General features: G+C 38.2%; 1 protein-coding gene and 2 pseudogenes across 1 annotated transcript; 1 reads left to right on the forward strand and 2 right to left on the reverse strand.

Annotated features, from left to right (window-relative positions):
• Positions 1–1,782: 1,782 nt before the first annotated feature.
• LOC148693039 (uncharacterized) lies at positions 1,783–54,874 on the reverse strand (annotated as a pseudogene).
• On the reverse strand, positions 8,560–22,891 carry LOC148693040 (uncharacterized). The gene is made up of 4 exons (XM_088679452.1): positions 19,459–22,891; positions 18,498–19,359; positions 17,827–18,374; positions 8,560–9,359 (listed from the first exon to the last, which is right to left on the reverse strand). Exons 1-4 carry the CDS (start codon positions 22,889–22,891, stop codon positions 8,560–8,562), a joined length of 5,643 nt encoding a protein of 1,880 aa, XP_088535578.1.
• A 6,638-nt stretch (positions 54,875–61,512) lies between the features above and the next one.
• LOC137731172 (uncharacterized) lies at positions 61,513–62,395 on the forward strand (annotated as a pseudogene).
• The last annotated feature ends 9,694 nt before the right edge of the window (positions 62,396–72,089 follow it).

Below are 72,089 nucleotides of genomic sequence, written 5' to 3' on the forward strand. Positions count from 1 at the left end.
GAGTAAAGCGTTCTACAACTCTCTCGTCAAGTTAGGCATGAACGACATTTATGCACCAACTTGAGGGGGAGTGTTGGAGAGTTGACCTTTGTAATTAGCTTAGTTACCTATTTGGGTTCTTGTAATCAGGATGTAATTATGATAGATATTATTTGGTGTTTCTTTCCTTGTAAATCAATCTTGTACAATATATATTTCCCTCCTTGGTGAGAAGAATAATATCAGAAAATTAAGCCCCAAAGATAAGCTCTAATTAGCACAAGCTAGCCATGTATCCTGAATTCATAAACTCCTCATTTTCTTGCCTGCCAAGGACCACCAAGGAACATGCATTCCTCGACTTCGGCTACCATTTCAAATTCTTTTTGGAAATGGGTGTGGAGTATGGAGGCTTTACCAAAAATCAAGTGCTTTATGTGGAAGACTCTTAAAATTTATTTCTCGAAAGATCCTCTCCATCTCCTATGTGTCCTATTTGCAACGCTCAAGAAGAATCAATTTAGCATCTTTTCCTGCTCTGTCCGTGGGTGGAATTGGTGTGGTTTGGAGGAGAATTAAGCATAAGGATATAGCGGCGTGAAGTCACAACATGGCCGGATTGGCTAATTACTTGTCTAGGGGCGGTTCCTGGCTTGAAGTCTATTAAGAGACAGATTTTATCTTATATTGCTTTTACTTGTTGGCACATTTGGAAGACACATTGCAATTTTCTTTTCAACCAACAACCAATCAATCGTAGACAGGTAATCCTAACAATTTCCAATTCAATAGGGGCTTTCTTGGCAGCTACCCAGTCATCGGGCATTCGTACAATACCTAGTTCTAGAACACCGGTGACTCCCGTTGCTTGGACTCCTCCAAACCTGGGGGTCATAAAGATTAATGTGGATGCTAGCTGGGATGCAAATTTGGGCTCGGGTTTTGCTGGGGTGTTTGCACGGGACCTTGAGGGGTATTTTTTTGGGTGCAGGTAGGTATCTCGTGAAGACTAGGAGTGTAGCTATGGCAGCGGTGCTGGCTATTAAGCATGGTTGCAAGCTACGTCACCAGCTGGGTTGGAATTCAATGATAATTGAATTTGATTCCTTTGATGCTGTCTCATGTTTGCCGGATTCACTTTTGAAGGACAGGTGGGATGCTTTCCCTATACTTTTATAGTGTGCTAGACTAGAAGAAACTTTCCATGACTGTCGCTGGTCTTGGATTCCAACATTGGCCAACAAAGCTGTATACCTTTTGGCGTCATGGGGAAGGATGGACAGACCTCCATTTTTCCTAGTTCATGTTCTCTATAATGATGGACTTCCTTGTCCACACTAGGTGTGTTTGTGAATACCTTTGGCAACTTTACCCAGATTAAATATAATCCTGTGTTACAAATAATAACAAAAAAAAAACTAGAAATATTTCCTGTAATAAACAAAAAAAAAACTATTTTACTTTAACAACAATAAAATTTTGTATCATACACAAATAAATATAGACAAGAATGAAGAAAAAATACGTACGATTATCAATTCTTTCTTTCTTCTTAATTATGCCCTTAATTTTTTTTTTTCTAAAGGGAACCAGTTGGTGGCTTCGCCATGATTGTCCACTCTTTCGGAGGTTGAAAAAGACTCCCAGAGGCAGTTTAGGTCTCCCTAACCACCATTGTGTGATTCAGCTGCGCTAGGAATCGAACTATGCCTTTAATTAATTAGCTAATAGTAAATTTACAAATAACTTCTCTCTTGGAAAAAAAGAAGAAGAATTTAATTGTAAAAACAAAAAGGAAATTAATTAGATGAGTTCTTGCTCCTTTTGTTTCCACTCCAGCCCTGTATATTTGCATGGTGAAAACCTAACCTTGTACCCAGAAATGGTTTCGAGATTAAGCGACCATAATTGCTCTATAGACACAACAAGCTGTTCATAGTGTTTTTGCAGCTCAGGTGTGCCACAAAGAAAAGTATTACTACCAGAACTAGCAACATCATCAGAAGACCCATCGATTTTCTTGTGGCCTCTTGCAATTAACCTTGTTATAAACTCTGGCACCACCTTGATCAAGACCTTTCCATTCGAACTCTTTATGTACTCAAACGGGCACTCCCCAGAATTGATGGGAGCTGCCTTTTTGTTAGGGCTTGACGATGAGCCTAGGGCGTTAAGAGTCGAGGCTGAAAGGACGCTGCATGCGAAACGATTAATCGGAAGAACCAAATAGGTCTGTGTTTGGGTTAATATTTGAACATTAGGCTTGGATAAAAGAAATCACAATGATGCCAATTAGAAGAGGAATTGCCCGAAGCCCAACATCGAACCTATAAGTAAATTGAAGCATTTTCAGCCAAAATGCAAGCCACGTGTCTATGGGTGAAGTGACAAATGATGGAGACTAACCTACTATCTGCCAAAAAATAATTTCTAGTGGCATCACAAGTAAAAAATGGATGACTCACTATCCTCCAAGTGCTTTTGGGCAAGAGCAAAAGCTACAACAGTCAAGCCAAGCTGCTTATAAAAGGAAAAAGAGACAACGGGCATAAGGACACTCAACCAATCAAATAAACAAACATACAAACTCTGCTCTTAAGCCAGATTTGCATCCAAAAGCTAAAATCAACTCAGATTCAGTCATTTTAGCGATAGTTCTTTAGGAAAGCTATCCTTTGTCTAGTTTAAAAGCTCTGCTACCTCCCTCAGTGGCGTAGTATTGATTCCCTCATGTAAACTTGTTTACCATCTATCCCTTTTTTTCATACAACCCTTGTAAACTAAAGAAAAATGATTGCAATAAGTTCAACCTTGCCAGACAAGGTGAAATCTTGCCCGAAGCTTCTTGTTTGTTTTGTAAATTAGTTTATCTATTACTTAATGTATTCTCTAGTATGTATTCAAGTCATTTCCACCTATTTTAAGAAGTCCATTTGCATCTGAATCTGGTTAACTTGACCAATATGTGTTCATTAAAAGTAACTTGGAACCAAATAAATGACTTAAGAGGCTCTAGACTCCCTTTATTCGAACATACAAACTATGAACTAAAAGTCCTTGTCTATAAGGCAAGAAAAAGAACTTAATGTGGACTTAACCCATCCACAACAATCCTTTGATAACAAGAAGTTTGAGTAACTTGGGGCGCAAGTAATCAACTTAAAACATACTTGTTCTACATCTACTATACTGAGATAGCAGTGGCACGCCTATCACTTAGTTAGTTTTGACTGCGAGCCTTAAGTCCTACACCTAAGGCCCCACAAAGACACCTTTCAGAACTAACTTTGTTCTCTTCTTGTAGCATATTAACAAGCAAAAGCCCGGCTATATATCCAAAGTGCCAATCCCTTGGGGAGCTGTTCTGAGGTCTGAAGATCTTTCTCCTGAGAAATCTTTGCCCGAACATAGTTTTGTCACGCCTGGTGGGATCCATAGTTGTCTTGTATGCCAAGAAGGAGGAAGAAGGAGAAAACCCTCAGGTGGAACACAGAATACGAGCCACCCCAGTGTTTACCAAGATCAAGCATGATAGATCACCCTGAAGATTTCCCTTCCCTATAACGACCGGCTCTTCTATAGAGCCCGACTTCACTTGAGATGTCAGGAGGGAAGATGACCAATGAAGATTTGCAAGCCACCATGATGTAAGTATTGAAAACTATGGAAAATATCACTCTGGAAACTAGAGGAGAAATGAGTAGACTTTGTTTTTTTAACAGGAAGTCTGCAAAGAAGATTAGACCTGGAGTACTCTACTCCAAAAAATGGTTATGCCAAGGAAATGATTTGAGAAACAAGCCCTAAAAAAGAACCAGTTATTCCCCTATTTCCTTTGCTGGAGGAAAAGAAGGATAAAGGGAAAAACAAGGAGGGATCTAGAATTAGTTAGCCAATACTGGAGGAGATCCTGGAACCAAAGTTGCCCAACCACCTATTATTTTCACTAGATAGTAGGAGGCAGAAGGAGAAAGAAAGAAACAAGTATGGCATGCCCCAAGTAATCAAAGAGTCCAGTGGGAAAGGAGAATTCATAATTGTGGATAAACTTCCCCCTTATAGGCCACCACCTTTGGCTAATAAAGGTGGAGGGCCCAGATGGAGGAAGGCCGAACCAAACAAAAAAGACTTTCTCTAGCAATGATCGCAGCCTAAAGTGGGAACCTCCTCATAACCTACCTAATAATACAGTCGACCAACAACTCAGAGAAGAGTTAACCGAGCTAAGAAGGATGGTGGTCCAAAATGCTTAACCTCAGGCTCACCTACTGTTTAGGATAACCTACCAGAAGCCATATCCTGAGTATGTTGATGAACATAATCCTTTTCCCCTCAACTTCAAGATGCCTGCATTCCCCACGTTCGGTGGGGAAGATAGCAGTGTATCCTCTAGAGATCACATTTTCAAGTTCTCTAACTATTGCATGGCATTTGAAGAAAATCCTAATTATAAGCTGAGATTGTTTGGGAACTCGTTGGTTGGTCTAACATCTCAGTGGTATGCTCTTTTGCCCCTAATTCTATTGCCAACTGGGGGCAAATAAAGATGGCTTTTCATGAAGAGTTCTATAGAATAGAGCCCGTGATGACTATCAACAATCTAGTCGAGGTAAAGCAATACGAGCATGAATCTACTGAGGACTTCATGATGAGGTTTAGGAAGACAAGGATGAGATGCCAGTTTCCTATCAACCATGCCCAACTTATAACACTTTAAAGTGGGCATGCATTCAAAACAATTCTAAAACCCATGAGTTTCAAAGCCTAGTGAATGGTGAACCAATGGACTTTTTAACAACATTAAAGAGAAGAAAGGTTTTGAGATTCATTACCCTTGAAGCTCATCCTTGTTGACACAAGGGATTCAGCTAAGTGGAGGGCCTTCAAGTCACCTCCTAGCTCCTTGAATCTTCCTTGTGATTTTTCTTCCTTTTGAATCTCCTTTGCTCCTTAAGGATGTGAGGAAAGGAACTTCAAAAAGTACCAAAGGTTTGGTATCTCTAAGTCTCCACACCAAAGATGTAGTGTGAAGAGAAGATGAATGACTTAGAGAGATTTTGATGTTAGTGAAAAATCCTCCCTAAGACCAACTCCAATGGTGGGCTAAAAGCCAAATTACCCCCCAAAATTTTCCCCCAAACCCACTCCAACCCAAGGGGAAATTTTGGGCTAAATGCTAAATGCTAAACCAATGCCAAATTCCCCCCAAAATTTAGCCCAGAAATCGGAGTGGACTCTACCCAATATTTATCGGAATTTAATTTTTTTTAGATTAAAATGTTCATAAAATTAATTTACGATAGTTTACATTTTTATTTTTATTTTTTAAAAATTTAATTTAACAAAAAATATAGCCTAAGTTCATTGTTTAACAATCCCGGGCTAAAATTTTAGGCTAGAACGGTTGGAGCAGAAAAGTTATTTCTGGGCTAAAAAATTTGGCTTTTAGCCCAACCATTGGAGATGGTCTAAGTGGCCGGCCTCTATAGAGAAAAAGGAGAGAAAAAGTTTCTCTTCCTTAACCCAAGAAAACCCTAGTGAGAAAAAGCTATAAAGATGACTTTATACTACCTCACATGTGAGGCAAACTTGCAATTAATCCAAGTTTGCTTCCACTCACCCTTATGGCCGGCCTAGACTTTGTTATTGGGCTAATTGGCCATTTTGTTTTAGTTGTCATACAATTTAAACATAATGGGCCTTGTGGACCAAAAACACTTTTGGGCCCCCAAGACACGAAACTAAATTGAAAGCCTAATACGAACCTTTCGTGTAATTAATTAACTAATTAATTAATCTTCACCATTCTCAATTAAACCATTTAATTGCGTATCCATCTCATTTATATTTCTTCACTTTCATCTTTACTTGGTGTACGATCCATTAAGTTCCAATTAGCGAGGCAGTGGGCGATTTTTACTCTTAACGATCGATTATGAATTGAAACTATATTGTTACTCTTAACGATCGATTGTGAATTGAAACTACATTTCAATTCTCCTTTTGATGAGGATTAGTGTTTGCTAATCTTCAAGGTTTCCACAAACCTTGAGTGACACCTAGCAGTATGTCATGGTTACCCAAGCAAGGTAGAAGTGATTGGAGAACCTATCCAGTTACAATTACAATGCAATATGGTCCTTCTCTAATACAATACTATTAATAACAGTGTTTGAGTGATAGTTTGTTTCATGTCTACTATCCAATGTAATACTTCTCTATATGATTCTATTGAATATGATTTGGATCAAACTTCCTAAGTTATATTCATATTCTTTGGCGAAAGACTCCCGAATCATATCTCAAAGTATTCTCCCTCCACCATGGAAGGTTAGAGATCCCTTGTTGTGCATTCATATGCCTACTCTCGAATCTAACTTAATTAGATCACCACTCTCTTAGATTATCTACATTCCTTGGATTCCATTATTGCTTAAACACATAATACAATAAATAATAAGCTTTGCCCTTCGTTAAACATATAATAGTTTAACACAATAAGTATTCCAAAAGCTATTACATCATATGAGTGGCTTTGTGGGCATACTTCCAACACTTGAGACTACCCTTGAGGAAAAAGTTCTATGATGTGCAGTTCAATGAACTGCAAGAGTTGGTAATTGCTACCACAAAGTATGAGAAGTTGCTAATTAAAGAATAACAGGTGAAACACTTATGTAAGGTGCCTTCTTTCTATAAAAATAAAGCTGCAATTCACCAAGTAGAGTTTGAAGGAGGGGAGACAGAAGCAAGTGATAGTTATGAAGTAGAAATGATGGACATGTGTGCAGCAGAGATAACTACGCCTTTTAAACCATTAACAATAAAGGGTTTAGTCCAGCAAATCAAAGATCAGAAGTTGGTAATGAATGATGGTGGATTTGTCCCTAAGAAGTCCCCTAAATACCAGAGTTATTCCTTCGATTTAGCCAAGGCCTCAGAAATCTATGAAGAGTTGGTGCAGGCAAGAGTAATTGTGCCTGACAGCACCAAGAATATCCCTAAGCCAGAAAAATTAAGAGGAAAAAAGTATTGCAAGTTGCACTATACCTTCAACATTCCATAACCAACTGTGTCCAGTTCAGGGATTGGATACAAGACCTCATAGTCAAGGGAAAGTTGTTGTTGGAGAAACCACAGGCCAATGTGATGATTGACACAGATCCTTTCCCATAAGCCCCAATAAACATGATCAACCTGAGTTGGGCTGAGAAAGGAAAGGGAAAAGCCACGTGGGAGGTGAAAGCAGAAAGAAAGCAAGTTGACAGACCCACAGAAGGTATAATTAAACTACCCGAGAAACCTAAAGTAGCCATAGTTAAAGGGGTAGTGTTGTGTAGCAAATGCCAGTGTGAGTGTGAGCTGGAAGTCCCAACATCAGGAGCCATTATTGATCAAGAATTGGTTAGAAGTAGAGAGAAAGAAGAGCAAGAAGCCCACAGAAGTATTATGCGGACAACAGAAAAAGATACCTCTAAAAATGTTTTCCAAAGGTTGGGAGGACAAAGAAGCTAAAATACCGAAATGGATGGAGGTTACGCCTTCTTAGCTAATATTTGAAGGTGGTGATGTCATGATGAAAGGAAGAACAAAGAGCGTAGTATCCCTATTCACCAAGAAGAATTATGCCAGAATCGGGCGGAAATGGTATGTAGTTGGAAAGGATGGGAGATCTGTCAAGGAAATGGGAGCCTCTGTGATTAGGAGAGTCCAGAGGCAGCACAAACCTCATGTGAATCACTCAAAGTCCCTACTACATCAGAAACCTCTGAAAATTTGAAATTTGAGAAAGTACCTCATGGAAGAAAAAATCAACTTGATTGGAGGAGCAAAAATGAGGTCAAAAAAACTAATAGCAAGACTGAAGGAGAGAAAGATCATGTGCCGTAAAGCTCACATCCAGGAAAGTACATAATATTGAGGAGGGCTCAAGAGGATATGGTGATGATGCCAACCCTAAGATGGAGCCCAGAACCAATATGTTTTGGAACTATCTTCTGTGAGAAGGGAATGCCCTCACCTTTACTGGTTGATACTCTCTGTGAAAACCTGGAGCAAGTACAGAACTTTGGTATAACCCTGGAGGAAAAGTTGCCCGGGCTAATGTTGCCAAAAGAAGCACATGCTTGGTTAGATGAATTCATGGACCACATTGGGGGTAAGAAAGAGGATTTACCTAAACCTAGCAACTTCGACGTAAACATGACCTATGTTCTATCCAAGGATTAAAATATCGGTCGTGTAGATAATATCGGGCCTTGAATTTACTGATATTTCGGGGGATATATCGTTATCGTTTTAGGTATTGGGAAAAAATCAACAAAAATGACAGATATAGGCATTAAAACACATAATTTTGCTCTAAAACTTTCATAGATGTTATGTACATTATCAATGAATGTATTGAACAAATAAAACTCAAAATTTACTAATAATAAGATATACATATGATGAAATATAAGTGGTATGTAATGCGCATTAACGAAAAGTTTTCTAATAAAATGTTTATTAGAATGAATAAACCATGCATAAATCCATAGTTTGTTTAAACATTAGATTACAATTTAGATAAGTGTCCAACTACATAAATGAAGAGCTCCTACAAGGTTCAAACAATGAGGAACAACCATCTAGATTCGTACAATAGTCATACCAAGTCATGTAGCCCGGGCAGTTTGTAAGCCATGTTTGAACATGGTGCACATATGTCTCTCTTAAGCTCCCTACTGTCCTCCCATACATGGGATAGTTAGGATTAACCCAACTAGTAGGTCCATAGTCTATTTTATCATCTTGAGCTCCATAACTAGTTCCACTATAATCAGACATGACATACCCATGGCCATCATAAGATTCATTTGAGTTAGTACTAGGTCTAGTTCCTATGCTTATAGATCCAAAACTGATCTCCTTGTCATCTTCAGATGGATTGATTGGTTGGCTTCTTTTCCTTGAATATTGCTTCCTAATTGCGCTAATGCCTGGTTCAGCTTCTCTGCATCTATGATCCTCATCTTGGGTGGCATGAGTAAAATCAGCCTCGATAGTAAATGGGCTATATTGTCTTTCTTCTTCATTACCTCCTGATCCAGCATTATTTCCTCCGTCATTATCTGACGAATTAGATGAACTTTCCTTTCTTCTAGTGCTGGCATCGTCTCTCAAGGGACGTCTTTGACCTTGCCAAGTGCCAAGCATATCCATTTCAAATGATGAAGTATCTCCACTCCTAATATCTTCGAATATGACTCTATCAACATCAACTCCTTCTTGGGCAGCATGTTGTGCTATAACGGCATCAGGGTTGCCTTGTTCATCATCCAAGTGAGCTGTCATAATCCATTGTTGAATTGGATTATCATCATCATCAGATGGTTGCCCTGCAATATCAGAAGGTCTATGTAGTCATTTCCAGACACATGTGCATTATTTTCTTACACGTATTAAAGATATATTTGACCAGAAATTTAATATTTGGATTTGCGTATTTCTTTCTCTTCAGATAAGACATGTATGTCCCCTCAATTCATTGTGCAGAGATTCTTTATAGTAATAATTAATGGATACTCCAAAAAATCATTTGAATTGGATATTGCCAAAAGCCTTCACACATATCTAATCACTGCCCATATACCTCCAAAAAATCTTTTGGGTTTCAATTTGCTTCAAAACTTTTGAATTTTTTTGGGTTTTGTTATAGGTATTGGGAAATATCGAGAATATCAGCAAAATATCGGAGATATCACATTTATCGGGGATATATCATCGATATCGAGGAAGATATGGCCTTACCCCCCAGTATCGGTATCGATAGTTGAAAATATCGATATATCGGTGTATCGGCCGACATTTCAATCTTTGGTTCTATCTGCCATGTTTTGCACCGAGCCTGATCAACCTGCCACGATTGAAGGTGATTACTTGACAATAGAACTTATGATGGCATATGTTAGTGTTGAGGAAGTAGGATAAGGAGAATCAGGTAGAACAAGTTTGCCCAAGTCCACAATGAAAGAGCCTAAGAGAGTAATAAGACAAAATGGTCTTTAGTCGCTCGAGTTTAACCCTGGCTAACCATCTCAAGCCCATATATGTAACTGCTCATTTGGAGGGAGTACTCTTCAAGAGGTTTTGATTAATGGAGGAGCTGCGGTTAATGTGATACCATTGAAACAGATGAAGAAATTGGGTAGAAGTGAGGAAGATCTTATTCCTTCTGACTTAACAGTTTCTAGCTTTTCTAGAGCCATTACCAGAACTCATGGAATATTGCCTTTGGAGGTTGACTTGGGTTATAAGCAAATCATGTTAGCTTTCTTTGTAGTAGATAGTAGTTCTACTTATGAAGCTTTGCTTGGGAGAGATTAGATTTATTAGAGTTTCTCTATGCCATCCACCTTGCATCAATTGGTAGCTATTTACCATGATGAAGGAACTACAGGACCAGGATTTTGGGAAATGGTAGAGGCTGAGTCATGACCATTCCTCCCTACAGCCAATATGGCAGAGGCCAGCGTTTACAATCCCAGTATTGGGATTTTTCCAGTGCTTAGTGATAGGAGCATATTTATGCGACTTAAATGGCTTGTTCTCGTACATTTACGTTATGTTTCTTTAGTTATTTTAGTACTTTAAGCTATTTTCGTGTGTTTGTAGGTCCAAAGGGCTAAAGGAGCAAAAAGATGCATTTTGGAGACTTTTGGAGCACTTTTGGGCTAAGGACGGATAGCTTATGCTTGAAGCCAAAGTGTTGGACGAAATTGAAGACCTAATTGGAGCCAAAGTGTTGGAACCTTGTTCTCTTTAGTTTTAGGACATTTAAACCTTTCCTAATCCCAATCATGCCATGCATAACACACATCCATTCTAACACATTGTCATTGCACATGCATTTCCTTCATTAGTTAACCCACATGCACTTATCACTTATCATCACCACATATCATATCACTTAATCACTTATCACTTATCATCACCACTTAACCACTTATCATATCATAACCACATATCATATCACTTATCACTTATCACTTAACATATCATCCACCTACTTCACCTACAACATCCACCTACTTCACCTACAACATCCACCTACTTCACCTACAACATCCACTTCACCTACAACATCCACCTACTTCACCTACAACATCCACCTACTTCACCTACAAATGACATAGCCATATGTTCCCTCCACTACTCCTATAAATACCCTTGCATTCATTCATTCAAAAACATCTCATTTTCATACACAACACACCACAAACACTTTCATCTTCTCCCTAGCCGTGAGTCTCTCCATTTTCTGCACCATTCCCTTCCCTTTCTCCTCCATTTCTTCCATTTCCATAATCCCCCAATCCATTCAACACACCAACAACATCCCTTAGTCCTTGTGCTACAACGAAGACGAAGAGAAGAGGGCCTAAACGTTCATACAATTCACGTTTGAGTTGTTGGAATGTTTACGCGTTTCTTTGATTTCAATGTTTAAATTCAATTCTCTTTGTTTTGTAATATGAGGAATGGAAGAGAAGAGTGCCTAAACGTTCATACAATTCAAGTTTGAGTTGTTGGAATGTTTAGGTGTTTCTTTGATTTCAAAGTTATGAGGAACTAAACTTTTTTTTGGCTAGGGGTGATTTCAATACCATGATTATTTATGTGATATGAATTGATGAATTCCGGTTATGAACTCTTGATTTGTGAATGCAATTGGCTTAACTATTTGATGATTAACTTATTTGTGTTTGTTGATTGAGGGTCGACACTTAATTAGCATGCATGAATATGTGGCTAAAGTTTAAGAAGGTTTCACATAATCGTTACTAACTTATACTTGAAAGTAGTGAAGGTCGCTTGTCACGATCGCGTTAAGTTTAATTCTTAGCATGAGTAACATGATGTCATAGTTGCAAATGCTTTGTCAATGCTTATGGTTTTCATTATTCTTAATGATCTTCGATTGTATCTCTATTATGATGACATGTAGGGAACTTTTGAGAATGTTTTGGGTTGTCGAATGATGCCATCCAATCCAATAATATAAGGAAAATCTGAGGGTTAACTAGTGATGTCACGGTTAATTTGGGGCATTGTCGTTCATAATTCAATGAAGGAATAACTGGAAATTGATTCATATGCATAAATATCATGTGTAGAGAAAGAACCCTTAGCTAGCTTCCCATCCATTCATTTCCGTCAAATCCATATTTACAATTTGTTTTGTTTCCAAGTATTCATTTTAGTTTAAATTCGTCCAAATCCAATTCCCCCCTATTTCGTTGAAATCTTAGTCTTAATCTTTCTTATTTTTAGTTTTGCTTTCTTCGAGCATTAAATAGTGTTTTATATTGTGTTTTTATGTTTTTAAGTCAATTTAGAAGGTTTTAGCAAGCCCTCCTAATCCCCGGTCTAGAACGATCCCTCACTTATCCATTCTACTACAATTGTCAAACGAGGGTTTAATTTGAGTGTCAAGTAATTCTCACATCAAATTTTGGCGTGGTTTGTTCTCGTACATTTACGTTATGTTTCTTTAGTTATTTTAGTACTTTAAGCTATTTTCGTGTGTTTGTAGGTCCAAAGGGCTAAAGGAGCAAAAAGATGCATTTTGGAGACTTTTGGAGCACTTTTGGGCTAAGGACGGATAGCTTATGCTTGAAGCCAAAGTGTTGGACGAAATTGAAGACCTAATTGGAGCCAAAGTGTTGGAACCTTGTTCTCTTTAGTTTTAGGACATTTAAACCTTTCCTAATCCCAATCATGCCATGCATAACACACATCCATTCTAACACATTGTCATTGCACATGCATTTCCTTCATTAGTTAACCCACATGCACTTATCACTTATCATCACCACATATCATATCACTTAATCACTTATCACTTATCATCACCACTTAACCACTTATCATATCATAACCACATATCATATCACTTATCACTTATCACTTAACATATCATCCACCTACTTCACCTACAACATCCACCTACTTCACCTACAACATCCACTTCACCTACAACATCCACCTACTTCACCTACAAATGACATAGCCATATGTTCCCTCCACTACTCCTATAAATACCCTTGCATTCATTCATTCAAAAACATCTCATTTTCATACACAACACACCACAAACACTTTCATCTTCTCCCTAGCCGTGAGTCTCTCCATTTTCTGCACCATTCCCTTCCCTTTCTCCTCCATTTCTTCCATTTCCATAATCCCCCAATCCATTCAACACACCAACAACATCCCTTAGTCCTTGTGCTACAACGAAGACGAAGAGAAGAGGGCTGATGTGAAAATTATGTTGACACACAAATTAAACCCTATTTGTGACAATTGTAGTAATGAAGTAAGTAGGGATCGTTCTAACCGGGGATTAACTAGGGGTGCTAATCTAATTTGAATTGACTCAAAAACAGAAAAACTAAAATTTAATTTGGTCGAATTTGAAAGTGTTTATGACTCCAAATGCTTAAAAACACAAAATAAAACAAATACAAATGACTACGACTCAACAAAATATGGGGGGATTGTGGTTGGATGAATTTAAACTAAATGGGCAGATTGTAAAGAAAATAGATTTTAAGACAAAATTTGGATGAATCAATGGATGATGGGATAGCTAAGGGGTTCTTCTCCACACATGAAATATATGCAACGTAAATCAATTTCCAATTATCAATCCAATAAGTTATGAACCTCGACACTCCAAGTTAATTAGGTCCGCTTAAATTAACCTTCAGATTTCCCTAGAATCATTGAATTGGATGAATATGCATCGCAAGCAAATTATTCCTAACAAATTCTCTATATGAACAGCATGATAAAGATATAAGTTAGAATCATTACGTTCTTTGGAAATCATAAGCATCGACAAGGCATTTGTAACTATGAAAAGCATGATACGCTTGCCAGGAATCTACTTAACATGATCGTGACTAGCAACCTTCACTACTTGTGAATATAAATTCATAACGATTAGGTGAAACAAACTTATATCCTAGCATCAAATTCAAGCATGCAAATTAAGCGTGCACTCTCAATCAACATACAAGAATAAGTTTTAAATCAAACGGTTAAGCAAATTGTATTCAAAACTTATGCAACGATAATTGGAAGTAATCAACTTATTTCACATATATAATCATGGTTTCGAATCACCCCCTAGCTAACTAGGGGGATTTAGCCTCTCATGTTCACAAAAAGAGAATTACAAATGAATTTAAACATAAAGCACAAAGAATTGATTACACCTAGAACGCCCAACGAATCCACGTGAATTGGTGCGCGTTGAAGCTCCTCTTTCCTCTTCTCCTTGATGCGGCAGATTGGGTTTTGGATGATTTTGGGTGAATTTCTGGGTTATAGATAGGTTTAGGGTTGTTTGGTAGTGCGGCAAGGTGGTGAAGTGATGGAGGAAGGGTTGTATGGTGGCTGGAAGTGTGGGGATGGCTGCGGCAAGGTTGGATTGTATGTGTAAGATCGCTGGAATGGAAGGGAGATGTTACGGCTTGGGAATTAGGGAAGAATGGTTGCGGCTGTGATGGAATTTTTAGATTAGGTGGCCACGGCTTTGATTTATTTTTGGTTTATTAGGGTTAATGGTCAATGGGGGGGGGCCACGGCAAGAGCTTTTTGTTGGTTTTCTTAGGGTTTTTGATAAATGGGGGACACGGCAAGCAAAGGGGATTGCATGCAATGGCTGAATGTTTTATTATGGTCAATGGCTAATTAGAATAATGGGCTATGGTGGCTGCGGCAAGATTCAATTTTTGTCTTTTAAGGTGAATGATTAATGGGAACTTGCGGCTAAGTTGTAAAATGTAGGGTTTTTTGAAATTCAAAACCTAATTTATTTTTATTAACTACAATTCACCTAAAGGCTGCTAGAATTTAGGAAATAAAATCAGAAATTAAAGAAGGAATAATTAAAGGGTGCGGCTAGGGTTAGGTTAGGAGAGGGAAATAGGGTTTAATTGCACAACATTGGACAAAAGTGCCCCCCCTTGCACGGCAAGGGAAGGGAATTAGGGTTAAGGCACGGCAAGGTTGTGTAATTGGGCTAGGGCCTTGGTTTTGTGTCCTAAAGTGTTTACAAGGCCTTCAAAGTGGCTAGAAAATACGGACGTTTAAGTTTAGGAAAGGTTACCAAAACGGGAAACTTAGGGTTAACTTTCCTACTTCAAGTTGTTTGAGTAGGATTCCTCGTTTTGGTAAGAATTCATCGTTGGAGTAGGAATTCGTCGTTTCTTCACGTCTTCAACTCATTCATTCCTCTTTCGCTCCAAAAGACTCCAATTTGCATTTTCTTGCACCCTTTGGCCTTATAATCTGAAAATACACAAAAGTGGCCTTAAACACTAAAATAGCTAAGTAAACACAACATAAATGCATGAGAACAAGCTAATTAAGTCGCATGAATATGCTCCTATCAAATTCCCCCACACTTAACTTTTGCTAGTCCTCGAGCAAAACAAAACTAACTAAACAAAACGAAACAAAACAAACAAAACATAACCTAAACCTTCCAACGTTTGCCTCAGGGATTTCCAATAAAACATGACATGTCAAAGATCATTACTCACATAGCTTTTAGTCTTCCCTCCCCTCAAGCATATACTTAATCATAGTCACCATTCACTAGTTCGCATTTAATCAATTAAAACACATTTTGAATGTAGTAACATGCCTTAGAGAATTCCCTCAATTCCTCACTAGTTATGCACTCTATTTTCACTCAGATTTTCTGACTACACGCCCTACACTATTTATATGTGAGTAGATTGATGTAAACATGAAAGACTAGTTCTCACATACATTATAACAAAGAACGCAATTTCAAGAGTAATTACACGTGTTTAGATATGATCTCATGAATGGAATGCTACTACTTAGATGCGAGAACCAGTGACACCATATGCTCATACCAAATTCAAACTCCACAATTGAAATGCACAACACTCAAGATAGAAGTCAAGGGTTGTAACGGGGCTTGGGGTATTGGCTAACAACGAAAGGTAGGGATAAACAAAAGTTCTTTAAGCAATAGTAAGTAAAGTAATGAAATTAAGACCTAGAATTCCCTTAGAATGCAGAAATCAACTTTTAGACAAATAGGGACGATTCAAACAACTCCTAGGGCCTAATTCATTGTTTTGGGCCCTTATTCCAACAAACAATACTTTTCAACTATTTTTTCATTTTTTTTTCTTTTTTTTTTCTTTTCTTTTCTTTCTTTCTTCTTCTTTTTTTTTTTTTTTTTTTTTTTTTTTTTTTTTTTTTTTTTAACCGTGCCTATGGCACATAAACTAACATCCATAATCCTTCCCCCACACTTATTTTCTGCAACACCATAATCAAAAGGAATTCATTCATGCTTACTATGCTTCAAGAACAAGGGTACGGATGGTCCTAATCTAGGCTAGGTGAGGATAATGTGGGTTAACAAAGAACATGGGCTAACATGGCTCAATGGGGTTAAACTTAAACACAAAATGAGTTAAGGACACATGGCTATTTGGCTTTTGGTGGTGGTCACTACACAACTTCATCTTGAATACGTGTTATGCAAATCAATGACATGCTTTGAATGAAATGGGCATGAGTTCTAGCATTTGGAACTAAGTGATGAAAACGCCTTCTAAGTAGTAACCAAGCAATGAATAATGAGATCATGCAACGACTTTTAGAAAACAATAATGCATAGATTTTAACTCTCCAAATAACGTTTAGGCTCAAGTCTCACTGGGATGTAGCGTTAGTTTGAGTTCATTCCTTCAAGCATGTTACAAAAACTGATTTTTATCATTTGTGATTACATGTGAATTCGTAAACTATAACTACAAACAAGCATAAACCAAAGAGTATATCAAACGTCCATCCATGTTTGTAACTTTCTTTAACCATCATGCAATTAAAAACCAAATCCTCATCATTGTGTTGGAAGGTACCCTACGACACAAACAAACATACAAACACAACTCTTTTTGGGTTTTTCAAAACAATTTTTCAAATTTTTAGGGGATTTTCGGATTTTTCAAAATAACACATAAAAAGACTCTAAAAATAGCTTAAAAACACTTAAAAACAGTGGAAAACAAGTTTAGACATGTTAGGTGGTAATAACCTACGAATTTCATGCAAAAATATCTCAAAACAGAATGTTACCCCCCCCACACTTAAACTAAACATTGTCCTCAATGTTTTAGACACAATTGAACACATTACACATAACAAAAAGTAAGCAACAAAGGAAAAGGGTTTAGGGACGCAAATCTGAGTGTGGAGCGATTCCCAAGTTCTTCCTTTGTTGAGTGCATGGGTTGCCTCCCAAGTAGCGCTTTCTTTTACGTCTTGCAGCCGGACGATGCCACATTGATCAACCTTCATGGGAACCCACGGCATAGTGGGTTGTCTCCTCCACATCATGTTCTACAAAGCTCTCGTAGTAAGGCTTCAAGCGATGCCCATTCACCTTGAACTCTTGACCTGTTTTGAAACTACGAACTTGGACTGCACCATGAGGAAAAACATTAGTAATAACAAAGGGTCCAATCCAACGTGAACGTAACTTACCCGGAAATAGACGAAGACGAGAATTAAATAACAACACTTTCTGTCCAACAGAGAAGGACTTGGTGCGAATCATCTTGTCATGAAAGGCCTTTGTCTTTTCCTTGTAAAGTCGAGCATTCTCGTAAGCTTCATTCCGTATCTCCTCAAGTTCATTCAATTGAAGCTTACGATGAATTCCCGCCTCATCTACATCCATGTTGAACTTCCTCACGGCCCAATGAGCCTTGTGCTCCAATTCCACCGGTAAGTGACATGGTTTGCCATACACAAGCCGAAATGGGGACATTCCTATGGGTGTTTTGTAGGCGGTCCTATAAGCCCACAATGCATCCTCTAACCTCAAGCTCCAATCTTTTCTTGTTGGGCCAACCGTCTTCTCAAGAATCTGTTTTATCTCGCGATTCGACACCTCGGCTTGCCCGCTTGTTTGAGGATGATAGGGTGTCGAAACCCTATGTGTAACTTTGTACTTCTTGAGCAGTGCCTCGATTGTGCGATTACAAAAATGTGAACCTCCATCACTTATAAGGACTCGAGGCATTCCAAACCTAGCAAAAATGTTAGACTTCACAAAATCTGCAACCACTTTGGAATCGTTAGTACGGGTGGCTTTTGCTTCCACCCATTTGGAAACATAATCCACCGCCAACAAGATATAGATAAAACCATGGGAGGAAGGAAAGGGACCCATAAAATCAATTCCCCACACATCAAATATTTCAACAGAAAGTATAGGGTTTTGTGGCATTTGATCCTTAACACTTATATTACCCATTCGTTGACAACGATCACATGTAAGGCAAAATGTCCTAGCATCCTTAAAAATGGTTGGCCAATAAAACCCGCATTCTAAAACTTTAAGTGCAGTGCGTTGGGTGCCAAAATGTCCCCCACATGCATATGAATGACAAAATGTTAAAATAGATTGAAACTCAGATTCATTCACACAACGTCGTACAATTTGATCAGGACAAAATTTCCAAAGGTATGGGTCATCCCAGACATAAAACCTAGCATCCTTTATCAGCTTATCACGTTGATTCCTATTAAGTGTGCTAGGGGTGTGTTTAGATACCAAAAAGTTCACCAAATCTGCATACCAAGGCTCACTTACCTGGATGGACATTAATTGCTCATCGGGAAAGGTTTCAGGAATTGGCGATGCTTCCTCATGTACCATTCGACTGAGGTGGTCAACCACCACATTCTCTACGCCCTTCTTATCTCGAATCTCAATGTCAAACTCTTGTAAAAGCAACAGCCATCGAATTAGTCTAGGCTTAGCTTCATTCTTCGTGAGCAAATACTTGAGAGCTGCATGATCAGTAAAAATAATAACTTTAGTACCAAGTAAGTATGATCGAAACTTATCTAATGCAAATACCACAGCAAGTAATTCTTTTTCAGTGGTTGAGTAATTCAATTGAGCATCATTTAGTGTCCTAGATGCATAATAAATAACATGAGGTTGTTTATTCTTTCGCTGCCCCAAAACAGCACCAATCGCATAGTCCGAAGCATCGCACATCAACTCGAATGGAAGGCTCCAATATGGAGGTGTGATAATGGGAGCCGAAGTGAGAGCCTTCTTGAGGTGGTTGAATGCCTTCTCACACGCCTCGTTGAACTCGAAAACCACCTCCTTTTGAAGCAATCGGCATAGTGGCTGCGCAATCTTGGAGAAATCCTTTATGAAGCGCCTATAAAAACCTGCATGACCAAGAAACGAACGAATCTCTCTAACCGAAGTTGGAGAGGGTAAGTGACGAACAAGGTCTACCTTAGATTTATTCACTTCAATGCCTTTTTCAGAAATAATATGTCCTAGAACAATACCTTGCTTAACCATGAAATGACATTTTTCCCAATTAAGCACAAGATTCGTTTCAACACAACGTTTCAAAATTAAGGTCAGATTATTCAAGCAATGATCGAATGAATTACCAAACACGCTAAAATCATCCATGAATATCTCAATAATCTTCTCCACATAATCAGAGAATATACTCACCATGCATCGTTGAAATGTTGCAGGGGCATTGCACAACCCAAATGGCATACGTCGATATGCAAAGGTGCCAAAGGGGCACGTGAAAGTTGTCTTTTCCTGATCCTCCGGAGCTATCACAATTTGGTTATATCCGGAATATCCATCAAGAAAGCAATAAAATTTATAACCGGCTAACCTTTCTAGCATTTGGTCCAGGAATGGCAATGGAAAGTGATCCTTCCTTGTCATGGCATTTAACTTCCTGTAATCAATACACACACGCCAACCTGTCACAACACGAGTGGGTACAAGCTCTTGTTCTTCATTCTTCACCACCGTGACTCCGGACTTCTTTGGAACAACCTGCACGGGTGACACCCAACGACTATCAGAAATAGGATATATAACACCACAATCAAGCAATTTTATAATCTCCTTTTTTACTACTTCCAACATGGGTGGATTAAGGCGACGTTGAGCTTCACGAGATGGCTTGGCTCCCTCCTCCAAAAGGATGCGATGCATGCATGTGGTGGGACTAATGCCTTTGATATCCGCCAAGGTCCATCCAATGGCAGGTTTGTGCTCCTTTAACACCCTTATCAACTTGTCTTCTTCTTGGGCCGTGAGTGAACTAGAAATGATGACAGGTAGTGTCTGATCTTCTCCCAAGAAAACATACTTCAAGTGACTAGGTAATGGCTTTAACTCAAGTGTAGGTGGCTGCACAATTGATGGAAGTAACTTGTTAGTCAAAACTGAATCTAAAAGTGAGAGTGGAGACTTACCAGAGTGTGAGGGCAATGACTCAAGGGCCGCGACCATTTCAAGCACTTCACTACAAGGGGGCACGGCAATATGGTCAGATTCCATGCCGTGGCTTGCCAGGCTTCCCCTACCCTCATTTCTTGCTCCTATGCCGTGCACTAAGGCTACTTCAAGTGCATCTTCGTTCCTTCGATTCAAATGTACCTGTGCCAAAGAATCAACAATGTCAATAGCAAAACAAGAATGGTTCTCAATTGGATATTTAATAGTTTCAGAAAGATTAAAACGAATAATGTCCCCGTCAAATTCCATGGTTAATGTTCCCGTATACACATCTATCTTTGTTCTCGCTGTTTTCATGAATGGACGGCCTAGCAAGATTGGCAATGATGGAGCATGGCTCGAATCCTCCATTTCTAAGACATAAAAATCTGCAGGAAAGATAAGATGATTGACCTGCACTAAAACATCCTCAAGGACTCCCTTGGGATAAGCGTTAGAACGATCAGCCAATTGAATTATAACGCCATCTTGTTTTAACTCACCCAGGTTCATAGATGCATAAATGGAATATGGCATAACATTAATAGAAGCACCTAAATCTAACATGCATTGCTCAAATCTAGTGTTTCCAATTGTGCATGGGATAGTAAAGCTCCCTGGGTCCTTACATTTTGGAGGCAACTTTCGTTGCAAAACCGCTGATACATTCTCACTTACTTTTACAACTTCCTTGTTTGAAATTCTTTTCCTAGTTGTGCATAATTCTTTTAAAAATTTTGCATACCTGGGTACTTGCTTAATAGCATCAAGTAAAGGAATGTTTACTTGGACTTTTCGAAAGGTATCCAAAATGTCCTTTTCGCTTTCTTCCTTCTTCGATTGCGCAAATCTGCGAGGGAAAGGAACATCGGGCAGATTAGTGTTCGAAATCACAACATTTGGGACAACCTTACCTGAGGTGGATGGATGGGGGGTCGTAGATGGTTGTGGCATGGGTGGTACCACCCTTGCCGTGGGGTGATTTTTCTCCTCTTCTTCGATTCGTATCTTCTCATCTTCCTTGTTTCCCACTTCTTTCCCACTTCTTAGTGTGATAGCTTTCGCAGATTCGAAACCACCCTTGGGATTGACTACCGTAGTGCTTGGTAACTTACCACTTTCACGAATTTGTCCCAAAAATTCGGCCATTTGGCCCATTTGCTTCTTCAGCTCATTAACCTCCTTTGCTTGGTTCTGCATTCCCTGCGCCATTGTGGTTAGTAACTGATATGTTTTATCGTCATTCATAGACGTACCTGAGTTGGTTTGGGATGATTGTGCTTGAGGAGGTGGTTGTGGTGCCATTGGCCTTGGAAAGAAACCCGGGGGTTGTCGGAATCCACTTTGTTGGGCATATTGTGGTGCATCTCTCCATCTGAAATTGGGGTGGTCACGCCATCCCTGATTGTATGTGTTGGAGAAAGGATCACCTCTTGGTTGGTTCTGATTCCCATAGCCCACAGCATTGGCAGATTCCCACCCTCCGTTCTCAATTAATTGAGGACATTGATCAGATTGGTGTCCTTGAATGGAGCATACACCACAGATTGTAGTTCCTTGCGTCTTAGGGCCTTCAACAAACTGCGATAACATAGACGTAAGGTTAGCCATTTGGGATTGTAACTCAGAAATAGAACTTACCTCATTTACATGCTGTGGCCGTGGGGTGTCTCTCTGCCCAACACCTTCATATTGTTGTGCATTGAGTGCTCGATTGGCAATGAGAGTTTTGGCATCCCTAGGCGTCTTGTCCACTAGAGCTCCTCCCGCGGATGCATCCAACATTTGCCGTTCAAGTGGTAAAAGGCCTTCGTAAAAATATTGAAGAAGTAGCTCCTTCTTCATCTGGTGCTGTGGACAGGAAGCAACAAGAGATTTAAAACGTTCGTAATACGTAGGAAAAGATTCACCTTGGCTTTGCTGAATTCCACTAATCTTCTTGCGAAGAAGAATGACTCGTGATGTCGGAAAGAACTTCTCTAAGAAGGCTCGCTTCATACTCTCCCATGATGTGACAGTTCCGGGAGCCAACTCATACAACCAATCCTTGGCCTTCTCCACCAAAGAAAAAGGAAAAGCCTTCATCTTCAATATGTTGCTGTCCACGTTCACCGGTGTCATACTTGAGCACACCACCTCGAATTCCTTTAGATGCTTGTTCGGATCCTCCATGGCCAACCCATGGTATTTCGGAATATGGTGGAGCAAGCTGGACTTCAACTCAAATTCATCGGTCTTCTCAGGGGCTGCCCTAGGGTATTGGATGCAAAGAGGTGCTGCATTGGCCAAACCCGAGGCAGAAAGCTCCTTGATGGTTCGATTGTCCACTGCCATGGTTGGTACTTCCTCTTCAACCCAATCCGTGACCTCCTCTTCAACCTCAACTTCAACTTCTTGCTCTTCTAATTCAGATTCGGGACTAGGAGGATTAGACGGTTGCGATTTCTTTTTCCTTCTCAAAGTCCTCTCGAAATCACCGTCAAAGTCGGAGATATGCTCACGAACAGGTTGTGAGCCACGGGTCATAAACTAGTACCTGCACACAAGAGCAAACAAGGTTAGCAATCAACCTAATAGACTCGGCACAAGTAAGGAAATAAGGTGCCACACACGGCACAAAAACAAAACACACACACACGGTGCAAAAAAAAAAAATTTAAACAAAACAGAAACTAAACAATTTAAACAAGACTCAAGACAAGGGATTAGCAACTTTGCTAATCCCCGGCAACGGCGCCAAAATTTGATGTGAAAATTATGTTGACACACAAATTAAACCCTATTTGTGACAATTGTAGTAATGAAGTAAGTAGGGATCGTTCTAACTGGGGATTAACTAGGGGTGCTAATCTAATTTGAATTGACTCAAAAACACAAAAACTAAAATTTAATTTGGTCGAATTTGAAAGTGTTTATGACTCCAAATGCTTAAAAACACAAAATAAAACAAATACAAATGACTACGACTCAACAAAATATGGGGGGATTGTGGTTGGATGAATTTAAACTAAATGGGCAGATTGTAAAGAAAATAGATTTTAAGACAAAATTTGGATGAATCAATGGATGATGGGATAGCTAAGGGGTTCTTCTCCACACATGAAATATATGCAACGTAAATCAATTTCCAATTATCAATCCAATAAGTTATGAACCTCGACACTCCAAGTTAATTAGGTCCGCTTAAATTAACCTTCAGATTTCCCTAGAATCATTGAATTGGATGAATATGCATCGCAAGCAAATTATTCCTAACAAATTCTCTATATGAACAGCATGATAAAGATATAAGTTAGAATCATTACGTTCTTTGGAAATCATAAGCATCGACAAGGCATTTGTAACTATGAAAAGCATGATACGCTTGCCAGGAATCTACTTAACATGATCGTGACTAGCAACCTTCACTACTTGTGAATATAAATTCATAACGATTAGGTGAAACAAACTTATATCCTAGCATCAAATTCAAGCATGCAAATTAAGCGTGCACTCTCAATCAACATACAAGAATAAGTTTTAAATCAAACGGTTAAGCAAATTGTATTCAAAACTTATGCAACGATAATTGGAAGTAATCAACTTATTTCACATATATAATCATGGTTTCGAATCACCCCCTAGCTAACTAGGGGGATTTAGCCTCTCATGTTCACAAAAAGAGAATTACAAATGAATTTAAACATAAAGCACAAAGAATTGATTACACCTAGAACGCCCAACGAATCCACGTGAATTGGTGCGCGTCGAAGCTCCTCTTTCCTCTTCTCCTTGATGCGGCAGATTGGGTTTTGGATGATTTTGGGTGAATTTCTGGGTTATAGATAGGTTTAGGGTTGTTTGGTAGTGCGGCAAGGTGGTGGAGTGATGGAGGAAGGGTTGTATGGTGGCTGGAAGTGTGGGGATGACTGCGGCAAGGTTGGATTGTATGTGTAAGATCGCTGGAATGGAAGGGAGATGTTACGGCTTGGGAATTAGGGAAGAATGGTTGCGGCTGTGATGGAATTTTTAGATTAGGTGGCCACGGCTTTGATTTATTTTTGGTTTATTAGGGTTAATGGTCAATGGGGGGGGCCACGGCAAGAGCTTTTTGTTGGTTTTCTTAGGGTTTTTGATAAATGGGGGACACGGCAAGCAAAGGGGATTGCATGCAATGGCTGGATGTTTTATTATGGTCAATGGCTAATTAGAATAATGGGCTATGGTGGCTGCGGCAAGATTCAATTTTTGTCTTTTAAGGTGAATGATTAATGGGAACTTGAGGCTAAGTTGTAAAATGTAGGGTTTTTTGAAATTCAAAACCTAATTTATTTTTATTAACTACAATTCACCTAAAGGCTGCTAGAATTTAGGAAATAAAATCAGAAATTAAAGAAGGAATAATTAAAGGGTGCGGCTAGGGTTAGGTTAGGAGAGGGAAATAGGGTTTAATTGCACAACATTGGACAAAAGTGCCCCCCCTTGCACGGCAAGGGAAGGGAATTAGGGTTAAGGCACGGCAAGGTTGTGTAATTGGGCTAGGGCCTTGGTTTTGTGTCCTAAAGTGTTTACAAGGCCTTCAAAGTGGCTAGAAAATACGGACGTTTAAGTTTAGGAAAGGTTACCAAAACGAGAAACTTAGGGTTAACTTTCCTACTTCAAGTTGTTTGAGTAGGATTCCTCGTTTTGGTAAGAATTCATCGTTGGAGTAGGAATTCGTCGTTTCTTCACGTCTTCAACTCATTCATTCCTCTTTCGCTCCAAAAGACTCCAATTTGCATTTTCTTGCACCCTTTGGCCTTATAATCTGAAAATACACAAAAGTGGCCTTAAACACTAAAATAGCTAAGTAAACACAGCATAAATGCATGAGAACAAGCTAATTAAGTCGCATGAATATGCTCCTATCAAGGGCCTAAACGTTCATACAATTCACGTTTGAGTTGTTGGAATGTTTACGCGTTTCTTTGATTTCAATGTTTAAATTCAATTCTCTTTGTTTTGTAATATGAGGAATGGAAGAGAAGAGTGCCTAAACGTTCATACAATTCAAGTTTGAGTTGTTGGAATGTTTAGGTGTTTCTTTGATTTCAAAGTTATGAGGAACTAAACTTTTTTTTGGCTAGGGGTGATTTCAATACCATGATAATTTATGTGATATGAATTGATGAATTCCGGTTATGAACTCTTGATTTGTGAATGCAATTGGCTTAACTATTTGATGATTAACTTATTTGTGTTTGTTGATTGAGGGTCGACACTTAATTAGCATGCATGAATATGTGGCTAAAGTTTAAGAAGGTTTCACATAATCGTTACTAACTTATACTTGAAAGTAGTGAAGGTCGCTTGTCACGATCGCGTTAAGTTTAATTCTTAGCATGAGTAACATGATGTCATAGTTGCAAATGCTTTGTCAATGCTTATGGTTTTCATTATTCTTAATGATCTTCGATTGTATCTCTATTATGATGACATGTAGGGAACTTTTGAGAATGTTTTGGGTTGTCGAATGATGCCATCCAATCCAATAATATAAGGAAAATCTGAGGGTTAACTAGTGATGTCACGGTTAATTTGGGGCATTGTCGTTCATAATTCAATGAAGGAATAACTGGAAATTGATTCATATGCATAAATATCATGTGTAGAGAAAGAACCCTTAGCTAGCTTCCCATCCATTCATTTCCGTCAAATCCATATTTACAATTTGTTTTGTTTCCAAGTATTCATTTTAGTTTAAATTCGTCCAAATCCAATTCCCCCCTATTTCGTTGAAATCTTAGTCTTAATCTTTCTTATTTTTAGTTTTGCTTTCTTCGAGCATTAAATAGTGTTTTATATTGTGTTTTTATGTTTTTAAGTCAATTTAGAAGGTTTTAGCAAGCCCTCCTAATCCCCGGTCTAGAACGATCCCTCACTTATCCATTCTACTACAATTGTCAAACGAGGGTTTAATTTGAGTGTCAAGTAATTCTCACATCAAATTTTGGCGCCGTTGCCGGGGATTAGCAACTTTGCTAATCCCTTGGTTCTTTTCTTTTTTTTTGGTTTAGTTGTTTTCGTTTTAGTTTCTAACTTAGTGTTGTTTTCTTTGTTTGTTGTTACTTTTGATATTTGATTTAGTTCTCTTTCTTTGATTTTAGGTACTAGAGAAGTAAGATATGGATTTTGCTAGCATTCAAGCTCAATTGGCAAATCTTACTTCTAAATTGTTGCCGTATGCCGAAAGGACCACAATGCAGAGTGTCCCTACATTTGGTGCTTCATATAGGCAAGGATTTCAAGCCAATCAATGTCCACAAAGAGATTGGAGGGATCATTCAAACTCTATATGGTGGGAAGATCAACAAGTTCAACGTGAAGCATATTGGCAACCATATGAGGAGTTCTATTCAAGACCTATGCAGCCACCACAACTTCATATGCAATATGCTCAATTAAATTCAAGTTCGCCAATAGATTATATTCAAATTCTTAATGAAATAAATTTTATTTATGTAAAAAAAAAAAAAAAAAAAAAAAAAAAAAAAAAAAGAAAGATACTAAACATGGAGAAAGGTGGAGCTTCACAAAGGTTGTTTACGTGAAGCCCCACTACGAGGCGCAGAAGCGGAAGGCGCAGAAGCGGGAGGCATAGAAGCGGGAGGCATCGGAGCGGAAGCCATCGGAGCGGGAGGCATCGGAGCTAGAGCATTCCAGGCCTCAATAATTGGCCAAGCGCTGGATGACCCAGGAAAAAGGTGCCTCTGGAGATAAGACGCAAGCCTTTGACGGTCATTGTGAATTCGACCCTCAAATTCTTGCAGCTCATCAAGCTTTCTCTTCATGCCCGCCGAATAGTTATTTGCAAGCACATGCAAACTTCTATTCTCGTACTTAAGCTGTTTGATTTCCTGCTTAAGACTTTCCACCTCTGCCATCAATGATTCCACCTGACGGGAGCGGGCAAGCAGGCGTTGGCCCATGTTGGACACAGAACTCGCACACTGAACACTAAGTGCGAGGGACTCTTGAACGGCCAACTCATCGGATCGTCCTGACAGCAGCCTACTATCTTTCGGAGTGAGGAGGTTCCTAGCTACTATTGTAGCTGTTGTGGCGTCCTGCATCACGGAGTCTTCACCTGTGAGAGGACCGTTAGAAGAAAAGAAAGAAGGGCGCCATACGTTACCTTGACGCGGCGCGCCCGTATCACTGCTAAGGCTCAATTCCAAGCTAAGGTTCGATGAGTTTGCCATTTTTCAAAAGTGTTCAAAGAGAAGGGATGGAGTTAAATTTCAAAGGGCCGGAGTCGATTTTCAAGAATGGGAAATCTTCAGAGTGTGTTTGTTGTGGTGATCGATAGCTCAATAAAAAAGCCAAGGCGACGCGTCCACCAATTCAAAAAGCCGGAATTTCCGGCGTAATTTAGGCGACGCTTTCTCGGCTTTTCAGAAGGCACGTTCAACTTTGTCAAAAGATTTCTTCTTTTCAGACAACACGTGGCGGCCATCATCACAACTACACATCTTTAGCCGACAAGCGCAAAGTTCGGCGACGCTTTCTCTGCTTTTCAGAAGACGCGTGCAGCTTTGTCAAAAGGAGCCGCATCTGCACTACCACGTGTCGCTCAGAAATCGAAGGGGCGCCTGCTCAGAAATCGAAGAGGCGTATTCAAAAATCGAAGAGGCGCCACTATTTCAAAAAAAAGCCAGAGTTGCGGGATCAAAACGTTTGTCGACAAAGGTAAAAAGTACCACCACTTGCTATTATCTCTATATATGTCGACCTTCGTCTTTTATGGCAGGGCAAACCTGAAGAAAATGCCCAACTCTCCCTCACCTCTGAGGGTGCACTCCCAGCAAAGCCTTTCGAAATACTAAATTCTTTCTTCTTCCCCAAAGATGATACCAGATGTCTGGAGTACAGATGACCCAGGAGGAAACAGCACAACAAATACATGTGCTGATTCATTCACCGCTTCTTCAAAAGTAAAGGTATCTCATATCATCAAGGTCAAAAGCAAAAGTATCTCATATCATGCTCTTTCCCTGTCTTTTTCTTTGTCCTTGTTCTTACTCGCATGGCAAAGTAAAAGAAGCAATCAGCCGGCACTTGGAGTCAGTCTTCCGATCTGGAGCCAACTGCCTGGAACCTATTCCTGATTGCTTACCTAGCGTTGCTCTCGAGTAGTCATCTTCAACGGTTGATACACTTCCAGAGAAGGGACCATTCCTGCACAGATTGAACAAAGAAACAGATAAAAGGGATAAGCTCAGACCTTCGGGGAAGACCCTAAAAGGAATCCTGCTGCCCAGTTCAAGAGTAGCACAAAGGAAAATCAACGATGGGCGGAAACCAGTTCAAGAGTAAGCCTGTGGAATCACAAAGATCAAAGCCTCAATGCAATCACCAAGGAGAAGAGGGAATTTACACTCCATAACCAGATTTGCGTCCCTAAACTCTTCTCTTTGTTAATTACATTCTGCCATGTTTAGTATGTTTACTTATGTTTTGTGTGAACCATATGCTTAAAACATTGAGGACAATGTTTGATTTAAGTGTGGGGGGGGTAACTAAGTTTATTTAATGCAAATTCGTGGGATTTTATCACCCATAACTTCAAATGTTGTTTCTTGCTGTTTTAAGGTGTTTTTAAGTTGTTTTAGAGTGTTTTAGTGTGTTTTGTTTTATAACTCCAAAAATCACATAAAAATTTGAAAAACTTGTTTTAAAAACCCTAAAAAGAGTGTTTTGAGTCGTTTTTGTGTGTTTGTGTCTTAGGGTACCTTCCAACACAATGATAAGGATTTGGTTTATAATTGCATGACGGTTAGAAAGAGTTATAAACATAGAGAAAAGTTTGATTTACTCTTGGTATATGCTTGGTTATGGTTATAATGTATGACTTCACATGCAATCATAAAAGAAAAATTCGTTTTTGTAACATGCTTGAAGGAAGGAACTCAAACAAACGCTACAACCCTGAGAGACTTGAGCCTATAACGTTCGTTGGAGAGTATTATCTGTGATTTCTTGTTTTCTAAAGTCGTTGCATGATCTCATTATTCTTTGCTTGGTTACTACTTAGAAGGCGTTTTATCATATAGTTCCAAATGCTAGAACTCATGCCCATTTCATTCAAAGCATGTTATTGATTTGCATAACACATATTCAAGAAGAAGTTGTGTAGTGACCACCACCATAGCCAAATAGCCTTACTTCCCATACTTCGTATATGTTGTAAGTTTTAACCCCGTTGAGCCTTGTTTAGCCTTTATTCTTTGTTTACCCACATTTTCCTCACCTAGCCTAGTTTAGGACAATCCCCACCCTTGTTCTTAAAAGATAGTGAGCATGACTTAATTGAATTCCTTTTGAGTTACATTATGAAAGAAAATAAGTGTGGGGGAGAGAATGTTTAAGTGTTGATGTTTTGAGATTCAAAAGAAAAAAAAAAAAAAAAAAAAAAAAAAAGAGAGAAAAGAAAAAAATGAAAGAATAAGTGATTGAAGAAAGGTTCCAAAACACCAATTCTGGGTGTAAATTGTCTAAATTCTCCCTTTTTGTTCAAAAGTTGAGTTTTCATTCAAAAGTGAATTCTAAGTTGATTCAAATGCTTTGCTCACTATTTCTTTAAAAACCTTTGTTTTCCATATCCCTTCTTTGTTATCCACATACCCCAAGCCCCGTTACAACCCTTGACTTCTATCTTGAGTGTTGTGTATTTCAATTTGTGGAGTTTGAACTTGGTATGAGCTTATGGTATCACTGGTTCTCATTCTAAGTAGTAGCATTCTATTCATGAGATCATATTCATGTCATTATCGTAAATCCAGAAAATGCTTTCTTTGTTATAACATATGTGAGATACTAGTCTTTCATGTTTACATCAATCTCTCACATATAACTAGTGTAGGGTGTGTAGTCAGAAAATCTGTGTGAAAATAGAGTGCATTCTAGTAAGGAATTGAGTAAATTCTCTAAAGCATGTTACTACATTTGAAATGTGTTTTAATTGCTTAATTGTGAACTAGTATGTGGTGACTATGATTAAGAATGTACTTAAGTGTAAAGATGGCTCAAATCTGTGAGAATAATGATTTTTAACTTGTCATGTGCATTGGAAGTCCCTGATACGATTGTTGGAAGGTGTAGGTTGTGTTTTGTTCTTTTTGTTTTGTTTTTCTGTTTTGCTCGAGGACTAGCAAAAGCTAAGTGTGGGGGTATTTGATAGGAGCATATTTATGCGACTTAAATGGCTTGTTCTCGTACATTTACGTTATGTTTCTTTAGTTATTTTAGTACTTTAAGCTATTTTCGTGTGTTTGTAGGTCCAAAGGGCTAAAGGAGCAAAAAGATGCATTTTGGAGACTTTTGGAGCACTTTTGGGCTAAGGACGGATAGCTTATGCTTGAAGCCAAAGTGTTGGACGAAATTGAAGACCTAATTGGAGCCAAAGTGTTGGAACCTTGTTCTCTTTAGTTTTAGGACATTTAAACCTTTCCTAATCCCAATCATGCCATGCATAACACACATCCATTCTAACACATTGTCATTGCACATGCATTTCCTTCATTAGTTAACCCACATGCACTTATCACTTATCATCACCACATATCATATCACTTAATCACTTATCACTTATCATCACCACTTAACCACTTATCATATCATAACCACATATCATATCACTTATCACTTATCACTTAACATATCATCCACCTACTTCACCTACAACATCCACCTACTTTACCTACAACATCCACCTTACTTCACCTACAACATCCACTTCACCTACAACATCCACCTACTTCACCTACAACATCCACCTACTTCACCTACAACATCCACCTACTTCACCTACAAATGACATAGCCATATGTTCCCTCCACTACTCCTATAAATACCCTTGCATTCATTCATTCAAAAACATCTCATTTTCATACACAACACACCACAAACACTTTCATCTTCTCCCTAGCCGTGAGTCTCTCCATTTTCTACACCATTCCCTTCCCTTTCTCCTCCATTTCTTCCATTTCCATAATCCCCCAATCCATTCAACACACCAACAACATCCCTTAGTCCTTGTGCTACAACGAAGACGAAGAGAAGAGGGCTGATTTCAATGTTTGATTTCAACAACATCCCTTAATCCATTCAATTCACGTTTGAGTTGTTGGAATGTTTACGCGTTTCTTTGATTTCAATGTTTAAATTCAATTCTCTTTGTTTTGTAATATGAGGAATGGAAGAGAAGAGTGCCTAAACGTTCATACAATTCAAGTTTGAGTTGTTGGAATGTTTAGGTGTTTCTTTGATTTCAAAGTTACGAGGAACTAAACTTTTTTTTGGCTAGGGGTGATTTCAATACCATGATTATTTATGTGATATGAATTGATGAATTCCGGTTATGAACTCTTGATTTGTGAATGCAATTGGCTTAACTATTTGATGATTAACTTATTTGTGTTTGTTGATTGAGGGTCGACACTTAATTAGCATGCATGAATATGTGGCTAAAGTTTAAGAAGGTTTCACATAATCGTTACTAACTTATACTTGAAAGTAGTGAAGGTCGCTTGTCACGATCGCGTTAAGTTTAATTCTTAGCATGAGTAACATGATGTCATAGTTGCAAATGCTTTGTCAATGCTTATGGTTTTCATTATTCTTAATGATCTTCGATTGTATCTCTATTATGATGACATGTAGGGAACTTTTGAGAATGTTTTGGGTTGTCGAATGATGCCATCCAATCCAATAATATAAGGAAAATCTGAGGGTTAACTAGTGTTAGACCATTATTGGCAATTCTTGACAAAATGCATGAGTCTGTACTAGCTTAGACTTGTTATATATTTTCAATTGTAATTGTTTAAGTCTAGGGAGGTCTCTTACTCTTTTGATAAGAAGATGTTACGTGAACAAGATACACATTCAGGTATGTTTGCATGCATGCATCCAATTACATTCATCTATATCTCATGATATTGTATTTAAGATAGGTCTTTTATTAAAAACTACTTTCAAGATAAAGTGATTGGATTTTCAAAAGACTTATCTGATTGCATCCAACTAAATGGATTGCATGGCTGTCATTGTGTTAAAAAGAAAAAGTTGTTGCCGTGCATATCTAGGTTTTATGGTTTTAAAAGGATTGTCAATTTAGCTAAAACCTATGATTAGTTATGGAATCTTATCAGTTAAAATTAGTTCCCGTGCATTGAGGATTTATAATGAAGCTTTGAAATTGTTTCAAGCAAGCCGCATATGCATGTTTTCCTTGAAAGATAGATTGGCAGCAGCTTTGTGCTTTTAAAGAAAAAAATATTACTTTCAGTGAATGAATCTCAAATTAATTTTTCAGTGGCTGCCATCTTGTGGTTTCATTAGCATGTGTTTTTAAAGGGAAAATATTATTTTCATGCTGATTTTTATTTGGTTTTTTATTGAATGTCAATTCTGAAAATGAGCCTTGTGATTTTCGTAATTGATTGTTTTCCAAACAAACACTTCATCATATAAACATTCTGCATGATCGAGTTAGCATCGTGCAAAGTTCGAGGGAAAGGTGATTGACGGTTGCGTTAGTACCGTGCCACTTCAACTCGAGGACTGAAGAAAGATCGAGTAGCAAAGCGCGAAGACAAAGCTGCCAACTGGTATGAGTGTCTAGTTGATGAGTTTTGTAAGTCTTTATGTATTCTTTCTTTCTTAGTGCTTCCTGGCTTGGTAGCCCGAGGATTTTCCCAGTGGTGGGTTTTGCCTCGTTAAATCCTACATCATGTGTGTGCTTTTTATATTCATGTTGAATATTTGTGTAGGATTAATTTTGCATAACTAATTAATTGAAACCATAATTTGCTTTAGCGTTAAGTCGTCATTTATAGATTAAGTTAGTACCCATCCTAGGACTTTCAATTGGTATCAGAGCAGGTCACTAAAAATATCTAGTGAGATCTGTGGGTAGTCTAGGATGAATCGGTCTATGGGTTCAGTTTCTCATCCGCCACATTTTGATGGCGACAACTACGCTGCATGGAAGGCAAAGATGAAATCATTTCTCTGGGCGCTTGACGATAGAGTGTGGCTTGCGGTTGAAGAAGGCTGGGAACCTCCAACAGTTGAAGAAACCAAAGGCGAAGGACAGTCTTCTGTTACTATTTCTATGCTTAAGCCTAGAAAGGTATGGAGTGAAGATGAACGCAACTCTAGCACATTCAATCAAAGAGCATTGAATGCGTTGTTCACTGCCGTTTCGCCTGAGCAATTTAACTACATCAGTAAATGCTCAACGGCGAAAGAAGCTTGGGATATTCTTGAAGTTACTCATGAAGGTAACTCCACGGTCAAAGAATCCAAGCTTCAAAATCTCATCACACAATTTGAAAATATCAAAATGCTAGATGATGAGAGTTTTTTCTGACTTTTATGCTAAACTTAGTGTAATTGTCAATGGTTGTCACAATCTTGGTGACAGCATTCCAGAACATAGAGTTGTTAAGAAAATTCTAAGGTCTTTTCCTTCTAGGTTTCATGCGAAAAGGACAGCTATAGAAGAATCGAAAGATTTAAACACCTACAAGTTGGAACAATTGATTGGGTCATTACAAACATATGAGTCTGACTTTACCGAAGTCAAGAAAGGAAAAAATGTAGCCTTCAAAGTCAATAATGAAAAAGTGAATGAGGATTCATTTGAAAACCTGACTCAAGATGAATTTGCTCTTCTCACCAAACAAGCTAGAAAATTTTTGAAACTTAGAAGTTCCAGAGGACGTGAAAATCGAAATAATTTTGATTCAAATTCCAAAGTTCCTCGTTCTCGAGATTTTTCTCATGGAAATTCTTCTAAGTTTGTCAAACTTGGTGAAAAGAAAAGTTCAAATGACAGAGACAAGTGTTTTGAATGTCAAGGGTATGGACATCATGCTCATGAATGTGCCAATACTCTTAAAAAGCTGAAGGACGAAAAGAACAAGGCTTTAACTTCCACGTGGAGCGACAGTGATTCAGAGAAAGACACGGAATCTGAAGATGATAAGGAAGTGGTTGCATTTTTTGGAACTTTTGATGGATATGAGACGGATGATTCGGAAGTTGAAGAGCCTGATTCCGTAGAAGTCTTACAAAAGTACACTGCACTGTATGATATCACCATGAAAGTGAAGAAGGAAAATGAAGAACTGAAAAATAAACTCGTGCAGCTTGAAAGCGAGAAGAATGAAGCAGAAATCGAGCATCAATCTCAAATGGAACATGCAGAAAAGCTACGAGAGTCAATGTTGGAGAAGTTACATATGCTAGCATCAGACAACAAAGGTCTTGAAAATGAATTAAGTAACATAAAGAAGAAAGTTGAAGAGTTTAGCATTGGCTCAAGCAAAATTGACAAAATGTTGAGATATGGAAAGATTTCAGGTGATAAAAGCGGTCTAGGTTTTGATATAACTGGAAGTTCGTCCACTTCTGTTACCAAGTTTGTTAAAGCGTTACAAGAACCTAGCATGAAAGTGAGTAGTGATGAACCTTTTGGAAATTCGTGCATCACTACAAAAGAGTCAAATTTCGTAAGAAATTTTGTTGGACCAAAGAAGTTCATTAGGTCAAAAAATTTTATTCCTATTTGTCACTTCTGTGAAAAAATAGGACATATTAGACCTAGGTGTTACAAGCTTCAAAAGGAAAATAAGACTAAAACTTCTTGGATTTCTGAAAAATCAAATCTCAAAGGGAGATTTGTGGCTCACCCAAAAGGAATGAATAGAATTTCAAAAATAATGCCTAACTTCCTTACTCCAAACTTAAAGCAAGTATGGAGAAGAAAAAAGACTCAAATTTGTCTATTGGATAAGGTGTCACCTTCATCTGAGGAAGACAATTTTACATGCTTGGTGGCATTCACTGCTCTCTCATCTTGTCAGTCTGATACTTGGTATCTAGACAGTGGTTGCTCAAGGCACATGACTGGAGACAAAAGATGGTTCACATCTTTCACCGAGGATTGTAAAAATGGAGCAGTCACTTTTGGAGATGGAAAAAGAGCAAGGATCGTTGGAAAAGGAGAAATCAAAACACTAGGAATTCCATGTTTAAAAAATGTCATGTTAGTGGATGGACTTAAAGCTAACCTAATTAGCATTAGTCAAATTTGTGACGATGATGATGCTGAAGTACTTTTCAATAAATTGAAATGTAGTGTAAAGGTTGCTAAAGAGGTTGACAGTTTTGAAGGAAAAAGGTCTAAGGACAATTGTTATTGTGTGAATGCAAATGAGTTACATGTGTCTGACATATGCAATAAGGCAACTGATGATATTTTGGATTTATGGCATAAACGATTAGGTCACATGAACTGTAAGGATTTGATCAAGCTTTCCAAGAAAGAGTATGTGAGGGGCTTACCGATGTTGACTGGAGAACTTGGAATTTGTGGAGAATGTCAAGTGGGAAAGCAAACAAAGAGTGCACACAAATCCACAAATTACATCTCAACTTCACGGCCTTTAGAACTAATGCACATGGACTTGGTTGGACCAGTACAAACCGAAAACATTGGGGGAAAAAAATACATACTTGTCTTGGTGGATGATTTCTCACGCTTTACTTGGGTTGCCTTCTTGCGAGAGAAATCTGATGCATTCACTGCATTCTTCGGTTTATTGAATAAAATTCAAAATGATAGAGTTAATTCAAATGATCGTGTGGTAAAACTCAGAACTGATCATGGAACTGAATTTGAAAACATATCATTTTCTAAGTTCTGTGAGGAAAAAGGTATTGATCACAATTTTTCTGCTCCTATTACTCCTCAACAAAACGGAGTTGTGGAACGAAAGAATCGTGTTTTACTTGACATGAGTCGTGTCATGCTGACAAGCGCTCGTTTGGCAAAGCATTTCTGGGCTGAAGCAGTTAGCACTGCGTGCTATACGGCAAATAGAGTCTATCTTAGACCCGGTACAAAATGCACACCTTATGAGATCTGGAAAGGGAAGAAGCCAAATGTTAAGCATTTGCGAGTATTCGGTAGTATATGCTACATTTACAGAGATAGAGAAATGTTAGCAAAATTTGATTCAAGAAGTGATATTGGAATTTTTATAGGATACTCAATCACAAGTAGAGCATACAGGGTGTTCAACAAAAGAACACAAAATGTTATGGAGTCCATTAATGTCATTGTGAATGACTCTCTTTTAAATGTTGAACAACCTGCCTCAGATGAAGAATTCTTTCAAAGCAAATCAATTGATGGGTTATCCACTACTCAGGGAGAAGTGCACCAAAATATTGACTCAACAAAAGTTTTGAGGAAAGGACACAAACAAGTGCAAAAAGATCATTCCAAGTCAGACATCATTGGTGACGTAGAAGATCAAATGTTGACAAGAAGTAAAACTACTGCTGTAGTAAACTTTACGTGCTATATATCAAAGATTGAGCCAAAAAATGCCAAGGAAGCTCTTTTAGATGATGACTGGATTATGGCCATGCAAGAGGAACTCAATCAATTTGTTCGCAATGATGTATGGTACCTTGTTCCCCGACCCCAAGAAACAAATGTTATAGGAACAAAGTGGGTGTTTCGGAACAAAACTGATGAACATGGCATCATCACGAGAAATAAAGCTCGTCTTGTGGCTCAAGGATACACTCAGGTAGAAGGTTTGGATTTTGATGAGACGTTTGCACCCGTTGCGAGATTGGAGTCCATTCGGTTGTTACTGGCTTTTGCTTGTCATCTGCGTTTCAAATTATATCAAATGGATGTCAAGAGTGCTTTCTTAAACGGAATACTTCAAGAAGAAGTCTATGTGGAGCAGCCAAAGGGATTTGTTGATCCAAAGCATCCTGATTATGTGTACCGTTTGAAGAAAGCCTTGTACGGTTTAAAACAAGCTCCGAGAGCATGGTACGACAAACTTTCATCGTACTTGTTAAGGAAAGGTTATACACGTGGAGCTGTTGACAAGACTTTGTTTGTCAAAAGAATCAAGAAGGACGTGGTGATAGCACAAGTATATGTGGATGATATAGTGTTTGGTTCCACATCTGCCACACTTGTAAAAGAATTTACTGAGGTCATGCAGAGTGAATTCGAAATGAGCATGTGTGGAGAACTAAATTTTTTCTTGGGATTACAAGTCAAACAAAGTGAAGATGGTATTTTTGTCTTTCAGACAAAATATGCTAGTGACCTAGTTAAAAAATTTGGCTTGCATTCAGCAAAACCCGTCTCAAATCCCATGGCAACAACCACAAAACTTCACAAGGATCCAAATGGAAAAAGTGTTGATCAAACACTTTACAGAAGCATGATTGGAAGCTTGTTGTACCTTACTGCTAGTAGGCCTGATATCTCTTTCAGCGTTGGTGCTTGTGCACGTTATCAAGCTGATCCAAAAGAATCGCATCTGGAAACTGTCAAAAGAATCATCAGGTATGTGAGTGGTACAATTGATTATGGTCTTCATTATTCCTTTGAAACCAATTCTGAAATTGCTGGATTTTCCGATGCCGATTGGGCAGGAAATGTTGATGACCGAAAAAGTACTTCTGGAGGTTGTTTCTATGTTGGAAATAATCTCGTTGCTTGGCATAGTAAGAAACAAAACTGTGTTTCTTTATCCACTGCCGAAGCTGAATACATTGCTGCTGGTAGTTGTTGTACGCAATTGCTTTGGATGAAGCAAATGCTTCGTGATTATGGCATTCATCAAAGTTCCTTTTCTGTTTTCTGTGACAACACTAGTGCCATAAACATTTCCAAAAATCCTGTTCAACATTCTCGTACCAAACATATTGACATTCGTCATCACTTTATTCGTGTTTTGGTTGAAGAGAAGGTTTTAGTGCTGGAATACATTGCCACTGAACATCAACTTGCAGACTTGTTTACTAAGCCTCTCGACACTCATCGTTTTGAAACTCTTCGAAAGGCATTGGGAATATGTCGTATTCTCTAAACTTCATTGGTTTTCATTTTTCTTTTTCCTCTTTTTTTCTTTTTCTCCCTTAGTTATTAATTTTTTTTAAACATCAAAGTAACAGAAGTCCAAGTCTTGTTAGTCTACCAAACTTTTGTCCACTGCATTCTCTGCTTTGTGCTATACATAATATGTTTTTGCTTTGGTGGTTGATACTATATGACTGTTTTCTGATTAAACTTGACTTCTTACCTGCACCTCTGCACCCTGTGAGCTTTTGAGCCTCCATTAGTGTATGCATTTTTCATACACTCTTAATTGTTTCTGTGTGATATATCTTATGTGATTTGACTCTCTAGAACTTGCTTTGAGATCTCTCAAGGCTTTGTATCACTACTTACTCTACCTGTGAGATGAAAGTCGGACTTACGTTCTTCATCATTATCCTATAAGTCCCCTGCCTTATTATTTTATTTTATTTTTTTTCTATCTGTCTTATGGAGCTTCTTTTTAAGCACAGATTATCCACTTCCATTTTTATACACTGCTTCTCACCTCCATTGCAAAATCCAAGCCAGTTGCCTCCATCGTTCTTTTAGAGTCCAAGAGTGTTTCACTACTGCAGACAAAAATATTGTGCTGATAGCAACTTTCCAAGTCAAGAAAAGATATTGAAGAAAAAAAAAAAAAAAAAAAAAAAAAGGGAATCCAAAGTCGTATGTTTTCCACACATATATCAAAGGAATCAAAAGAAGGTCTATCAAAGGAATCAAAGGAAGGAATATCACCGCTACAGTTATACATGAAGACCACTAATAAATCAACTGTGCACAGCGTCTTCTATTACTCCAGTGGTTCTTTCAGTCTCAAACTCTCTCCAGTTTTATATCTCAAGGACTCTAAAACTTTCCGGACTTCTATTCTCATTATTATCTTTTACCTTTATCCAGTCCCTAAAGCCTAGTTCCTACTTTTCGTAAGACTTTCTTTCATCTCTTGAGGGTAGGTTGTTGATGTGTGGAGATAAGATTGATCTGCAAGCCTATGGTAGAGTATTCACATAATGATCTTTTTGAGTGTAAACACTTCACCCCAAACACCTTGAGTGAAATTTGAGAATATTCCTTGTGAGTTTAGGGGTTGCTCTTGAGTTGGCTTGTTTAATCATATTGCATCTATATAGTCCTGACTATTTTGGCTTTCTCTTGTTTGTATTATGTTTCAGTGGACATTAAATTTAAAAAAAAAAAAAAAAAAAAAAAAAAAAAAAAAAAAAAAAAAAACGTTTTTTTTTTTTTTTTGTTTGCTTTATTCCTTTTGACTTCTAGATAATGTTCTTTAGAATTTAGCATGAGTCTGACGTGTTTTTTAATTTTTTTATTTTCTGCTTATCTCTTTGGTCTTTTAAGTGGGGTTGAACTTGGACTTCTCTTTTGTTTGGTCTTTTTATACCCGTGCCTTTCCTTTGTTCATTATCAGTCAAACATCTTATACTCGTTTGTTACTTATTCCGTGGCCTCCATCCTCCTTTGCTGTCGTCCATATCTTGTTTTCCATACAATTTTTTCATCATGGTTTCATCACGCAAGTCTGCACGTTCTCCTGCTTTGAAAGGCACAACTCCAAGCATTATTCCTTCATTCTCTTCTCCCCGCACACGGTCTGTGACTCGCAGATTGTTTTCGTCCCCACCTGCTTCTTCAACTTTTTCTGCTGATTGTCCCACTGAGGTTTTCAAGCGTCTTATTGATCTCAGCAAACAGTTCTCTCAGTTGGAGCAGTTCATTAAGATTTCTATCATGGATCTTAGTCATCGACTTTCTCAATTGGAGCAATGTATCCATCGTATCCCCAATCACATGCTTACTCCTCTCATTCATATTTCATCCTCTGATGATGATTCTGACTTCCGTCCTGCTAGTGTTCCACCACCTTCTCATACTCCATGTTCACCAATTCTGGAACGCACACCGCTGCCTACTCTTGCTTCAGACGATGATATAGAGGAAGATCCTGAGGAAGATCTCTACTGGGTTACCGATGACGAATCGTTGCCTAAGCATGATTAATTTGGCTTTTCCTATGACAAAAAGGGGGAGAGACTATAGTTAGGGGGAGAGATTTTAGTTAGTAGTTAAGGGGAGTGATTTTGTTTTGCTAGAATAATGTTTTAGTTAGTGAGGGTTTCTTTTAGTTCATTATTTGGATGATACATCATGTTTGAATGATTATCTTTATTATTTCATAATAAAGCTTCTTTTTATTTTTTTCTCTTTTGGACGATGAAAGATAGTTGAATGATTATCCTTATTTCTTAATAAACATGCAACATCTATTTTTTGTACGTCACGGGTGTTTTGTTTAATGTGTGCAGATTACAGACTTCAATGCATAAGTTTTAAATTTTTAAAATATTGTAATTGAGGGTTTTGTCAAGGAAATGCCAAAGGGGGAGATTGTTAGACCATTATTGGCAATTCTTGACAAAATGCATGAGTCTGTACTAGCTTAGACTTGTTATATATTTTCAATTGTAATTGTTTAAGTCTAGGGAGGTCTCTTACTCTTTTGATAAGAAGATGTTACGTGAACAAGATACACATTCAGGTATGTTTGCATGCATGCATCCAATTACATTCATCTATATCTCATGATATTGTATTTAAGATAGGTCTTTTATTAAAAACTACTTTCAAGATAAAGTGATTGGATTTTCAAAAGACTTATCTGATTGCATCCAACTAAATGGATTGCATGGCTGTCATTGTGTTAAAAAGAAAAAGTTGTTGCCGTGCATATCTAGGTTTTATGGTTTTAAAAGGATTGTCAATTTAGCTAAAACCTATGATTAGTTATGGAATCTTATCAGTTAAAATTAGTTCCCGTGCATTGAGGATTTATAATGAAGCTTTGAAATTGTTTCAAGCAAGCCGCATATGCATGTTTTCCTTGAAAGATAGATTGGCAGCAGCTTTGTGCTTTTAAAGAAAAAAATATTACTTTCAGTGAATGAATCTCAAATTAATTTTTCAGTGGCTGCCATCTTGTGGTTTCATTAGCATGTGTTTTTAAAGGGAAAATATTATTTTCATGCTGATTTTTATTTGGTTTTTTTATTGAATGTCAATTATGAAAATGAGCCTTGTGATTTTCGTAATTGATTGTTTTCCAAACAAACACTTCATCATATAAACATTCTGCATGATCGAGTTAGCATCGTGCAAAGTTCGAGGGAAAGGTGATTGACGGTTGCGTTAGTACCGTGCCACTTCAACTCGAGGACTGAAGAAAGATCGAGTAGCAAAGCGCGAAGACAAAGCTGCCAACTGGTATGAGTGTCTAGTTGATGAGTTTTGTAAGTCTTTATGTATTCTTTCTTTCTTAGTGCTTCCTGGCTTGGTAGCCCGAGGATTTTCCCAGTGGTGGGTTTTGCCTCGTTAAATCCTACATCATGTGTGTGCTTTTTATATTCATGTTGAATATTTGTGTAGGATTAATTTTGCATAACTAATTAATTGAAACCATAATTTGCTTTAGCGTTAAGTCGTCATTTATAGATTAAGTTAGTACCCATCCTAGGACTTTCAACTAGTGATGTCACGGTTAATTTGGGGCATTGTCGTTCATAATTCAATGAAGGAATAACTGGAAATTGATTCATATGCATAAATATCATGTGTAGAGAAAGAACCCTTAGCTAGCTTCCCATCCATTCATTTCCGTCAAATCCATATTTACAATTTGTTTTGTTTCCAAGTATTCATTTTAGTTTAAATTCGTCCAAATCCAATTCCCCCCTATTTCGTTGAAATCTTAGTCTTAATCTTTCTTATTTTTAGTTTTGCTTTCTTCGAGCATTAAATAGTGTTTTATATTGTGTTTTTATGTTTTTAAGTCAATTTAGAAGGTTTTAGCAGGCCCTCCTAATCCCCGGTCTAGAACGATCCCTCACTTATCCATTCTACTACAATTGTCAAACGAGGGTTTAATTTGAGTGTCAAGTAATTCTCACATCACTTAGGAGCTGATAAGAATGGCCTCCCGACTAAGGTGACATCCCAAAAGCTCTTGGAGCAAGGATTGTTCCTCACAAGGAAGGAATGGGATATACCCCATATTGTCCCAACTCCTCAACACCAGTAATGTCAGAACAATGAAGAAAGGATCAAGTAGTTGCAGTCAGGTCTTTAATCAAGAGATTGTTGGTGTATGGGTGAGAAAGGAAGCGAAAAGGGGAGAGCTCATATGAGGAAGAAAAAGAGTGGAGCAATGAGATTCCAAGCAACCAAGATAATAAAGAGTTTTTTGGGAAGGAGTTGGAAGCAGCCATACAAATGACTAAATGTATATATGACTTAGACTGGCTCAAGGATATGTTTGATAGTCCTGAGCTAGTCGAATTTTTGTGTACAGAACCTGATAAACCACCATCAGAGATATAAGACCCTTTAGAAACCATTGTTTTAGGAACTAAAGAGGATCCAAGGCCTAAACAAATCAGTGGCCTATTAGAAATGGAAGATCGGGCAAAGATAATTAGTCTTCTGCATGAGTTTAAAGATTGTTTTGCTTGGTATTACACCAAGATGCCATGTTTAGATTCAACCTTAATAGAACACATAATGCCTATTAAGGAGGGATATAAACCTATGAACCAAGCACCACAAAGAATGTCAAAAGAGATCGAAGAAAAAGTCAAAGAAGGGATTGAAAGGCTAGTGAAAGCTGGATTTATTAGGCCTGCCAAATATGTTGAGTGGTTGGCCAACATTGTACCTGTATTAAAAGGTATAACTAATGCGGTTTGGTGTTGTGTTGACTATAGAAACATTAATGGAGATACGCCAAAAGATGAATATCCCATGCCCATGGCTGACTTATCCGTGATGCAGTTGCAATACATAAAGTGTTAGCTTTCATAGATGGTAATGCTGGTTATAATCAGATAAAAATGGCTAAAAGAAGATATAGACAAAACAGCTTTTAGATGCCCAGGCCATGTTGTAGCATATGAATACTTAGTTATGCCATTTGGACTAAAAAATGCTGGTGCAACCTATTAAAGTGCAATGAATGCCATTTTTCATGACTTGATTGGCCATAGGATGGAAGTATACATTGATGACATCGTGATGAAGTCTAAAACTGAAGAACAACACCTAGTAGACCTCATGCAAGCCTTAACAAGAATGAGGACCCATAAGTTAAATGAATCCTAAGAAATGTGCTTTTGGGGTAAGGTCGGGCAACTTTTTGGGATTCCTTGTTCATTAAAGAGGGGTGGAAGTCGACAAAAATAAAGCTCGAACAATAATGGAATCATCTCCTCCCACCAATAAAGTACAACTGCGAAGGCTGTTGGGAAAAATCAATTTCTTGAGGAGATTCATTGCTAACTTGGCAGGCAAGATTCAGGCGCTAACTCGTTTGTTAAGATTGAAAGACAAAGAAGAGTTCGAGTGGGGCTTACCACATCAAGAGGCCTTTGACAAAATAAAGGCTTGACTTCTCCACCAGTGTTTATGCCACTTTAGAGAGGGTAGCCTTTAAAGCTTTATATTTCTACCTTTGAAAAGTCAATGGGAAACTTGCTAGCTCAAAACAATGAAGGAGGGAAGGAATAAGTAATATACTACCTCAATAGAATCCTTACTGAGATACAGACAAGATATACACCAATAGAGATGTTATGTTTGGCTTTATACTTCATTGCCTGCAAGTTAAGGCATTACATGTTGCCTTGCCACATCCACATTATTCCCAAGACTAATGTGATCAAGTATATATTGTCAAAACCAATGTTAACTGGAAGGATTGGAAAGAGGATTCTAGCACTTTCAAAGTTTAGGTTTCAATATGTGCCTCAAAGAACGATCAAGGGACAAGCAATTGTAGACTTCTTGGTTGAGCACCAAGAGTTTCAAGATAAGATCATCAACGTCCCAGGAACTCTGGAAGCGGCCAGTATATGGATCCTACCAAGTAAAGCCTTCTCGGGCAAGGAAGAATAGATTTCGTAAGAAATAAAGAAGATAGCTAGTCTCTGGATCACTCCTTAGAGATTGTATTTTGATGCTAAAAGCTTTAGTTATCAAAACTAACACCTCAAATGCAATAAAAAAGTTCATTGAAACCAAGATCTTACATATATTTAGGGTGCCCGAGACAATTATTACAGACCGCAGACCATCTTTTATTTCAAATGAAGTAGAGGAGTTTGCAAGTAAGTTCAAGATAAAGATGATCCAATCTAGTCCTTACTACCCATAATCAAATGGTCAAGCAGAAGCCAGCAACAAGGTCTATGTGAATATTATTGAGAGAATGGTGGTGAATAGTCCTGAGAAATGGCATGAAAAGTTGGGAGACACTTTGTGGGCGTATAGAACCTCCAAGAAGGCAGGAACTGGAACTACTCCTTACGTCTTAACCTTTCGGCAAGATGTTGTACTCCCTATGGAGATAAATGTGAGTTCTGTTAGGATACAAAACCAGTTTGGGCTGCACAGTGATGAATACAATCAGGTTATATGTCAAGGAGTTGATGATCTAGATGTAGCCCAAATTGAAGCTCTAAATAAAATTCAAGAAAGGAACAAAGTTGTTGCCTAAGCATAAAATAAAAAGGTGAAGTTAAAGACATTCAGGGAAGGAGAATTAGTGTGGAAGGTAATTCTACCTTTAGGAGCTCAAGCTAGCGGCTTTGGGAAGTGGAGCCCTACTTGGGAGGGTCATTTCATTGTCAATTAAGTGGTAGATAAGGGAGGACATTACTTGGCAGATTTGGAAGGGAACTTGCGAAGGCACCCAATTAATGCTAAGTTTTTAAAGAGATACCATCCAACTTTATGGGATACAAGAGATTGTTATATCGAAGAAATCTAAGCAAGTTAAGAAGGGTTGAAGTTAGATTACTACATTTAAAATTCAAAAGGAGATAAGACAAGGTAAAGATGAAGTAGAAACTTATTTCATTCCATATAAAGATTACAATGGCCGTAGCCTAAGATATTTACATCTTCACCCAGAGTGATTATTCTAGAGTGATAAGTTTGCATAATTGTAAAGATTCTGCTAGGCTCAGCCAAAACTGTTTTGCTATTAGCAAGTTGAGACTCAACATCCTCCATCTCCAAATTTGCTTTCTTCACTTCCTCAATCTGTTGATGAAGTTTGCTGAGTAGAAGAGTCTGTTCAGCTTTCAGCATAACAAGTTGCTCATCTAGCTTTTGGATCTCAAACGTCACCATTTTGATCATCTGCTCTATAGTTGAACCTTCATCCACCAATTGTTAGATATAAGCTGAAGTACTGGTTTGTTTCACCTTGAAGCACCTAACTCGATTAGCTTGCTTCTCATACTGGACTTTAGATAATTGATTAGCCTTGAAAAGATCAGTGATAGCTTTCTTTACATCGTGGAGAGCCTTGAGGTTAAAGGATGCTAAGAAATCCCTCTAAGACTACTCTTGAAAAATTCGACGTTGATCGTGAAAACCTTGGGGCTCAGAGGGATGATTTAAAGATCTTAGTCTTGTCTTGAGTTATCCGAACTCTTTAAAAAGCTTAAGCAAAGATGTTGTGGTGGAGATAGGCGTATGGGAATAAGGCAATGTTCTAGCTCATTCAGAAGGTGCAATTGTGGAAACAGTCTCAGTAGATGGAGAAACTGAAGGGTAGAAGCAGCCATAGTCTTAGTCTTCTTTTTAAGCTCAGGGGTATGAATCCCTATGACCCCATAAGCTAGAGGAAGTCGGGTAAGTTCTGTCTTACGCACCAGAGGTGATGGAAAATTGTCCGAGTCCTCTCCAGGGCCCTGTTGCAAACCAAGAAAAACAAAGTTAAGGAAAAGACTACATTGAAAGAAGACAAGATTAGAGAAGATAATATACCTGAGTGGAGATTGGGGCCTTGGAAGGAGGTGGAGGAGGAATTGTTTCCTTTAATGGTTAGGGGGGATCATTCCCACTTATTGGAGAATGAGGAATTATGCCCAAACCCTCACCAAAGGCCTATAAATATCAAGGATAAAGAGTAAATGTCAGGAACTAAGTTATGGAGAAAAGAAAATAAAGGTAAAGTTACTTCTATACCTGAGCAGGATCTTGAATGGGAGAAGAAAGCTCTTGTATAGTTGTTACTATTTGAGGAGAAGCTTGAGGGCTAGTTACCTCGGAGACCACATGGATCTCAGGGACTATAGGCTCCTCAAATGCAGATGCTATTAGTAGATGAGATTCTTGTGCTGAAGAAGATTGGAAAAAAAAAAAAAAAAAAAAAAAAAACAAGAGAAAATGAGTATAGAAATATAGGGACTTCAAGCATAAAAGTGTTAAGGGAAAATGCTAACCGAGTTACTGTCGTCTTTCACAAAATGCAACATTTCCCCAATTGTTGGGTCAAACTGGGATGTAGGAGCCACCACCAAAAGAAGAGAAGTTGAAGGAATAGAAGTAGAATTTTGCCCAACTGAGGTGTAGTTGCTCCAACCTTAGCCTACAAAAATAAAAGTCAAGTATTAAAGCTCTAAATGTGATAAAAATACAAGGTTTAAAGAGTGAAGAAGAGATATACCTTTGAAGATCTAGTCTGAGGAGAAGAAGCATGCCCAATTCGGGCTAGAGATGAAGAAGCCTTGGGCGATGAGATCTTTTCTTCCCTTATGACCTGTTTCAGGCAGTCAAGCAAATAATTAATAAAAAAAAAGGCAAAGAAAGGAAAACTTCAAATGAGTGACTTGAGACACAAGTCATACGTCCAGTTCTTTTGAGAAGATCCTTGGCATTCTGATGTATTTCTGCACCCAATGGCTTTTCTCTCAACACAGAAATGGGCTTCTTAGTTGCTTGAGGCCCTGGTTTTGAAAAAAATTAGAGTTTTTAGCCCGTAATATAAAAGTACAAGTAATTAAAGAAGGTTGGAACAAGATTCACTTACTGAAAGCCTTGGAAGATTTGGAGGAGTAGTTAAAGACTTGGAAGATTTAGAGGCTTTAGAAGTCTGAGCTCTAGTCTTCTTCTTGGTAGGAGTTGCTTGCATACCAAGTATGGAGAGTTGAGCTCAAGGTCACTCTTCAGTCTTGGACTCTGAAGATTTTACTACCGTCACCCTTGTCCTCCGAGTTCCCTAAGTCTCCACCATAGGCTTTACCTCGTATTCTGAGTCTCCAAGCAGCTCAGATACGTCTCTGCCTTCTCCAGCGCCTTGCCTCGCCGCTTCAGCCCTAGCTTCTTGAAGGACGAAGGCGTCCCCAGCCTTTTCATCAAGCCCGACGTCCACCTCTTTGGTGTTGCATTGGCCTGTAAATGTAAAGAAACCAAAGAAAAGATTAGAAGAAGGTAGAATCATAAAATATCAGAAAATTCAAGTCAAGGGAATAAGAAATACCTATCAGAAGAAGCTGGTTCTTTTGGTGAATCATTTCCTTCCAGTTTTCAAGCTCATCGAGCTTAAAATAGGACTTGATGAAGAGTTGTGATAAGAGCATATTCATGCGACTTAAATGGCTTGTTCTCGTGCATTTACGTTATGTTTCTTTAGTTATTTTAGTCCTTTAAGCTATTTTCGTGTGTTTGTAGGTCCAAAGGGCTAAAGGAGCAAAAAGATGCATTTTGGAGACTTTTGGAGCACTTTTGGGCTAAGGATGGATAGCTTATGCTTGGCGCCAAAATGTTGGACGAAATTGAAGACCAAAGTGTTGGAACCTTGTTCCCTTTAGTTTTAGGACATTTAAACCTTTCCATTTCCCTTATGCCGTGCATCTCCACCTTTCTCCCAAAACCAAAACATGCATTCATATGCATGTCACAACCTTGACCGTGTGTTCTCATGCAATCCCATCATTTTATGCACTTCTAAACACCAAACATACGGTCACATGCATGCTAACATCCAGTCCGTGCGTCCCATGCCATTCCAACTCCCTTTTGAGCCAAAAACATCCATTTCCATTACTTAATCCATTCAGCCACATCTTCACATGCATGATCCACATCCATTCCGTGCATTCCATTACATTTCTGCACTTCATCTTTGCAGAAATACACATGCACTTCAATTAAATAAAACCCATGCTTGCACCTTTCCCTTTTGTTATTCACCCATTATTCCAGAAAATCAATCATTCTTAGTCCATGCCGTGTGATCCCTTCTCCTTTCCAGATTTTTACAAAGCATTTTCTGGTGGTCCAAGTCACCTTTGCAGGTTCCACTCACTTGTGGCAGCAAGAGCATGTGCTTCTTTGAATACATTAACATTTCCTTGCAGATCATGTCCAGGCCGTGAGTCTACCATCTCAGAAACACAATCATTTCCATCACTTAAGCTCTGCCATCTGAGTTAAACAAAGCCAAGATCCAATCTGATTGTGTAAGACACATTTTTTCTATAAAACAAGGCTCACTTGACACAATTCATAAAACAACAGAAATTGGTCCCTTGGGGCCGTGCCCTTCACAAAGTCCATCCATTCCATTCATACACTTCATCCATTGCAGAAATGTAGACCATAAACCCCCCTTTGTACCGTGACTCTCCCTTACAATCCAAACATCATCCTTCCATTTCCATAATTCCCCTATCCATTCAACACACCAACAACATCCCTTAGACCTTGTGCTACGACGAAGAGGAAGATAAGAGGGCCTAAACGTTCATACAATTCAAGTTTGAGTTGTTGGAATGTTTAGGTGTTTCTTTGATTCTACATCAGTTTTGCTTCAAGGGTTCTTTCTTCTTATTAATTCTATGTTCATTCATGTTTTATATTTTTATGTTAAATCCTTTGCAAACATGAATTGTAACTAATCCTCCTCTAGGGATTCGATGTAGCCTTGCAAAGTTTGCCATGTAGTTAATTCGGAATTCTCATTTAATCTATCTATTTCTTGCTTCATTCTCCGATTTAATTGTGACTTAGTGTGTTGATTTTAATGCTTGATCATCATTTGAATTAACCACAGGTTGTTTAGCCAAGATTAAAGCACACATCATGCATAATCTTGGTAGATATGTGAATGAATGAAGGGAATGTTTTGCAAACATCCTGCCGAGTGTTCCCTTTGGTTTTGTGAAAGTTTCTTGTGCACTACATAGTCTTGATTAGGAACCAAAGTTGCACATCACAATTAGGCTCATAATTAGAGACATTTGATCAAATCCACACATCATATGGCTGATCATATCTAAGTGAAACAAACCCAAGAAATAAGTAGAGGGATGAGTATAATCTTACTTAACAAGCATGGTCTTGGCTTAGCGATGGTGAAATCGAATCTCTAGCTTCATCTTCATTGGTACTATCTTATTTTATTAGTTGTTGATTCATTCATCTTGTGTTTACTTCATTTCCTTATGCTTTAATTTACAATCTGTTTGTTTCCAAGTTTCTGTTTTTATTTCAAGTTTCATTCAAAACCAATCCCCCATTTCTTTTAAAGTGTTAGATTAGTTAGAAATACATTTAGTTTTTGTTTGTAAGTGTTTTGGTTCATTTTGTTTCCCAAATTCGTCCAAAGTACTCAAGGTGCTCAAAACTGCCCAGAAAGTGATTTTAAGGCAGTTTTGAGTGTTTTGGTACTGTTTTGATTTTTTTTTTTTTGGTTTGTTTTAGTGTTTTAAAGTTTAGTTTTGCATTCCTTGAGTCTAGTATAGTGTTTCATATTGTTATTTTACGTTTTTGAGTCAAATCCAAGTGGTTAACAATCCCTCCTAATCCCCGGTCTAGAACGATCCCTACTTATACATATACTACAATTTGACGAAAAGAGGGTTTAATTTGTGTGTGTATAAATTTCGCATCAAGTTGCTTAAAGACGCGATCATGAGCTTCACGCAAATCTCCTCCATACTTCTTGGTCCATTTTGCTTCCCATCAATAAGAGAAGGTCGGGGTGTATTCGAAGGTCAGAGCCATGGGATTTCGGGCAACTTTACTCATGACTTCCAGACTGCGTCGAACAGCCTAAAAGGTGGCTTCTGGTGGATAACGAATGCGGTATGAGATATCGTAATGTATGAAGTAAAAAAATGGAACGGGAATAGCTTACCTAAAGCCCAGCTACCTACTACAGAAGTTTGGATAAAAAACTTCTAGCCCACGCTCATAGGGGTTGCTTCTTACTCCCAGGCTAGGCCCCTGGTTTGAATGTAACTAATAATTTTCCCTCTGCAGAAGACACTGGTATCCTCATTGAAGGCATATTGAAAAGCTTGGTTAAAGAACCAAGGATATCTCCTAAGCATTGATGCTCCCTACTCCAGGTCTGCCTGAGTCTTGCAGACTCTGAAAAAGTAAAGGCAGTAGAAAGTATAATGGTTCGTAGGGGAAGCTTCGACCAAAATTCAAGCAGGGGCAACACCTTCAGGGAATTCAAGATTAGAAGACTGAAGTTTGGAGAAATACCATTGTAGCCACAACTGGATCATCTAAGTGGGTCCATTAAGGTTGGTCTCGAAGGGAATGCCTCGGGTTACTTTATTAAGAAGGTGATAGAGATGAGCGAGAAGGAAAGGGCCTGTAGCAACATAGTCAAAATTGTGCAGAGCTTCCACTAGAGGGATCTACTCTACTTCATTCTTTTAGATTTGTTGGGGGAGACGTGTTTGTTGATCCAGTATAGTAGAAAATACATATGCTCATGATCTTTCCTGGCAGTGGAGGAAGTCGGGCCAAAACTCTGCTTAACGAAAGGGATAAAACCCATGAATGAGGTCCCATAACTCTTAAAGGTAGAAGAATTGTAATCTAGCTGACTTATGGGACTGGAGGTGTTCTAGCTCTCAGCGCTCGGGCGAGAAGGGGGTGACCATTCGTGGGTAACATCCAAAACTCTGCCTGAGAACTTTAGCCTGAAGACTTGTGCCATGTCGAGGATGGTCGGGGACATGTGACCCATCTTGAAGTCAAAGGTATTTGTCCTCGAAATCCAGAAGAGGAGGGCCGTAGTAAACAGCTCGGGTTTAGCAATCATAGTGGTTTTAGAAAGCATTATCTACTCATAGATGCCGTTGTTCATCCATTTCCTTTTATAGATAGGCTCATGCTTATTTATCCATTGTAGCCAGCCTTCATCCTTCTTTAGAGGGAAGCCACGATGGTGGTTTAACCATTTGGAGGATGAAATGCACAATGGGTTAGGAGTGAACCAATTCGCCTTGGGCATGTTGCTTTCCACGGTGATGGAGACCTGAGAAGTCCATGTAGGTCCCAAGGAGTGCACCCTACCTTCTTCGAAGAAAAGCGAAGTCTGTAAGCCTGCCCGAAGGTGATGAAGGTCGTTGAGTAAATGGCGCATGGTGGTGATGCCCTAGCCTGATTCATAGGAAGATCGAGTTTGAGTAGCCTTAGGTGCCATTGCATGATTTTAGAAAAGATGAAAGAAGTTTGAAGCCATGAAGAATTGAAGTCAACAAGAACAAGAAGGCACTGAGAGAGATGGAAAATCTGGGGAGTTTTGGAAATTCGAAGGTCTCAAGTTGTTAAGGTACTTAGCCAAAGGATTAAGTGAAGATTATATAGTAAATGGTTAGTTAACGCTGGAAATCGTGGGTCAATGCAAAGGTTTAGTTAACAATGGATGTCTTAAATGGTGCAAGTCCCGAGTGAAAGCATGTGACAACTATTTAATCATTATTTATACCTCGATTTGCAGACTCATCAATGATTAAAGGCGGTACTGTTTGGGTTAATATTTGAACATTAGGCTTGGATAAAAGAAAACACAAGGATGCCATTTAGAAGAGGAATTGCCTGAAGCCTAACATCGAACTCATAAGTAAATTGAAACATTTTCAGCCAAAATGCAAGTCATTTGTCTATGGGTGAAGTGACAAATGATGGAGACTAACCTACTATCTACCAAAAAACACCTTCTAATGGCAGCACAAGTAAAAAGTGGATGACTTACTACCCTTCAAGTGCTTTTAGGCAAGAGCAAAAGCTACAGCAGTCAGGCCAAACTGCCTATAAAAGGAAAAAGAGACAACGGGCACAAAGACACTCAACCAATCAAACAAACAAACATACAAACTCTGCTCTTAAGTTAGATTTGCATCCAAAATTTGAAATCAAGTCCAGTCATTTTAGCGATAGTTCTTTAGGAAAGCTATCATTTGTGTAGTTTAAAAGCTCTGTTATCTCCCTCAGTGGCGTAGTATTGATTCCCTCATGTAAACTTGTTTACCATGCATCCCTTTTTAGCATACAACCCTTGTGAACTCAAAGAGAAGTGACCGCAAGAAATTCAACCTTGCCAGACAAGGCGAAATCTTGCCTGAAGCTCTTTGTTTGTTTTCTAAATTAGTAGATCTATTACTTAATGTATTCTCCAGTACGTATTCAAGTTATTTCCACCTGTTTTTCTATTTTAAGAAGTCCATTTGCATCTGGATCTGGTTAACTTGGCCAATATGTTTTCATTAAAAGTAACTTGGAACCAAATAAATGACTTAAGGGGCTCTGGACTCCCTTTATTCGAACATACAAGACTATGAACTAAAAGTCCTTGTCTACAAGGCAAGAAAAAGAACCTAATGTGGACATAACCCATCGACGACAATCCTTTGATAACAAGAAGTTTGAGTAACTTGGGGTTCAAGTAATCAACTTAAAACACACTTGCTCCACATCTACTATACTAAGATAGCAGTGGCACGCCTTGCACTTAGTTTTGACTACGAGCTTTAATGCCTACACTTAAGGCCCTACAAAGGCACCTTTTAGAACTAACTTTGTCCTCTTCATGCAGCATATCAATAAGCAAGAGCCCGACTACATATCCAAAGTGCCAATCCCTTGGGGAGCTATGCTGAGGTCTGAGGATCCTTCTCCAGAGAAATCTTTACCCAAACAGTCTAGCCATGCATGTGCTCATCGTCGATGGCTAAAGCTGGAACAAGGTGGCCGATGAAGAAAGAATCTACGTGGCATGAAGGGTAATAATGAGATTTATAGTGGGATTTCTAGTGACTAGCATGCATATACAATTCTAAATTTATATACATAAGCAACGGAAGCATATTATCACATATTATCAAAGCTATAGTCATGCAAATCCCCTTTAAGAAGCATAGGTTAATATAAGATGTATCAAACAAAATATTGAATAACAAAGTGAAGGTTAAGTTTTATACCTCTTGATCTAGACTTTAGACCAAGGATGGACCACCTCCAAGCTCTTTGTTCTTGGAACTCCTAGAGTCTAGCCTCCCTCTTTGACTCCTCCGCCTTGATAGATTTAGAACTTCTTTGATTATCCTCTAGTCTCCAAAGTAGAAGACCTCTAAAGATCCATACCCACTAGTGTAGTAAGATGGATGTTGGAATAACCAAAAGGAGAATAGATGATTAGCTATAAACCTTTGGTGGCCGACTATGTACGTGTGAGAGAGAGAGAGACTTGCTTTTCTCTTGTTGAAAAGTTCACACAAGAAGCTCTAATGAAACCTAAACTCCCTTTATAAAGGTAAAAGAACTAAGTCAACAAATCGACACTTTCTCTCTCTTCTTTCCTCATCTTTGGCTGGCCACTAAATGTTGATTTGGGCTTTGGGTTTTTATTATTTCAAGTCATCCTATGCTTGAATAAAAGGCCCAATGGGTTTGGGCCCGAATGAACTCGAACTTTTTCTTTAAGCTCGAAATGATCTTTCATCGCTTATATGATTTCTTTAGACTTTCTAATTAATCATAACACCTAATTAATCTAATTAATTAATTAATTCCATTATCCTTTAGTTGTCTCACCACAAGAGTGTATCGGTATACAATCGTTTTAGGTTCTAATTAGCGAGGCAGTGAGGTGATTAGTACCAATCCAATTGATTAGTATTTATCCAATCACTTAGTGAATGACAACTTACTTTTAATTCTCCTTCTTTTTTGATGACTACTTATTTAATCATCTAGAAGAACCCACAAGCCATGAGTGACATCTAACCATATATCATGGCTACCCAAGCTAATGTAGAATTTGGTTGGAGAACCTATTTAGTTGGAATTACAATGTAATTCGATCATTCTCTAATACAATACTCACAATCACATTACTAGGGTATGGATACTAAATGTCAAACCCCTAATGTGATTATACTTAGTTATATGATTCGATTGAGTCGTATAAGAACGCGTTCCATCATTACGCTCAATACTTCGACCGAAGATTCGTGAATCATATCTTAGAGTATTCTTCCTCTCATAACAAGGATTAGAGATCCCTTGTTGATCATTCACATGCCTCTGAGAATAAATCATTGTCCCCAATAATGCATAGAACACATCCAAGATGAGATGAGGTCACATCTCATTATCAAATGATCAGTAACGTATCCCTAAGACAACCATGATGTATTAGGTCAAATGATTACTTACATTATTCCAACTAGTAGAATTACTTGCTTGACATGTGAGTAGACCTCCATGCAAGTACTCTCGTTTGATTGTGTTCGGTGAACTCATTCCCTTCATGAGCACCTACATACTTGCCTTAGTGTCACTACACGAATGGCATGAGACTTTCCATCATTCCCATTGGAAGGGGACATAGTAAGTATTGGTCTATGTATTGTCAGTGTCCCTCTGACAATCTTATGAACAGGAACCCTTTTGGACATTATGGTTATGTGAAGAAGGTCTCTGCAGTCTAACATCATTAGATTACTTCTTCCACCGATCCATTGTCCATGGATTCATTATTTTGGATGTATATCATTTATTGAGATAGTCCTAATGAGTGACTTTGTTTTTTGCTGTATTAGAGTTATCTATACATACAAACATTGTCCTGAAAGGTTTTTTTTTTCCAAAGATTGACTTTCAGGGTATATCTCCAACATTAGGGTGGTGAGCCTTTAGCTTAATAATTTGTGCTAGGAGTTTCACAAATGTAATGTTGTGTGTGGATAACAGGCAAACATGTGACCATCATGTCAATGCATCAACCAACGTCATAAAATATCTAAATGGTCTACATGTTGGTTGGATAGGTCCACAAATATCCCCTTGAATCCTCTGAAGAAACTTAAGGGGGTTGTGAATAATCTTTGGAATCAAGGATTGAGTATTCAACTTCCCCAAAGAACAAGCTTTGCATGGCGAAATCCAATGTAGGGAGGTGAATGATGCCCGTGAGATGATTTGAGGTTACAATGCATCAAGTCACGTCCGGGATGTCCCAAATGGTCATGCCAAAGCAACAAAGTGTTTTGAAACTCAGGCATATGGCTGGGCACATGGTGGGCTTCTATGACGCGAATGGTTGTGATGTACAACCCACTCAGAAGATGTTCCAACTTCTTGTGAATATGTTTATGGCCATATTCGTATGAAGTGGTACAAAGAAATTTAGAATCCTTATCTTCAGTGGTTTTAATATAATATTGATTATCTCGAATATCTCTAAAACTCAGCAACGTTTTTTTGGAGCGTGGAGAATAGAGGACCCCTGTAATGGTTAAGACAATACCATTGGACAATATGATATGGGCCTTTCCGTATCCTTCAATCAGTTTGGATAGCCCTAAGAGAGTTGTTAAAGGTGCTTTCTTAGCTACAAAGTTAGTAAAATAGTGTCGCTTATGCAATATGGTGTGCGTGGTAGCACTATCAGCCAGACAACTAACTTCTTCACTAGACATATACCTAGAAATAAATTGATTGAGTTGGTCACATGCATAAATATAATTCCATTCATTCAATTAATCAATTCGAGAAATAATATCCATCACATAACAATCCATAATTCAAAACAAACCAAAACCAAACAAATTATTCCAAATACTTTGAATAATTATTCAAAATTAAACCATAAACCTAGAAAAATAGGGGGAAGGGTCTGGCCCCTCCTAGTGGGTTTGACCACTACGGGTAAAACACACTAAAACATGTCTAAAATTTATTCATCCATAACAGGTGATGCCTCCTGAAAAATTTGATATCTTCATGGATGTTGTAACATCTTCTGGATGATCCACATATGCAAAGTTAGATTCACGACGAGAATGATACTTGGCAATGGCCTTGGGGGTTGCTCGGTATACGCGTGACCAATGATCCCTTGATCCATAGTGGTAGCACATGTCCATTTCAGTGGAAGTTGATTGAATGGGAGCTTTTCCCTTGTTCTTGAAGTTTGGGGCTGTAAGGGCAAGGGGTTGGCGTTGCTAGGTCATATTTATTCCCTTAGGTGGGCCTTGATTCTATGGACCTTGGGCCCATGGTGAGGCTTGCTGCCCGTTGCCACAGCCATGATGATTCTTTTGTCATTTGTAACTACTAGAATTTGTCACATGCGCTTCAGGAATGACATTCAAGCCAGTCGGTCGAGCTTGATGATTCTTCATCAAAAGATGGTTCTGCTTTTCAACGATAAGTAAAATAGAGTGATAGAAGCATATTTATGCGACTTAGTTAGCTTGTTTTCTTACATTTATATTGTTAGTTCTTAGTTATTTTAGTATTTTGAGCTATTTTCGTGTGTTTGTAGGTCCAATTGGCTGAAGTGGGAAGAAAGTGCAATTTGGAGCAGTTTTAGGCTTGGAATGGTTAGCACATGCTTGGAGCAAGGTGGATGGATGCAATTGAAGACCAAAGGAGGTTAGGAATCTGCTAAAGAGATGGAAGAAATTAATTCAAGACTTGGAAGAAAAGGAATCAACCACAAGGAAGGAAACATGAGTCAAACTTCCTTATTTTGACTTTGTCAATCCTAATCTTTTCTTACTTATGTTCCAGCTATCAAAGGGGTTCCTAATCAATTTAGGACACCTAAATATAAGTTCTAGAAGCCTTAATCCCAGCCAAAGAGGGATATCTCACCTCCTTGCCCTTTCTCATTTCCTTGTCGTGCAAGGCTTCACTTTTCCCTTTCCTATTTCCTATCCTTGCCGCAAGTTTCCTATCCCTTTTCCCTTGGGATTCTAACTTTAATTCTTCTTTTCCTTGTGGATTTGGGGTCTAATTCTTTCCCAAAACATTTAATTAAAGTCATGATCCTTGCCCTAAAAGATATACATCATGCCGCACCCATTCACACATATATACAATTACATACACAATTCAGCCATCCTTCTCTACACACACAGCCGAATCTTTCCATTTAACCATCACACATACACAATCCCGCACCCTATCATCCTTCATACTTCCTTGTCATTCATCAATCCTTCACCATAACACACCACAACCCAATTTCACACCCTTACACCCTTGTGCTGCAGCCTAGCAAGGAAGAAGGAGAGGAGAAGCAGCCTTGGACGTTTTTGCATTCAAGTTGGATTGTTGGAACGTTTTTAGGTGTAATCTATCTTTTGTTTTCAATGTTTAATTTAAATTCTCTTTGTTTTGCTGTGAATATGAGAGGTTAAACTTGTTTTGGCTAGAGGAGACTTTGAAACCATGATTATATTTGCGATATGAATTGATTAATTCCAGTTATGATTTCATAAATTGTGAATGCAATTTACTTAACCGTTTGATTAAGAACTTATTCTTGTATGTTGATTAAGGAGGCCTGCTTAGTTTGCATGCATGAATTTGATGCTAGAATATAAGGGAGTTTCACATAATTGTTACAAACTTATATTCACAAGTAGTAAATGTTGCTGGTCACAATCATGTTAAGTTAAATTCCTAGCATGAGTATCACGATGTCATAGTTACGAATGCCTTGTCAATGCTTATGATTTTCACGAAGCTTAATGATCTTTGCTTGTGTATCTGTTATGCAGTTCATGTAGGGAACTTAGGAAGAATAATTTGGTTGTCGATGCATTGTCCATCTAATTCAATGACTTCAGGAAAATCTGAAGGTTAATTAGTGATGTCACGATTAATCTGAGGTGTTGAGGTTCATGGTTTATTGAAAAAGCAAGCATAAGGCTTCTCTCAGCGCCCTGGGATTGATTATGAAGAGACATATTTTCCCTATTAGACATTACAACGTTCCACTACCTAATTAGTTTGGTAGTTTTTGAAAAATTGAATATGCAGCTTATGGATGTGGTAACCACGTATCTCTATGGGGATCTAGATATGGAAATTTACATGAAGGTTCCATAAAGACTTCCCTTGATTGGTTCAAATGGTTCTAGACCACATAACACTCTCTCAATTAGGTTAAAGAGGTCACTCTATGGATTAAAAAAATCCAGGCGGATGTGGTATAACCATCTGAGTGAATATTTGATAAGTTAGGGTTATGTGAACAATGCATTATGCCCATGCATGTTCATAAAGAAGTCACATTCCTGATTTGCAATCGTTGCAGTTTATGTTGATGACATGAACCTCATCAGGACTCTTGCAGATCTTGAGGAAATTATTGCACACTTGAAATTAGAATTTAAGATGAAAAATCTTGGGAAAACTCAATACTGTCTTAGCCTAGAGATTGAGCACTGTCTAGATGGAATCCTAGTACATCAATCGAACTACACCCAAAAGGTGTTGTGTCATGTTAATGAGGATAAAACAGATCCTTCGAGTACATTCATAGTCGTTCAGACTCTAGATGCTAAATCAGATCCCTTCCGTCCAAAGGAGGATGATGAAGAGGTTTTGGAACCCGAAGTTCCTTACCTAAGTGCAATTGGGGCTTTATTGTACTTGGCTCAATGCACTAGACCCGGTATCTCCTTCGCTGTTAATCTTTTGGCAAGATATAGCAATGCGCCCACATGCAAGCACTTGAATGGTCTTAAAGACATTTTTTGCTACCTCAAGGGTACTACGGCTTTAGGCTTGTTCTATACCCATAAATCTTCAAGTGTTGCCACCATCTATGGTTCTCAAATTGATTCTTGCCTTGCTGGTTACACAGATGCTGAATATCTATCTGACCCGCATAGAGAAAGTTCTCAAACAGGTTATGCCTTTACCATTGGAGACACCACTATATCTTGGAGGTCTACCAAGCAAATGCTAGTTGTGACTTCATTGAACCATGCTGAGTTTCTCGCCCTGCATAAAGCATTGCATGATTGCTTTTGGTTGAGAGAAGTTATGGAGCATATTTGAAGCATTAGTGGTCTTACATCAGTAGTTAACCTTCATACAACGATCTTTGAACACAATGTAACATGTATCGAGCAGTTACAGAAGGGATACATCAAGCAAGACAACACCAAGCACATAGCACTGAAGTTCTTTTATTCGCACCAGCAGCAGCAACATCAGAACATTGAAGTCAAACAAATCCGTTCCTAGGACAACTTGGCCGATCTCTTCACCAAGTCATTGCCCAAGTTTACATTTCAGAAGCTTGTCCAAGGAATCGGTATGCGTAAATTATCTGAGTTGAATCGCTTGTAGTTCTCTTGTTTAGAAGTTATGTCTAACTCATGGGGAGTATCTAGAAGCATACTCACATGATCTTAATGTACTCTTTTTCCTACGATTATGAGCATTTTTTCAATTGGGTTTTTGCTACCTAATGTGGTTTTAACGAGGCACCCATCTTGGAATGATCATACTCGGTTGAGTTCACTACTTTTGTCTTGTTTGGCGTTTGTTTTAGACATTTTGCATGTTTTCCCCATACCTTGGGTTTTACCATAGCAAGGTTTGTGAGTTTTACTACAAATGCATACTTCCTTAAATTTGAGACTCGCAATCACCCGTTGTTCGATGACTTCATCAACTATTCTACCTTATCTGCTGAATATTTGATGCGATGGTTTGTTAAGTATTTACACACTCAAGGGGGAGTGTTGCAGTCATATTTAGAATAGGAATGTGATTGTGTAAATCCTAGGGAATCTGGAAATGTATCTTATATTCCTATTAGGAGTAGATTACCTATTAAATGTTGTAATCCTAAAGGGAAAAGTTTTTACTTATCCTACAATTGTAAATAAAGGCACAATGGGGTGAATCAAACACACCTCACAATTAAATCACTCTCTCTTCTCACTAATTGTGGTCAGCCCCCCTCTCTCTAAACGTTAGATCGTTCAATCAAATAGGCCTACAATAGTGGTACATTAGTATTAATTTCATGTGATTTGTTGTGAGAGAAGTAGCATTCATATCGCCAATACTTCCAACAATCTTAAGAGTAGATTTGGGTTGCTGCTTAAAATACTACTACAACCTTCCTCGATCAAATATGAATTCACGATGTGTGGACAAGCCACTATATACTGAGAACCATCAGATGTACATCAAAAGGGAAGTAACATCTTTAGATGTTCTTAGTATATATGATAATTATTGCATTGAATCATTTTGATATCTCACATCCTGTTGATTTCATTGTAGGAGGACACTACAAAAGTCAATCGAATTTGTTGATTGGCTCTAATTGTTTGATAATTATGACTAAATTGATCGCTATATATATATATATAATATACATACATATTCATTGACTTTGTTTTATTTCTATTAATGTGTTGATAGCTAGAAAGAAGCCTTGACAAGTAAGATCCATTTTGCACCTTATTCTCTTCGAATTATGTTGACAGCTATTGCCTGTCGTTTAGCAAATGTATAAGTGATTGATTTCCTTCTCTCTTACTTATTGATTTTGATGCTAAGAGATATAACAGTAGTTGCCCATTAATTCTATTAACCTACGTTTAATCACCCATTGGTCTTTATATTAATCCTTTTGGTTACTGTTATATTGCCTTGCTTCACTATACCAATATAATTTAGTTGGATTTTTTTTTTTTTTTTTTTTTTTTTTTTTTTTTTTTGGGTAGAGAGTTGAAATAAGAAAAGCTTTTGACATATAAATTTTATAGCATCTTTAAACTGTGGGGATCACTCCATCTCATTTTGCTTGGAGGAATTAAATTAGATGCATTGTACCATGCGATTATGAGTATTTGTTGAAGGCATGAAATGTGTCTCGATGAGTTTAGGGTTACCTTCTAGGGTCAGCTACCATGAGTGTATCTCTAGGGTAAGCTTACGTCCTTAATTTAAGGGAAGTGACTGATTAGTGTAAAGTAGATAAAGTTTTTCCTTGATCTAAGGAAGATGACAGATTGGGTTAAGTAGGTGAGCTCTAGTTAGCTGTGATAGATAGCCTTCTTTTCGTCCTTGAAGTTAGCTGCTTGCAACAGCTAACTACCTGGACATCTCCTCCCTCTCTTCTCTTATATATACCTTGTCACTTGTACATTTGAATATATGAAAAATGCATTGAAACTCAAAGCTAAAAAATCTACATGGTATCAGAGCAGGTTCTTCTGAAACTAGTCTCTGCCATTCTTGCTGGTGCGTTATCTCTTTCAAACTTTGAGCCATGGTGGAAGAAAGCTCAGTAAATCGCGATGAGGAAACTCAGCATAGCCTCTCCCCAAAATTCTCAGACGTCTGTGTTCAATTCTCTTGAACGAGTTCAATTATCTTCCTTGGTCCTAGCTGTTCCTAGCTGTTTCAGTTGCCTTCGAAGCCAGATGGAAATTAGGGTTTGTCAATGGAAGCGTGGAGGCTCTAGACAGCTCCTTATTTACATACGGTGCATGGCTTTGCAAGGATCAGCTTGTCATGTCCTTACTCCTCAACCCCATGGAGAAACATGTTGCTGAGATTTTTAGCTATTACAATTCATCACTTGACCTTTGGAAAGCCTTGCAAGATATGTATGGAAATCAAAATAATTATGCATGAGTGTTTCAACTTAAGAAGGATATTGCCAATGCCCAACAAGACGGGAAGGCGTTTGTTCAACACCTTGGGAGCTTCAAGGCCATGTGGAATGAGCTAGATGTATATCTTCTTTATGCCACTTACCCTACCATTCTCCTAAAATGAGCTGAGCAAGGCAAATCTATCAGCTGTTAGGGAGTTTGAACTCAGAATACGAGGACTTAAGAAGTCACATCTTGATGAGTCAAGAACTGCCGACTTTTAACAATGTTTGTGCAATTATTCAGTGAGAAGAAGTAAGGAAGAAAGTGAAGAATATTGAGCACAGCTCAAGATTAACTCAGACTCGTGCATATGCCTCGAGTTATAAGAACGCAAAATCAGAAGCAAAAGTGTACAAGGGTAGAAATACACACCTAAAATGCAAATACTACAATGGTGTTGGTCATGTGGAAGACAAATGTTGGGAACTTCATCCTGAACTCAAGCCTAAATTCAGCAAAGATGGAAAGATAATACCAAGGTCCTTACAGTAATTTTACCCTCACCCTAAGGCTCAACTTGCTAATGCTCACTCTCTTAATGTCTCACAAGAATCCATGGTGTTCACTGCCAATCCATTGTCACTCATCAATGAATTTTCAATCTACCTTCAAAGTAAAGGACATGGAGGAGGTTCACAAGCTTAAGGCAAGGATAAGGGCAGTCATATAGTTATGTTAAGATAGTTTGCTAGCTTTCTTGCTAGAAATAAGAAGGTACTGATAGGAGCATATTTATGCGACTTAAATGGCTTGTTCTCGTACATTTACGTTATGTTTCTTTAGTTATTTTAGTTCTTTATGCTTCTTTTGTGTGTTTTCAGGTTCTAAGGGCAAAGTATGCAAAAGGATGCCTTTTGGAGCCTTTTGGAGCAAATTAGAGATTGGAATGGATATCATATGCTTGGAGCCAAAAGGATGGACGAAATTGAAGACTTGAAGTAGGAAAGTTAAATCCTAAAAAGACCTCATGTTTGAGCATCATTGAAAACTCCTACGCATTTTAGAACACAAAAACAACATTCCTAGCAACCTTAGGACATTGTCGTGTGTTTCCTTGTGTCTCCCTTCCTTGCCATGCAAGGAAGGGCTTTGTTCCCTATTTTAAATACTTAAACACTACCACTTATCATTCACCACATATCATTCACCACTTATCATATCATACATTCATTTATCACTTATCATAATCATTCACTTATCACTTAACATATCATACACTTATCACTTATCACTCATAATCATCTACACATTTCAACCATTTAAACACATGTACTTCACCTACAACATCCACCTACTTCACCTACAACATCCACCTACTTCACCTACAACCTCCACTTACTTCACCAACCTCACACACTTACTTCACCTACAAATGACATAGCCATATGTTCCCTCCACTACTCCTATAAATACCCTTGCATTCATTCATTCATGGAAATCTCATTTCATACACAACACATTACAAACACATTCTCCCTTCCCTAGCCGTGAGCTTCCCATCCATTCCCTTATAATCCAAACACCACTCCTCATCCATTTCCATAATCCCCCAAACCTCACCTTAGACCTTGTGCTACAACAACGAGGAAGATAAGAGGGCCTAAACGTTCATACAATTCAAGTGTGAGTTGTTGGAATGTTTAGGTGTTTCTTTGATTTCAAAGTTTAAATTTAATTCTCTTTGTTTTGTACGTATGAGGAATGGAAGAGAAGAGTGCCTAAACGTTCATACAATTCAAGTTTGAGTTGTTGGAATGTTTAGGTGTTTCTTTGATTTCAAAGTTATGAGGAACTAAACCCCCTTTAGCTAGGGGGTGATTCGAAACTATGTTTATATTTGCAATATGAATTGATTAACTTTCGTTGGAATTTCATAAGTTGTGGATTCAATTTGTTTAACCGTTTGATTGATAACTTATTTATGAATGTTTATTAAGAATGCGCGCTTAATTTTCATGCATGAATATGACACTAGAATATAAGTGAATTTCACCTAATCGTTATGAACTTATATTCACAAGTAGTGGAGGTTGCTTATAAACAATCGCGTTAAATGAATTCTTGGCACGAGTTTCATGCTCATCATAGTAACGAATGCCTCGTCAACACTTATAGTTTTCATAATGCTTAATGATCTTTGATTGTATCTTTATTGTGCTTTTCACGTAAAGGACTTTTGGAGAATGTGGTGAATTGCGTTGCGCTAACCCATCCAATTCATTAACTTAAGGAAAACTTGACGGTTAATTTAAGCGGACCTAATTAACCCGGGGCGTTGAGTTTCATAATTTATCGAAAGACCAACTGAGAATCAATCTTGTATGCAAGTGTAACATGTGTGGAGAAGAACCCCTTGGCTATTCCATCATCCATATTTTCATCACATTCATATTTACATTTTGCCTTTAATTACAATTTGTCCATTTAATTTAATTTCGTCCAGTCCTAAACCCCCCTTTACTTTCTTGTTCTTTAATGCTTAGAATCTGTTTAGTTTATGTTTTAAAGTATTTTTGAATTCTTTGAGTCTAGTATAGTGTTTTATATTGTGTTTTTACGTTTTTGAGTCAAATCCAAGTGATTAACAATCCCTCCTAATCCCCGGTCTAGAACGATCCCTACTTATACATATACTACAATTTGACGAAAAGAGGGTTTAATTTGTGTGCGTATAAAATCTCGCATCAAATTTTGGCGCCGTTGCCGGGGATTAGAAAATTTGCTAATCCCTTGGATTGTTTGTTTCTGTATTGTCTTTTAGATTTAGTTTTTATTTGTGTTTTGTTTGTTAAGAACAACATGGCACTTGATAACGCTTCTCTTTTGGCACTTGGTGCAGGGCTCACAAAATCAAGACAATGAGGCTCAACAAGAAGGATATTGGCAGCCATATGAGGAGTTCTATTCAACGCCTATGCAGCCACCACAAAGGTTGGACCACTTGGATAAGCAAATTGGGCAGATCGCGGAGTTCGTAGGACAGTTTCGAGACCAAGGCGAACTCCCTAGTTCAACCATTGCAAATCAGAAGGGAGAATTTGAAAACACCAATGCTATCATGTTGAGAAGTGACAAGGAGGTTGGAACGGACCCTCAACCATCAAAATCAAATCACAAGGAAGAGGAATACACCCAACCCACGGAAAGGGTGGAAACACCTTTACCGGAGGCACCTATTGCTCCTATGCCATCTAATACAGGTATGGTTGTTCCAAATTTCATTATTTTTAACCCCGTTCCAACAAGTATCCCTATTCCTTGCAGATTCATGACTTCCAAGGAAGAAGAAGGTGAAAAAGACATCTTGGAAGCCCTTTCAAAGGTGACAAGTAGGGAATGTCATGAATTCATCAAAGAGGACGTTCTTGAAACCACAAAATCCAAAGAAGTTAAATTTGATGACATTGGACAAGTCATAACCATCACTTGCAATCTGGCCAAGTCCAATATCCCTGAAACTTTCAAAGGAGTGGTGTTTGTCATTGAGTTCTTGTCGGACAAAACAAGTAAGTTTTTTTCAAATTCCTTTACATTTTATACTAACTTGCTGTTTTTATGAATCAGGCACCTACACTAGAATTCAAACCATTGCCGGTTCACTTCAAGTATCACCTTCCATTCAAGGACCAATTCCATGCCGTTTGATTTTATTTACGTTAATAAAAAATAAAAATAATAATAAAAAAAAAAAAAAAAAAAAAGAGAAAGAAAGATACTAAACATGGAGAAAGGTGGAGCTTCACAAAGGTTGTTTGCGTGAAGCCCCACTACGAGGCACAGAAGCGGAAGGCATAGAAGCGGGAGGCATAGAAGCGGGAGGCATCGGAGCGGAAGCCATCGGAGCGGGAGGCATCGGAGCTAGAGCATTCTAGGCCTCAATACTTGGCCAAGCGCTGGATGACTCAGGAAAAAGGTGCCTCTGGAGATAAGACGCAAGCCTTTGACGGTCACTGTGAATTCGACCCTCAGATTCTTGCAGCTCATCAAGCTTCATCTTCATCCCCGACGAATAGTTATTTGCAAGCACATGCAAACTTCTATTCTCGTACTTAAGCTGCTGGATCTCTTGCTTAAGTCTTTCCACCTCTGCCATCAACGATTCCACTTGGCGGGACCGAGCAAGCAGGCGTTGGCCCATGTTGGACACAGAACTTGCACACTGAACACTAAGTGCGAGGGACTCTTGAACGGCCAACTCATCGGACCGTCCTGACAGCAGCCTACTATCTTTTGGAGTGAGGAGGTTTTTAGCTACTATTGTAGCTGTTGTGGCGTCCTGCATCACAGAGTCTTCACCTGAAAGAGGACCGTTAGAAGATAAAAAAGAAGGGCGCCATACATTACCTTGACGGGGCGCAACCGGATCGCTGCTGAGACTCAAATCTAAGCTAAGGTTCGATGAGTTTGCCATTTTTTTTCAAAAGTGTTCAAAGAGAAGGGGTGGATGGAGTTAAAATTTCACAAAGGGCCGGAGTCGAGTTTCAGGAATGGGAAATCTTCAGAGTGTGTGTGTTGGGGTGATTGATAGCTCTATAAAAAGCCAAGACGACGCGTCCACCGATTCAAAGAGCCGGATTTTCCGGCGTAATTTAGGCGACGCTCCCTCGGCTTTTCAGAAAACGCGTTCAACTTTGTCAAAAGATTTCTGACAAAGCTGAAAACACGTGGAGGCCATCATCGCATCTACACATCTTTAGCCGACAAGCGCAAAGTTCGGCGACGCTTTCTCTGCTTTTCAGAAGACGCGTGCAACTTTGTCAAAAGGAGCCGCATCTGCACTACCACGTGTCGTTCAGAAAGCGAAGGGGCGTCGTTCAGAAATCGAAGGGGCGCCTGCTCAGAAATCGAAGAGGCGTATTCAAAGATCGAAGAGGCGCCACTACTTCAAAGAGCCGGATTTGCGGGATCAAAACGTTTGTCGACAAGGGTAAAAAGTACCACCACTTGATATTATCTCTATATATGTCGACCTTCGTCTTTTATGGCAGGGCAAACCTGAAGAAAATGCCCAACTCTCCCTCACCTCTGAGGGCGCACTCCCAGCAAAGCCTTTCAAAATACTCAATTCTTTCTTCTTCCCCAAAGATGATACCAGATGCCTGGAGTACATATGACCCAGGAGGAAACGGTGGATTGAAGCATGTGCTGATTCATTCACCGCTTCTTCAAAGCAAAGGTATCTCATATCATCAAGGTCAAAAGCAAAAGTATCTCATATCATGCTCTTTCCCTGTCTTTTTCTTTGTCCTTGTTCTTACTTGCATGGCAAAGTAAAAGAAGCAATCAGCCGGCACTTGGAGTCAGTCTTCCGATCTGGAGCCAACTGCCTGGAATCTATTCCTGATTGCTTACCTAGCATTGCTCTCGAGTAGTTATCTTCAACGGTTGTTACACTTCGAGAGAAGGGACCACTCCTGCAAAGATTGAACAAAGAAACAGATAACAGGAGGAAGCTCAGACCTTCGGGGGAAACCAAAAGAACCATCCTGCTGCCCAGTTCAAGAAGTAGCACAAAGGAAAATCAACGATGGGCAGAAACCAGTTCAAGAGTAAGCCTGTGGAATCACAAAGATCAAAGCCTCAATGCAATCACCAAGGAGAAGAGGGAATTTACACTCCATAACCAGATTTGCGTCCCTAAACTCTTCTCTTTGTTAATTACATTATGCCATGTTTAATATGTTTAGTTGCTTTTTGTGTGTTTACTTATGTTTTGTGTGAATCTATGCTTAAAACATTGAGGACAATGTTTGATTTAAGTGTGGGGGGGGTAACTAAAGTGTTTTGATGCAAATTCGTAGGGTTTTATCCACCATACTTCTAATGTTGTTCCTTGCTGTTTTAAGGTGTTTTTAAGTTGTTTTAGAGTGTTTTAGTGTGTTTTGTTTTATAATTTGAAAATCCCATAAAAATTTGAAAAATTGTTTTGAAAAACCCAAAAAGAGTTGTTTTAAAAGTCGTTTTTGTGTGTTTGTGTCTTAGGGTACCTTCCAACACAATGATAAGGATTTGGTTTATAATTGCATGACGGTTAGAAAGAGTTATAAACATAGAGAAAAGTTTGATTTACTCTTGGTATATGCTTGGTTATGGTTATAATGTATGACTTCACATGCAATCATAAAAGAAAAATTCGTTTTTGTAACATGCTTGAAGGAAGAAACTCAAACAAACGCTACATCCCTGTGAGACTCGAGCCATTACTTTCTTTGGAGAGTTATTTTCTGTGATTCTTTATTTTCTAAAGTTGTTGCATGATCTCATTATTCCTTGCTTGGTTGCTACTTAGAATGCAATTGTATCATGATATAACTAAATGCTAGAACTCATGCCCATTTCATTCAAAGCATGTTATTGATTTACATAACACATATTCAAGAAGAAGTTGTGTAGTGACCACCACCATAGCCAAATAGCCTTACTTCCCATACTTCGTATATGTTGTAAGTTTTAACCCCGTTGAGCCTTGTTTAGCCTTTATTCTTTGTTTACCCACATTTTCCTCACCTAGCCTAGTTTAGGACAATCCCCACCCTTGTTCTTAAAAGATAGTGAGCATGACTTAATTGAATTCCTTTTGAGTTACATTATGAAAGAAAATAAGTGTGGGGGAGAGAATGTTTAAGTGTTTATGTTTTGAGATTCAAAAGAAAAGAAAAAGAAAAGAAAAAAAAAAGAGAAAAGAAAGAAAGAAAGAAAAAAGAGCTTAAAAAAAAAAATGAAAGAATAAGTGATTGAAGAAAGGTTCCAAAACACCAATTCTGGGCGTAAATTGTCTAAATTCTCCCTTTTTGTTCAAAAGTTGAGTTTTCATTCAAAAGTGAATTCTAAGTTGATTCAAATGCTTTGCTCACTATTTCTTTAAAAACCTTTGTTTTCCATATCCCTTCTTTGTTATCCACATACCCCAAGCCCCGTTACAACCCTTGACTTCTATCTTGAGTGTTGTGTATTTCAATTTGTGGAGTTTGAACTTGGTATGAGCATATGGTATCACTGGTTCTCGCGTCTAAGTAGTAGCATTCCATTCATGAGATCATATCTAAACATGCTTATTAACTCCAGAAATTGCTTCCTTTGAAATACATATATGTGAGTGTTCGTTTTTATGATTACATCAATCTTCTCACATATACCTAGTGTAGGGTGTGTAGTCAGAAAATCTGTGTGAAAAACGAGAGTACATCTAGTAAGAAATTGAGGGAATTCTCTAAGGCATGTTACTACATTCAAAACATGGTTTTAAATGCTTAATTGTGAACTAGTATGTGGTGACTATGAGTAAGAATGTACTTAAGTGTAAAGATGGCTCAAATCTGTGAGAATAATGATTTTTAATTTGTCATGTGCATTGGAAGTCCCTGATACGATTGTTGGAAGGTGTAGGTTGTGTTTTGTTCTTTTTGTTTTGTTTTTCTGTTTTGCTCGAGGACTAGCAAAAGCTAAGTGTGGGGGTATTTGATAGGAGCATATTTATGCGACTTAAATGGCTTGTTCTCGTACATTTACGTTATGTTTCTTTAGTTATTTTAGTTCTTTATGCTTCTTTTGTGTGTTTTCAGGTTCTAAGGGCAAAGTATGCAAAATGATGCCTTTTGGAGCAAATTAGAGATTGGAATGGATATCATATGCTTAGAGCCAAAAGGATGGACGAAATTGAAGACTTGAAGTAGGAAAGTTAAATCCTAAAAAGACCTCATGTTTGAGCATCATTGAAAACTCCTACGCATTTTAGAACACAAAAACAACATTCCTAGCAACCTTAGGACATTGTCGTGTGTTTCCTTGTGTCTCCTTTCCTTGCCATGCAAGGAAGGGCTTCGTTCCCTATTTTAAATACTTAAACACTACCACTTATCATTCACCACTTATCATATCATACATTCATTTATCACTTATCATAATCATTCACTTATCACTTAACATATCATACACTTATCACTTATCACTCATAATCATCTACACATTTCAACCATTTAAACACATGTACTTCACCTACAACATCCACCTACTTCACCTACAACATCCACCTACTTCACCTACAACCTCCACTTACTTCACCAACCTCACACACTTACTTCACCTACAAATGACATAGCCATATGTTCCCTCCACTACTCCTATAAATACCCTTGCATTCATTCATTCATGGAAATCTCATTTCATACACAACACATTACAAACACATTCTCCCTTCCCTAGCCGTGAGCTTCCCATCCATTCCCTTATAATCCAAACACCACTCCTCATCCATTTCCATAATCCCCCAAACCTCACCTTAGACCTTGTGCTACAACAACGAGGAAGATAAGAGGGCCTAAACGTTCATACAATTCAAGTGTGAGTTGTTGGAATGTTTAGGTGTTTCTTTGATTTCAAAGTTTAAATTTAATTCTCTTTGTTTTGTACGTATGAGGAATGGAAGAGAAGAGTGCCTAAACGTTCATACAATTCAAGTTTGAGTTGTTGGAATGTTTAGGTGTTTCTTTGATTTCAAAGTTATGAGGAACTAAACCCCCTTTAGCTAGGGGGTGATTCGAAACTATGTTTATATTTGCAATATGAATTGATTAACTTTCGTTGGAATTTCATAAGTTGTGGATTCAATTTGTTTAACCGTTTGATTGATAACTTATTTATGAATGTTTATTAAGAATGCGCGCTTAATTTTCATGCATGAATATGACACTAGAATATAAGTGAATTTCACCTAATCGTTATGAACTTATATTCACAAGTAGTGGAGGTTGCTTATAAACAATCGCGTTAAATGAATTCTTGGCACGAGTTTCATGCTCATCATAGTAACGAATGCCTCGTCAACACTTATAGTTTTCATAATGCTTAATGATCTTTGATTGTATCTTTATTGTGCTTTTCACGTAAAGGACTTTTGGAGAATGTGGTGAATTGCGTTGCGCTAACCCATCCAATTCATTAACTTAAGGAAAACTTGACGGTTAATTTAAGCGGACCTAATTAACCCGGGGCGTTGAGTTTCATAATTTATCGAAAGACCAACTGAGAATCAATCTTGTATGCAAGTGTAACATGTGTGGAGAAGAACCCCTTGGCTATTCCATCATCCATATTTTCATCACATTCATATTTACATTTTGCCTTTAATTACAATTTGTCCATTTAATTTAATTTTGTCCAGTCCTAAACCCCCCTTTACTTTCTTGTTCTTTAATGCTTAGAATCTGTTTAGTTTATGTTTTAAAGTATTTTTGAATTCTTTGAGTCTAGTATAGTGTTTTATATTGTGTTTTTACGTTTTTGAGTCAAATCCAAGTGATTAACAATCCCTCCTAATCCCCGGTCTAGAACGATCCCTACTTATACATATACTACAATTTGACGAAAAGAGGGTTTAATTTGTGTGCGTATAAAATCTCGCATCAGGTACCACATGATGATGCATCAGGTATACTCAAAGCCTTCTCTACTGCTCTACTAACTAGTACTAAAAATGATTGTTGGATAATAGATTCAGGCGCCACAGATCATAGGACAAACAAAGTCACAAACTTGCATCATTTTAAAGGTTTTTCAAGTCCTTTACATGTTTCAGTTGCAAATGGAAAAAATGTCTTAGTCTTGGGCAAAGGAGAAATAAACTTACTCTCACACAAAACATCTTCCACTGCCTTATATGTACTAACCTTTCCTTTCCAACTTCTGTTAATTGGAAAAATCACAAATACCCTAAACTGCCGTGCTATTTTCTCACCAGATAAAGTGATTTTTTAGGATGTTCTCACCATGCAGATGATTGGTGAAGGGGTCTTCATAAATGGACTTTACTACATGTGCAAGGATGCATGTTTTCCTCAGGTGTTTTGAGCTCAAGCGAAGTCCATTGATGAAAACCAACTTTGGCATAAGAGATTAGCTCACCCTTCAGACGCTGTTTTGTCTAAATTGTTTCCCTTTTTTTGTAAATCTCATCTTACTTGTGATACTTGTCAATTTTCTAAGTTTACTAGGCTACCTTTTGGTAATTCGATGTCTAGGACAAGTAAACCTTTTGAAATGGTACACACTAATGTATGGGGTAAACCTTTTGAAATGGTACACACTAATGTATGGGGACTAGCAACAGAATTAATGGAAGGATTTAAGTGTTTTATTCTATTTGTTGATGACTTCTCTCGAATGAGTTTTTTATACCTTATGAAATCAA

The sequence above is a fragment of the Pyrus communis genome, chromosome 11, assembly GCF_041283825.1.
Source record: "Pyrus communis isolate YQ-2024b chromosome 11, ASM4128382v1, whole genome shotgun sequence".
Classification (NCBI taxonomy): domain Eukaryota; kingdom Viridiplantae; phylum Streptophyta; class Magnoliopsida; order Rosales; family Rosaceae; genus Pyrus; species Pyrus communis.

Coding starts and splice junctions, on each gene's coding strand:
- LOC148693040 (XM_088679452.1), bottom strand. CDS start 22,891: ATGACCCGTGGCTCACAACCTGTTCGTGAGCATATCTCCGACTTTGAC. Junction 19,360..19,458: donor GACCTTAATTTTGAAACGTT/GTGTTGAAACGA, acceptor AAGGCATTGAAG/TGAATAAATCTAAGGTAGAC. Junction 9,360..17,826: donor CCCATTTCGGCTTGTGTATG/GCAAACCATGTC, acceptor CTGATATTGCAG/GGCAACCATCTGATGATGAT.